Genomic DNA, 55,564 nt, shown 5'->3' with positions numbered 1-55,564 from the left:
ACACGGTGTGTCAGTGTTCAAGTGGCAGGCAAACACAGGGTGTTTGCTGCACCTCCACGGAGCCTGACCTCAGCTAGTCCAGGAAATCACTTTGCAGCTGCCTGCCCTGCACCACCACAGCATCGCCAAAGGGCTGGTGCAACGTCCATAAGGTCATAGCTGGTGACACATGCTCCAAATACAGCAGAGAGGAAAGGAACAGAGAAGTACAAAAGTGAATTGGGTAATCTTCAGATTGTGGTTTGGTTTTCACTCAGTTCCCCAATTGCCTTTGCACTGCAAGGTCCCCCTGCCGTGTTCCAGGTGCTTTCATCAGGACAGTATGTGTTTAAGATGAGTAATGCCAGTGCTCTACAGGAATAATCTCCAAGCCACACAGCAGCAGCTGCATCTTACAAAGTGAAGAAAATGGACAGTGAGTCTGGTGCAGCCCTGTTTTACACACTGCTGAGATCTGCTGGTTGTCCAGCACATGGCCTCAGGCACCACTGCAGTTCTGGCCTTCACAGCAGGAGGGATCTGTCCAGACCAGGTCAGCCAGAGTGATTTTGAAGGGAAAGCACACTTTAAAAGTAAACAGAGTGAGTCATGTTGCCTGTTGGCATAAAGGCAAAGCACGTAGGAGCAGGAAGCGCCTTTGTTTCGGAGGGTGCTTTCAGGTCAGGTTATCACTGAGGTGCATTGCTGGCCAGGGAAATAACAGCTTGCTCCAGCAGCAAGACTGTCCTGCCTGGCAGGGGAAGCAATCTCATGCCTTTCAATATCAGGTACCCATGTCTTTGGCTTTTCTTTTGTATTCCACTTTGTATTTAATGATGAATCTTAAACCAGAATCTTGCCACCTACTGCCAATGAAAATGCCAGATGCACTGTGTCACATCAGCTTCATTCTGACCTTTTCTCAGCTTGCTGAGCCTGGTCAGCTCTGCATAGGCTGGCAAAACTATTTGTGAGCTGCCCAGATTGCCCTACCATCACTCTGAGCCAATGTACTGATATCTGGAACAAAGTGCAGTTTCCTTTGTGCTGAACAAATAAACACTGTGTAGGAACTGGTCTTAACAGAAATGCTTCTTTTTTTCTTTAATATCTGAGTCACTTGTTTCAGAAGAGCTTGGGAATGCCTGCGACTGGTGTCTGAAACTTGAATGCGGTATATCCACGATTGGAAGAGGTGACTATTGCAGTAACACCAGGGATGATCCCATGTTTACAGTTTAGCACAGAGGAAGTGTCTGAAAACTGACAGTCTGCCTAGTGTCATAATTCATTATGAATTTGGGGTTTAGTGTAATTTAGCCTGGAAATCATCTGAATTATCCTTTCTCCTTTAATTATATGAAAAGTCTGCCATTAGCCTCTGCTTCCCATGACCTGTGGTTTGGGCTCAGTTCATCCGACTTGGCAAATGGGAGAACTGGAGAGAAATGGGGGAGAAAGACAGAGAAGACTGAAGTATTCAACTGTCTTTGCTGCGTATCTGTTGCCAGGTACTGGCTCACTGAAACTTCTCACATCAGTATGGTCTGTCAGCAGTTCTGTTCCAGCTGTTGGCTGCTCACTGCTAAACCAAGAATTGGGAGATGAATCTGTTGCTGTTCTATAAATGGTCCACATCTAAAGTGATGGCTGGAGCATAGATAGACTTTACAATGTGGGGAAAGAAGAGAGATTTGTGGAAATGAGGGAGGTGTAGGCTTGTATATGCAAACTCTGCCCTCAAGGGTTCTGATTCATTTATTGAAATTGCTTCTAATGAAACTATCTTTATGTGTTTTGTAACAAGAGTTTTAAAAGCTGGGCAATGAACAATGCCTAGCAAGGCTCACACATGCACATCAAAGCTCTGCTCTAATACTACCAACATAACTTGATGAGTGTATGCTAGGCTGGGTTGTAGAAATCTATTCTAAAGAAAGAATGCTACATCTGAATGAATCTTCCATTTTATTACTTGTTTTCTTACCAGTATCCATTTAAACCCTCCACATTCATAAAACACAGTGGAAAAAAGTAAGTATCTGTATATATTTTGTTAGTAGAACTATAGCTGTTAAAGTTCAAAGAGTTAATTAACATATAAATTCCTGTATTAAAAAACATTAATTAAATGAACAGGACCAGTTGAACAGGTTTCATCAAAGAAGTCAGTTTAAGTGAGAGTAGATATGCAGCACTACCAGCTCCAAACCCCAAAATATGCGAGCTCATCTTCCATGAGATGCATCAAGCTGATTTCTTCCTTTATCACTTCTGGCTTGGGCCTGTGTGTTGCAGTAACTAGATGGGGTTTCTTCTAGAATAAGATGAGAGGTGTGAGTAGCACCACATCCAAGAGCTTGAATATGAGTGCCATGTTAAATAAGCTGATTTGTTTGGGATCGGTACTCTGGTAAGGAATTTATGATCTATCCCACATATCCCAGTGTTAAAAAGATTTGTTACAAATACTTGTCCACATTAACCCATATTATTTTCCTTAAAAAATCCCTCCCAGCAGTAGTGTTTTCCGTTCCTAAAACTCTATTCACAAACAATAGAGTGAATTTTGAATATGACTTCAAAAACTGGCTGTGGGTGCAATATTCCACCTCAGTGCAGCACCTGGCCCAGTCTGCAGCTGTGCTGCTGAGCACCAGCAGCTCCACTGCTTGCTCACTCTGGACCAGCAGCATGTGGCCCTGTGTAGCTTACACTACAAAGCTTATTAAATATTAGTTTCAGCTACTGCAGGGAGCTCTGCCAGCCACAGGCATAAAAATCCTGAATTGCTTGCAAAAAGGATGGAGAGCCAATGTTTTTATTCACTCTTTATACATATACATATATATATGAATATTTTGTATATACATATACACACTCACAGACACATATACACGTGTACATGTTTGGGTTGTCACTTCAAAGGCTTTGGGTTCTGCCCCTTTTGCATTTACCAAGGGTTTTGTTTGTTTCTTTCTTCCAGAGTGCCTTAATGATTCAGGGATATAGCACTGTTAATGTGCTGGACATGAGGATCGAGGCCAAGTTTCTCCCTTCATCAGGGCCAGGCTGTCATACAGGAACCGGGAAAGGTATGTTCTCTCCCTCCCATCCTGTGGAGATCCCAGATGGCTGCAGTGTCAGCTCAAGTCACTCCCTGCTCAGTAACCTCCTTCTGAAGCCAGAAGCCTTCTGTGAAAGTACTTGTGAGTCATGGGGTGTCTGGGAGGCCAGAGTGGTTTGTCTGTGTGTTTTAAAGTAATGAAGTTTTCTCTCTCTAGAATTAAAACCACTTTCTATTAAACATTTACAGTTCTTTAATGCACATACCTCTGACACATCTTACAGCTACTCAGGAGTAGTGTGTGTTTTCCATAAGCCTTCAGGAAAGTGACTTACTTACTGCTGGAGTAATTTAACAGTTGTGCTGTAGAAATGGGGAGGTAAGCAGCCCAGGAGAAGACACAGTAGCCAAAACTCTTATCTCAAGACCCATTTCTTGGAGAATTGCATCAACTTCCCTTAGTCAAGAATGAGTCTTATTTATAAATTCACATACAATACAGAAAAGGAAGCTTGTTGCACGATTGTGGAGATCAAAGTTTCAATGTGTTTTTTTTCTCCTCCTCCTGTTTAGAGAACTGAAGTTACTGGTATGTGCCTGTGCCTCTCTCCTTGCTGAGCCCAGCACGGTTGATAGCCTTGGACATTATTTTAAAGCTGTTTCTAAAGATAAACACTTTGCAAAAGATCCCAGAATGCAAGTGCTCAACAGAACTCACCCACGGCCACACTGTTTGTTAGCAGGCTGCTCTTTTACACAGGGTTATAAGTTCCAGTTTCATGTGTCGTAAACTAATACATAATTAGAAACTTCTACAGTCGAGGATGGAATCTCGGCCTTACTGAGGGCTGTATAAACACAACCTCTATACCAGAGGTTAATCCCAAATCTGCTCCTTTTTAAAGGACCATTTTATTGCTGAAAAATATGAATAAAAATACATATACTAATCAAAACAGTCCCCAAAGTGCCTGAGCACACTCGCATGCTTTTATCTCAACAACAGCTTTAAGAAGTGGATTGTCCTCTGGTTTTTAACAGCAGTTGGAGAAGCAGAGATGGTTTTTGACAGTAACCAGAATTCAATGTGTCTTCTCTCCCAGGTTATGCTGTGATCCAAAATAGACAACACACGTGGTCATCACCATCTGCTGGGCTACAGCAGTGTCCTGAAGGCAGCTGCCAGACAGGAGGTTTCTTCTCATGCAAACAGTAGAGGTATTTTCACTAGGTGGGCTAGGATGCTTCGACCATATATGAGACTAGAAAGAAGGAGAAAGGGAAAGCATATATACTGTAATTCACATAGCATATGCATATACTGTATGTACATATACTTACATATAAATATATGGGTTGTTTGTTTTTTTTTTTTTAACAGAGTACGAAAACTCCACCTTATTGTGAGTCTTAGGGGTGTTTTCTTCTACAGAAGCAAAAGGCTAATCAGGAGAGGAAATAGAAGCAGATTACCCCACCCACCTCCAAAGCCTGTGCTAAAGCCATTTATCACAACAGGTCTCAACCTTCTTGGGTTGGCAGCTTTATAGGAGGACTCATTTGTGCAACCTACTCATGGCACCTATAAAATACAATGGTAAAATCACCCCAAAGTAACAATAACACTTGTCTCAAGCACAGAGATGGCTAGTTATGGTCTGCATACATGGGAATTCCATGACAGCTAAGCTGTGGGACTGGGAAAGATCCACTTTTACCAGAAATGTTGTAAGTATTTTCAGAGCTGAACAAATTTAGGGGAATTTGTGATCAGCTCTTATTGCTGCAGTGTGTTATGGTTGTGTTTCCTGAATATTGGCTTGGTGAATTTAATGTGGGTTTAGTTCTGTGAAAAATAAAGAAACCCAAAATCTGCATCTTATTACATTGAAAGAGATAAGTAGATGGACAGAAACAGTATAAAAATGAATGTAAGAACTTTATTTTTCTGGTCAGTGGAACTTTAGTGATTATTTTGGTCTTCAAGCTCTATTGGAATGAGAATGCTGCTGAGATGGGTCTTATTTTATTTGGCAGCCACAAACATTTGCATGTAAAATGAGAACTAGGAAGGGAAAAAAAGCAAGATAGGTACTGAATATGCAAACATTATTGTGTAACAATAAAAATAAAGGTCAAAGGTTTTATAGTAAAATAGAATGTTTCAGGAAGTGTTTACACATGAAATTAATTAATTAAAAGAAGACAGGTTAGATATACCTTGAATTTAGTTCTGGAGACTTTACTTATACAAGGGCTCTACTTTGAAACTGAGTTTTCATATAACATTGAGAAAGCATAACACAGTTATGAGACTATGGTGGTATTACCTTAAATATCAGTACACACAGTAATAACAGTAATTCATGGTATCTCAGACAGCATGGTTAATAACCATGGCTAATAACCTGGTTAATAACAGTTCAGGGGACTCAAATGGTCACCTATTCTGAGCTGTAAGTCTTGGAATATTAACTCTAACCAATATCCCAGTGTTTTTACAAGTATCTTTTATTAAGTTAAAGATAACTTACTATCTGGGGTTACTAAATGCAGTGTGTCCAGTCTTAGAGGGGTTCATCATTTGGAGAAAGGTCCTCCTTAAAGCTAACCTGTTCTCCAAAGGCCAGTCAGTGACAGCACTGAGATTTTACAGATAATATTAAATTTCCACATAGCCAACTACTTTATATTTTCTCTTAAAGTCAGGCAGATTTTACTGCCATGTGTGTGTCCTGAAGAGACATGAGAGTCTTGGCTCTGAGTCCATTTATCCTGGTCCTTGCTGGAGGAGAGTAAAATGAATCCCATTTTTGGTTATCAGTATTGTTTTCCACCATGCTCCTGAGCCTTGTCACTGTTAACACCCACTGCCCAGCACTTTATGAATGGCTTCTTCCCAAACTCCTGCCCTTTTTCTACCTCCAGCTGAAGTGTATTTCAGAGGCAAGAATTAGAGCAGGAAAGGAGGCAGCCTTGGTGGGACCAGCTCCAGCAGCAGAGCCCTCTTTGATTCTTACTGGAATCAAAAGGAAAGTCAAGGGTTGAATTTTAAAGGACCAGCATCTTATGGCGACACCAGAGTAGTGTTCTCAGGTAGATATGATATTGTAGTACTTAATATTTGTTGTTAAATGAAACAAAACATTGTTAGTGGCCCAACAGCTTTCCAATCCAGGTTTATTATACAATCCTCCAACCAACCCATTACTCTGAAGGCATGCTTGTTCTCTAAATGAGATTATAACTGAAAACCTTCATATTTAAGCATATTAATTGTAGGCCTCTGTTGCCAACAGCACGAAGCAGGCTAATTCCAAGTAGTAGCTGCTGTAATTAAGACAGCTACAGAAAACAGTCCTTAACATCATAATTGTAAACTCTGCAATAGTAATAAAGCACAAATCTGAGTTGGCACCAAAAACATTCATTATCTGCAGCCAGAAATGAAGCTTCAGTTGCATTCTTTTGCATAGCAAGTTATCAAATGTCATTCAGATAACATCTGATTGCCTTAATGCAACTGAAATACAGATTTATTCTGTGTTTATTTAAATCATGCTTAAACACGACTCTGGTTTGACTAACTGTTAATCCCCGTTTAGATGCCTCCTATTGCATCATGTAGTGAAATGCATAACGAATGCCTAAGAGAATACAACTTGACCTATTTGGTATAAAAAGGGGGGATACAAAATGGATTGCCTGGGAAAATCAGACAGTTTAAGGCCAAATTAGGCAGAGTAAGTAGTAAAAACTATTTATTCTTCTTTTTAACACTTCATGTGTGAAGGCCCATTTCCTGCATTCATTTATTTAGGTAAGAAACTTGCTATACTCTTAATCCAAACATTATAGCTAGAAATGTAATAAAAACAAACCCCAAAACAACTTTGGGATGAGTTAAGGCCATGGTTACCATAGATCTTTAATTATGTCCATTCAGCTTTGGTTGTGGAGTTTGGGTGGTGTTTTTTTGCTTTGTGGTTGATGTTACTGTTGTTTTGTTTTTAATCTGAGGGGTTTGATGTATCTATGTCATTGCCAGTCTTCTGTATTAGGCCACAGTGGTGTTTTGCAGGAATCTTCCTTGATTTGGGAAGCTTTATTAGGGCTGATGGAGTTCTCAACCTTATCTGTCTGAATTTAGGCTGTTTCACTTGTCAACCAAATGTGCCTGCATTTAGGCTGGTTTGGAGGTCCAATAAAGATTGTACAAACACAAACCTTAAACTCATGCTTAAAGGCCTTAATCGCTTTTAAGATGCAAACGCTTGCAACAACCGATGGTACATCAAACCTCACAGTGTGTGACAACTCGTTAACTTTTTCACAACTTACTGTTCTGCCTGCTGAAGCATTGCTTAGACTTCCTGATTTCAAAACCTGCCAGCAACTCGAATACCCCTTTCTGGAAAAGGTGCCTCAAAAAAGACCCTGGTAACCACACACGGCTTATTTTTTCCTCTTTATTTCTCTTTTGGCCAGAGCGACTGTTTTACCACAGCCCCGCCTCGCTGGGTGTACCTGACCCAGCGCTTGAGGCAGCACACCGCGACCGCTCCGTATGGAACAGCCCCGTTTCTACTTGCCGGGCCTGTGCGGTGCAGGCGGCCTGGGGCGGTCCCAGCCGCCGTGATGGCGGCCGCGATCTTTCCTCCCTCCCCCCGCTCCCATTATCGCTCCCCTCGCCGCCGCGGCAGGGCCAGGCCTCCCGGCCCATCGCCTCACCGGGGCGGCCGACCGGCACGCCACGGGCGGGCTGACCGCGCCATCGCGCAGCAGCCAATAGCGTGCGGCCACCCACGATTCAAACGGCCCGTAGTGGCCAATAGGAGCGGTTGGCGGGCGGGAAGAGGCGGGGCCAGGGGGCGGACCGTTGCGCCGCCGTAACCGTCGCTCAGGGCGGTTGTTCCCCTCAGCGGAGTGTCCGGCTGCCGCTGCTCCGTGGAAGCGCTTCCTGCCCTGCCCGGTGCGGGCGGGCGTCAGGTAAGGGGATGGCGGCACCGGGGCAGGGGCCGGCCGGGGCTCACCCTCCATCCGCTGCTTTCTCGGGGGGACTCGCTGCGGCCAATCGCGGCCGCAGCCTCTCTCCGCCCCCACGCGGGCGCCGGGCCGCGGCCTCGCTAGAGCCTCTCTCCCTGTGGGCGGGTAGGCCGCGCCCTTTCCCGTTGCCTGGCCTGGCCTGTCCGCTTGGGACCCGGGATAGCGGGGTTTTGTCTCCCCGCTTTGTTCCGGACGCCGCCGTTCTCCTTTGCAGCGGTACCGCGGCGCCGGGCCTGGCGGGGGCGGGGGGGAAGGCCGCGGCCTGCTGCTGAGGCAGGGGTGCGCCGTGGGAGAGGGGCGGCCCGGTCTGGCCTGGCCTGGCCCAACGCAGCCCCTCCCTTCCCCCCGCGACTGAGGCTCCGCGCCAGGCCCGGGTCGGGAACGCGGGCGGGGCGGGGCTGGGAGCCGAGCCTCCCCCCTCGCTGCACGTGTGTCCCTTCCTGTCAACACCGCCGTGGCCTTGTGTGCGGGGCTCAGGTTCCTGGCGCGCCGCGTCCGCGCTCGGTGCTCCTGCTGGAAGGCCTTTTTAGAGGGGAAAATCTCTTTTCCCTGTCTGAGGATTGGTAGCTTTGTTTTATCTTGAACCGCGTTTTTGCGGGCCTTTAGTGGTGAGGCTAATTCGGCTCTTTCGTCGAGCCAGGCTTGGAAGGGTGGTAGATGCCCCCACCATTATGGTGGTAGAGCTAGAAATGTGGAATGGTAATCCTGAAAAGGTCCTGCACAGCCCAGTCTCCTGGGGAATTCAGTATTAATGGTGAATACGAGTGAACTGAGTATTAACTTTCTGTCTAGGCAGTTGTGTCTTGTGAGCCTTGATTGCCAGCGTTTCCTTCGGTTTACTGTATTTCTTTTCTTGCCTTTAGCTGACTCCCTTCTCTGACGTACACAAGTTTATATCTGCCAGTGGTGGGATGTCAGAATTGGAAAGTCGAATTACTGGGTATTTGTGAATTTTGCTCTCCCAAGAGGGGGAAACTTTAGTGTCTTTTTTTATTCCTTCTTAACATTCGTGATGATGTGGTATGATCTTCTAGTGACTACAGGCTAGCAGTCTTTCTCTTCTTACTTTCTTGACAGAAATGAAATATCTTTGCACCATACCTAGTGAGAGCGTCATTAAGAAAGACAAGAAATGGATGTATGGAGCAATACATTTCTCTTGCATGTTTCTCTTTGTCATGTTCTTGGTTGAGTGAGCAGTAACTTTTTCTTGAGCAACTTTTAAGCTCCAGGGAATTTTGAGTTAAATACATTGGCTTGGTATTGGATCCAAAATCCTTTTGAGCTGTTTCCTTAGATTTCCTAAAGGGAGGTCATAATGGTGCAGAAAACACAAATTTCAACTTGGGAATAAGTGAATATATTTGTAATCAGGTGTCTGTACAGCACAGAGTTCATTGGTTGAAACAGTTCTTTTGAGGTTGCTTGGATATGTATTAGGAAGCCCTGTAAATTAAAAAGTTTGTGTATGGCAACTGTGAACATTGGGCTGATGCCAGCTGAGACCCAGAAAATTATCAGGGGTGTGTGTAGAGCTTGAAAGAGAGTAAATTAAAAATGTAATTAAAAAAGCACAGTTTAGAAAAGATCCTTATTTTTTTTTATGCCAGTAATGGATTTTGTTATCTGCACAGATTAAGGCTGCCTTTAAAAGGTGTAGCCTTTTGAAGTGGGATTTAGGGAATGAGGAATGCCTCACAGGAGGCACAGGGGTGCGGAACAAGGTGGTGGTTCTTGATAGGTTAAGAAGTGATTACTGGTTGATCTCGTTATTAAACTTCTAGGGGAAAAAATAAATAGGTCTTTCAACTAATAAGATTGTTCATTACTTTGAAACACATTCTAGTGTTTCTACTTGCTTAAATTCCTTTATTATTCTGGAATTTCATATCATCGATATCTACCTCAGGCTATCTTACATAACATGATTTAGCTTTGGGTCCTTCAACCATACTTTGCAAGTTCTTAAAACTTCCTTCAGCTCCTTTTGAGAGCGAGGTTGGAGGAAGAGAAGGTTTTCTGCCTTCAAAAAAGAACTGAATCATCAGGTTATCTTTGAGCTGTGTGCACAGGTTCTGGTTTTGAAGTTTGGCAGAGAATTGCATTTTTATTATCCCATGAAATTTTGCTGTGGCTGTTTTAATTAAAAACCATGAATTTATATGTCTTTAGTAATAACTTTGTGAAAAAGTGTTTCCCTTTTTAAAAAGGACTTAAACTCCAAAGATTCTGTTTTTCACCACTTTGTCCCAGGATCTGGCAGCTTTGTTCTGATCAGGCTCTTGAGTTTACACATGAGTTTACACATGATGCCTGAGGTGTTCCAGGTCAGGAGAAAGAAACAATTGGCTGGAGTGTAGGGTTGGAATGTAGATGATCTTAAGATCCTTTCCAAGCCTAACTATTCTGTGATTATGTAAGTCCAACAGCAGAGGGGAAATAAAGTCAGATCAGATTCTTACATCTGCTGAAAGCGATGGCTGGACTTGGTGACAGAACGGTGTTTCAGACTATTTATGGGAGATGAGGAAGAAGTTGGAACTGTGCCAGTGACTGGGGAAAGAGCATTAGTAGACATAGATCTCCTAAAGAACTATCTTTTGGGTGAGAAAAATGGGCAAGGAGACAGATGGGGATTGGCATCAGGTCTTGAGGCCAGAGGTGGTGAAAAGGAATTTTTTTTTTCTTTAATGTGAACTAGGGCAGAAAAGGCAGACCCCTCCCTTTTCCCCCAGGAATTAAAGGAGGATGAAGAGAGCATGGAGAACACTTTGAAATGACAATATGGAAGTTGTATGTCTTGGAGTCAGAAGAAACAAGGCTATGAATTTAAGTGGGTTAAACTGACCGGGATAAAACAGAGGAGTGAGAGTGCAGAAAGTAAGAAGAAATGCAGGTAGAAGACAGTTGAGCTGGCAGAGCTTGTGCCTACGAGTATAAACTGGCAAGTATCAGTGAAACAAAATGCTCCTTCAAATGTTATACAGCAAAGGAGATGGCCAGATGTTTGTTTCAAAGCAATTGGGAATATTACCAGTAAAATCCACATGAGGGGATTTTGCCAAGGTTTTGGTTTCTCCTTTGACTGAGAGCTACACAGGTGCAAAATGAAACAGCAGCAGCAGCTTCAGGAAATGCCAGAGTGAAAGTTTATTGAAAAGCCTCACTCAGCCCCATCCCCCAGTGTGTTCTCAAGGTCTGGGATCAGATAGTAACAGTATTTTTTTTCTTCTTGCCAAAGAATCTTAACTTTTCACTGCAGGTTAGTTAATGTGTAATGAATGAGCACCTAGTTACATGTTTTTTTGTTTCATCTGATTTTGTGGCTTCGTATTTATAGCGAGCAAGTTAACATGCTTATTTGCTGGGTTGTTTGGTGTCATTCTCTTCCCTATCCCTTCCCCTTTTCCTCTCCCCCCCCCCCCGTGTTTATCATTCAGATGATGATAGTATGTAAATGAGTATGTATTTTACCATAGTCTTTGAAAATAGCCTCACTTTGTGTTGGGACCTGAGTCATAGAAGTTCAGGCTGTTCTTCTATGGATACCTGTTTTCAGAAGGCAATGACATATACCAAGGAACTTTTCAAAGAGTTATACAGGACTTCTCTAAAGTTCTATCTTCAAATGTGAAGATGCAGTTGTGGTTTTCCCAGCAGCCTGATACGGTGGACCAAGGGTGGTAGCTACATAAACTATGTTTTACTAGCATCATGTGAAACCTTATGATGCAGATAGAGGCATGGAATTTGGTTTCTTGGGATATTGTGTGATTGCTTTGGTGCTGTACTTTGGTTTGCTACAGGCCTCTGCAAAAAGCATTACATGCTTTGTGCTGAATAGGTGGAAAAGAGGAAATATTCAACCTATACAGGAGCCCAGATTCTGGTGTTATCCAACTTTTGAGTTTTTGACATAATAAATGGCAGAAAGTATGTAATGTAGCTGTGTGTATGGAGTAGATTTCATACTTCTTAACATTTGGAAATCATCACTTAAGTAATTTTTTTAGAACCACAGGAAAACAGGATACTTGGATATCATCCCATTTACTTTTCCCTCTCTAGATTACATAACTGCATTTTGTAATTGTGGTCAAATACACATTTTGCCTACTCTTGATGGGCTCTGATGGAGATTGTATATCACAGTTGAATACAGGTCTAGATGTACTATTAATACATTTGAACGTTTCTTTCATAACAACTGAAGTTTAGCTGTCCTATATATTTACTTCTTTTCTAGGGATTCCTTTTGGAAAATGCCAAACCGGAGGTTTGCAGATGGCGAGGTGGTGATGGGCCGTTGGCCAGGAAGCGTCCTGTACTATGAAGTACAAGTGACTAGTTATGATGACGTTTCTCATCTTTATACTGTGAAGTACAAAGATGGGACTGAACTTGCATTGAAAGAGAGTGATATAAGAGTAAGTACACGTTTATAAATTACCAGTATTTATAACAGAAAATTATATTGAATTTTGTGATGTAGATAAAATACAACTTACAACTGGATAGTCCCTTTGCAAGTTTTCATTAGCTGTTTCTTCAGGGAATTGGTGCTAAATGATAGCTTTTTCCTACGTGACATTTAAAGTAGAAGTCCAGAATGTTGACCCATCTAAAGAAGCATGATTGTTTTCTTTACCATGAACAAACAGTGATATATATGGGGAAAAAAAGTCAAAATCCTTCAGGAGCTCTATAGCATGATAGTTGATGAGAAATTGGTTTTGGGCAGTTTCTAAAGCCAGTAATCAGAGGGTGGTACTCATTTGACCTTTTTCCAGTTACACATAATAAAATCTGAAAACAAATGCAAGCATGTAGTCAAGGTTCAATGCAAATATAAATAGCACATGCTCTTTAGGTCCATACTTAAAGCATCTGTGAATAGTTTGTACTGTTTAGGACCCCAAAAGTTTTGCCAACTGCTCCATTTGTGACAGTTTGGAATCTTTGAGAAAGGGTCATGTCATATGTATACTCTTTTCTATCTATGTATCTTCATTATTTCATTTTTTTTTGTTACTAATAACGGCCTTTACAACTCAGTGTGCAAGTTTTATTTCATTTTCAAAATGTGATAATGCAGGAGACAAAAAGCTATTTGAATGTTTGCTGTAGTTGGTTTTTAAGGCCTATTCCAAAGCCTGCAGAAGTTCAAAACCAACTTGGGTGTCTTTATGTGAGAGATTGTTTCACGTTTTGGGGGCAGTGTATCTGCCCTGTAACTGGCCTTTTCTTTTGGAATAGATTGTTTCTGCCTCAAGATAGACAATCATTTTCACTGCTCTAATTTGTTTACCTTCATGTTAGCAAAATCCAGTTGAGAAAATACCTTTCTTTGTTATAAAAAGCATTTGTGCCTTATAAAAGTTGTGGAAAATTTACATGGGAAAATTAGCACTGTAGACTTCACAGAGAAATAAAACAATGTTTTTTTTGTGAGAACTGTTTAAGAAATTAGGTATCACTTCTGATTTAGTGATTTAGCTGACTTAGGGTTTTTTTAGTGTTGATTTGAGCTGTGTTGCTGTAAACAGATCGTTACATCTTAAGATGCCAAATGTATTATTAATCGACCTAAGTAACTGAAATGATAACCATTTGTTGTGGTTTAAGTCCAGCCATGCAGTCTCTCTCTCACTCTCCCCCTTCTTCCCTCCTCGCTCCTGGAGGGATGGGGAGGAGAATTGAAAGAATGTGACTCCCACAGGTTGAGATAAGAACCAGTCCAGTAACTGAGGTGTAACACAAAATCACTACTGTTACCACCAATAGTAATAATAAGGGAAATAACAAGGGAAGAGAATACAACCACTTGCCACCTACTGACTGATACCCAGCCCCACTGAGCAGTTATCAAGCCCTTCCCGGTAACTGCCCCCAGTTCTACATCCTGGGCATGATGTGCTGTGGTATGGAATACCTCTTTGGTTAGTTTGGGTCAGGTGTCCTGTCTCTGCTTCCTCCCAGCTTCCCCTCCTCCCTGGCAGAGCATGAGACTCAGAAAGTCCTTGGTCAGACTAAACATTACTGAGCACCAACTAAAAACATCAATTCATTTACTTTAGGAAAAGATTAAGAGGGTCGTACACTTCAGAGCTTAATGCTCATGCAGATAGTTTATATCCATATGCTGATTTCTGTAGCTTTGACAGCAATTGTCTGCAGTTGTTGAGATAGGATTGTCTGGGTGTTGCCAACAGAATGAGTATGCTGTAGTGGCTCTTTCTTAACAGCCTTTGCACAGCATCAGTAAAGGAGATAAGAGACGGTTCTGTATAGCTGTGTGCCAGAGTCCTTATCAGGAAAAAGAACCAAGTTTCTCAAATTGTGCTTTGAAACATCTAAGGTAAGATTCTCCTGCTTTCTTCCCCTCTTTCCTTTAGTCCCAGTCAGCATTCAAGCACAGGAAGAGCCAGTCCTCTTCAAGTTCTCCCTCCAGAAGAAGTTCTAGCAGATCTAGATCTAGATCTCCTGGTAGGCCAGCGAAAGGCAGACGTCGTTCTTCTTCCCAGAGCAGAGAACAAAAAGAAGACAAAAAGAAAACCATTTCAGAAACCAGCTTGACTCCACTGGCATTGGTTTGTTTGTTTGTTTGTTTGTTTGTTCTTTGAGGGGGGAGGGATGTGTGTGGTGGATTTTTTTAATACAAACTTGTGCTATTTGAAAGGTTTATGTTATGCATACTGGGTTTATTATTTAAAAGCCAGCTGTAGGTAATACTGAAGTCATTGTTAGCATATGCCGCCATATGCTCCCACTTATGAAACAGGGCAAAAGAACTTAGTCTCCTTTTAAGATGGATTGATCGATGCATAGTAAGTATTAGAATTTGAAATACAATGAGTTCTGGTTTCATACACAGTTTGTGTGAGGCTTCTGTGGGAGAATTGCTGCAGAATTCAAGTGTAAAATATATATATATGGCCTTGCTGACCGATAATATTGCAGAACTGTTGTCATTATAAAAACTGCCCTGTAAGGATTTGGAAGTTTATCATGTATTGTTTTGGATTTTTTCGAGTTGAAATTTATCGTGTTTGTTCTTGGCCTATTTTGTGAAGGTTTTGGTGTTCTGTAAATGCAGAATAGCAGCATTGATATTTCTCTATTAAGAGACATTTCTTCTTCCTCTTGTGCCCTTGAGAGATAGCTTCAAGGGATACTTGTCTTAGTCCCTTAAACTGTAAATGCCTTCTGCTGATCTCCTGAAAACAGATATGTTTAAGTTAAGTTTCAAGTACACCAGACCAGGCAATCTAAAATAAACAGATAGGTTTAGTTTAGTAAATTGCTACTACCAAAACACTATTTGAGACTGAAACTCTTGTGGTTTTTGTTCTGCAATGATCTCCTTTGGGCTGTGTGACCCAGTGCATAGCCTGTGGACCCATATGCTTGTTTTAAGCAGTTTGAAGCCAGTGGATATGCTTTTTTTTTGGGCAAAAATGTTAAAATATCTTGGGTGGTTTTCTCCTGGCTTCTGACTGAGGAGTAAAATTGATCAGTTGGTTGCTGTACAACTGGAATCACTTTGTCTTTTTCATCAAAGATTAAGTTCAAAGAAAATCAGTCGTGTCTTCCTAGGGATGTGTAAGGCAGACACATGAATTTTTGTAAGACAGTTTGTTTCTGAGAAAAAAACTTGATGGGAAAGCAAACTTTTCAGTCCTCAGAAGCAGTGTCCTACATGGGATGCTGAAATTGCCTGGGCTTTCCTAATAGCATTGTTAGTTACTTTGTATTTGGTAGTCCCTGATGCTGAGTTAAAAGTAACATAGAAGCTGTATTCTGTCCTAGTGTCACTGTTAATAAGGGGAAGGAAGAAAAATAAAAGTAACCATTTTCTTTACTGAAATGATTTTTCCTCACTTGTTTGAGAGCTGAAACTGCCCATGCTTCAGATGCTGAAGCCACTTTTTTTCCTGTGGGGGAAACTGGAGTAGTGGCAGTAGAAAGATAACTAGTTACTGTTCTTAATTATTCATTATATACTTAATGCAGCTGTTATTTTTAGAAAGCTAAAACTGTGGGTTTTCTTGTAACCAGAAACCAAGTGAGAACAACACCAGAAGGTACAATGGTGAACCTGACAGTACAGAAAGAAATGACACATCCTTCGTCATGTCAGAGGTATGAACATTGTATTTACCCTTAGTCTGGTGTCACATTCTAACAGCTCTCTTGGAAATCCTTAGGAAAGGGACATACATTCATCAAGGAGAAATAGAACGCAGTGTAAAACTTAGAGGTCAAGTAAGTTTACCGCTCAGCCAAGTGAGTTCAGGGGAGAGAAGGGTGAAGTTGTCAGAGTACTGGATTTGCATTTCTGTAAACCTCTCACTGATTACTTTGTGTTCATGGCCATGCTTTTCCAGTATGAATATTTGGCCTTGGAAAGTGATTTATTAAGTTATTTATGTGTTTTCTTTCTAAACCAAGCCAGTTCCGATTGTTAGCCAAACTTTGGTGTAGAAACAAGAGGAGGAGGAGAGTAGAGATAGATGCCTCTATTGGAACTGCTGCTGATACATAGTCAAGGCCTAAGTGATCACAATGATCACTTAGGCCATGACTTAGGTTTTAGCAGTCTCTTCATATAAATGTGTAAACTTAAGTACTGTATAGGATCAGAGTACATTTTATAGTGAAGAATGTCCTCTTAAATATAAAATACTGGAGTACAATAGGTAATACCACTGGGATTTTTTTTAGTGAATTCTTTTTATTCATTAACAGCAAAAGTTGAAACCAGACCTGGAAATAGCACGTGTGCTCGACCAGTACAGCTTGCGTCCAAGAAAAGAAGAAAAGAAAAAAGAAGAGATGTATTCAGAGAAAAAGATTTTTGAGACAAAAGTAATTGAGAAAGCATCATTAAAAACAATTGAGAAAGCGCCATCGAAAACAAAGGAGCTAGAGTTTGGAGGAAGAATTGGTATGTGTGCAGATTGTCTTCAGAGTTGAAAACCAGTACTTTTCTGGTTTTTACTTACTGACCATACAGTTGTGTCAAGAAGTTTGTCCAATGTTTGTACCTTGGGTGCAGAATCTGGAGTCACTCATGTGACAGTTCTTCAAGTAGTCTGTGCTGGTATTGGTGGCAGTCAGGAATTGTTACTATCTCTTGTGAAATACAGTGAAGATCTTGAGCCTTCCACTTGCACAGTGGGATTTAAATATTTCCAAATTAAACTGAAGAAGTAACCAGCAAAGTTCTTACAGTTGTGAAACTCAGCAGCGACAGTTTACATACAGTTTTATTGAACAGTTTTAAAGGGATGCAGTGGGTGTGATCCTTTGGTTTGGTTGTATGACCTCATATGGAAGTGGGAAGAATGACTCTGTGACCCATTACATGACTGGGGGATTGTTGCAGTCTTGCTTCAGGAATAGATAATGACAACCTCTTCTCTGTCACTAAAGTTAATAGTGATATTTATCATTGGGACTGAAACTTAATTTTCTGTGTTCATTTTCTGATACTACATAATGCTTATTTACAGGGACCTTCACACTGATATTTTTCATGCCTGCTACTGTACTCTACTTGCTCTTGATGTGCAAACAGGATGACCCCAGTCTTATGAACTTCCCCCCTCCTCTCCCAGCACTTGAAAGTCTTTGGGAGGCAAGGGTGTTTGGTATTTTTCTTCTGTGGTTTTTCCTTCAAGCTCTGTTCTACTTACTGCCAATTGGAAAGGTAAGCTGTTCAGTAGCAAAGAAGTTGGGTTTTTATGGATAATTAATGTGTTAGGCTGGAAGGTAGGGTATGCTCTTAATGCACTGAATTTGAAAGCAGATGAATTAGTTTGCCATACTAAGCTAGAATATAGCTACTGCAGATGTCTGTAAGCTTAAAATAGGACAGTTTAGGAGTTCAATGGCTGTGCATTTCACAGTCTTACAGCAGAAAAGGCAGGAGTTCAAATCAGAGCATGGATAAAATCTGCCTGATAGGAATCTGAAATTTTTGTAGATTTCTGACTTTAAAATTGGCAAACTATTTGATACTCAGTTGCTTAGTTATATCCAATGTTTTGGAATGTAATCTTCATTTACAGGAAGCTATTAATCTCTCTGATAATATGTATATCAGGCAAATGCTCCGTTTCCTTTGTTTTGTGACTTGAGGGACACTGGCAGGTTCTGAAAGAACATTACAATAAATAGATCATTTACTCACCTTGTTCTGTTGCATTGCTGTACATGTTTAGAGTGATTGGAGCCGCTCTGTTTTCTTGGGTCTGGTTAGGAAGAGATTTTATGTAAATGTTTCAAAGAAGAACTGTTACCCTTTTGCTATGCAGAGTATGCTTTTGAGAGCAGTACCTGATCTGCAGATTTGCAAATATCTAGCTGATTACCTTGATTAAATCTCTTTGTGGTGGAGATGTGCTTGATTAACCTCCCCTGCCAGTGTCCTCAGAAAGTGCTTTATTGAAACACTGCTGTTTCATTCTTCCTAGGTTGTAGAAGGCCTGCCTCTTTCAGATGGAAGGAAACTGCAGTACCGGATAAATGGTAAGCAGGTTGCATTGCTTCTTCTGAAGGTTGATACCACTGGCTGATTTGCAGTACTCTGTACCATAAAACACAAATGTTGAAAGATACATTCTGGGATCAAGCTAGGTAGGTCTAGATGGTCCTGGATGTCTCCAGTTTACAGACTAACGAGAAGTGTGCTGTAATTGATTTAACATGTTCTTCTTGCCTGGCAAAGAACAGTTCTAAGTGCTTATTCAGATCTGTTTTCACTTCTTATGAATAAGGCAGGCTTCTCCATTAGGTTTAGAGTATGGTTTAACATACTTCAGCAGTGTTGCTTTTTCAGGCTTAAATAGTACAGTGTTCTTTGATGCCTTGCTGGTATTCCAGACTACCTATTTAATTGATTAGTCAGTTCAAGGACACTGGTGGTAGTGAATCCAGATGTTATGTGAAAAAGTTGAGAGGGGTTTTCTTATAGTAGACCATTGTGTCATACACCATTTTAAAGATGCTGTATGCCATCATAGATGCAAAGTGAACTGCATCCTGTGGAGGTGAGTCATTAAAGCTGCCTTATACCTTCGTTTGGTTTGGACCTCTGCCTTTAGTAGGGGCATACTATCACACTTTTTCTTCTGTATTTGAATAAAGGGAAGAAATAAGCTACGTGATCTGGGTGTTGTAAAAAAGAAAGGGAAAGGAAAGAGGTCATCATCCTGCTGCTTCAAAGGTTAATTCTCAGAGCAACTTTGAAAGCCTTCTTGAGGAAATGAAGACTGTATCAGTCCCTAGTGACAGGACAAGAGGCAATGGGCACAAAGAGGTTCCATGTGAACATCAGGAAACACCCAGTGAGGGTGACTGAGCACTGCCACAGGTTGCCCAGACAAGTTGCGGAGTCTCCATCCTTGGAGATATTTTAAAGCTGTGTGGACATGGTCCTGGGCTGCAGGTGACCCTCTGCAAGTAGGAGGGTTAGACTAAATAAGTTTGGGAGATCCCTTCTAACCTCAGCCATTGTGATTCTGTGAAAGGGTTTGTAGAAGGTACTTAGGTGAGAGCTGTGTAAAACTGCCTGCTGGTATCTGGGTATCATGCCATTCAATGTGATTTAATACACTACAAAAGTTTTGTGCTCAAGTTTGTACTTGATTATTTATTTGAAACCTTTAATTACCACTATCAAGGTATACATGAAGATAACCGTATTTTCTTCTTGAAGTTACCTACTATCATTATCCAGTACTAGTATCAGTGTTCATTTTACCACTACAACCTGAAATGGGATCTTACCTTGTAAAACATGTGGTTGCACTCAGAGTGTCCCTGCATATTGCCTTCTTGAGCACAGGAAATTCCAGGGCTTAGATTGAATCTCTTCTGTATATTGCTGTACCCCATCAATTTGAACCTGAAGAGCATGGGATGTATAAGACACTATTGGAATATCAACAAATCTTGGGAGGTGTATAAATGCAGGCATGCTGGACTGGGTAGGTTCTACTAGAATGAGTATTTTAATTTGCACTAATATGTCATTCTTTTACATCCTTTAGGGTTTTATGCTTTTGTTTTGACTGCTGCAGCTATTGGAACTTTATTATACTTCCAGTTTGAACTTCATTATCTGTATGATCACTTCCTGCAATTTGCAGTGTCAGCTGCAGCTTTTTCTATGGTGTTGAGCATTTATCTGTATATTCGGTCCCTGAAAGCACCCGAGGAAGAACTGGCCCCAAGTGGAAATTCTGGTGAGTTAGAAATATTTTGGATCATTCCTTTCCAATTATTTGCTGCAGTTTCATTTTTATAAATGAAAGGCTTAGATCTAGGGCTGATTATTATATTACTGGTGATGTCTGCTTGCAACTAATCTAAAATGCATGTTGAATGCTAAATGGCAGGTTTTTTGTGCACACTCGCGTACTGTGCCATACTTAAAATTGTAGTTGGATCATCTTGAGTACCTTACACACAAATATTTTGGCTGCTCTAGTCCCTTAGAGATGAGAGAACAGTTCCTTCCTTTCTATTTTCAGCATTTGGCTGAGGCTTGTCTAGTTTGCTTCATAGTGCCCCTGCCAATGGGCCTTCAGCAGCAGGGAATGAAGAGGAAAACCGAAAGCTGTAGATGTTTTGGCAGTGGGAAGTCAGATACAGAACTTGAAATTACGAAGCTTAATTTTGCTGTGCACTGGTTGGTTAATCTGAATGGAGTTTCCAAAAGAAATTTTGATTGAGTCCTGAGACTGCCTGCTTAGAAAGTATGAGTTCTATGCAGATGGTTTTGTAGGACAAGGATAGACTGGCGTTAAATATTAAACAGACTACTTTTAAAAATGGTCATAGACTGGCTAAGAAAGGGAGTTTATGGACAGACCATTTAGTGCATTAAGATGAAGTATTCAGATGTCCTTAGTTCCATCATCATCAGTGCAGCTTGTACGTGTGTGAAGGGAAATAAGTGATCATAAATTGTTTTGTCTTTGAAAATGCAGTTCTAGTCTCTGTAAGTGGCATAGTAGCATTCTGTAACTGTTCTGCAAAGTCCTTGTTGTTAACTTGGTGTGCAATGTCTTGAAGTCCAGGTATGGGATTTTCCTTCTTGTCCATCTCCTTGATGACAGCTGTGACATTCCTTTAGATGTCACAGCTAAAGGAATTCTTGCTTGCAGAGAAGAGCATCAGAGTAGGAGGAAAAGTAGAATTACTTAATATCATGAGATCGCATTGATGGAAAATGTGATGTGAGGTTCAGGATAAGGCTGAAAAAAAAGAAGAAGCAAGTGTCAAGGAGAAATAAGACTGCAGTAACTTCTAAAGTGTTTACTCCTAACAAATAAAATATATGAGCCTCTTAAAGTATAAATCATGTGGGTTGTGCTTTATGTTTTGCACATACTCTTACATTTTTCTTGCCAATCTAAAGGATTTATGCATGAGAAAACTAATAGAAAGTAAGAACTTTATGGGGAGGAGTATAGTGGCAGATGAAAAGAATATTGCTAACAAAGACTGTGTTATCTGCAGGGTATTTTGTTTATGACTTTTTTACGGGTCATGAATTAAACCCTCGTATTGGCAGTTTTGATCTCAAATACTTCTGCGAGCTGCGTCCAGGATTAATTGGCTGGGTGAGTCAGTAATCTTGGTTACTTTATTTGCTTAAATATTAGCCAAATGTGGGTTTAATATACAGATATATTATATTCTTATCCAGATGAAAACAGATTAAATGTATTTTATTTAAAATATAGAATACATGTGTATAGAATATATGTGTATATAGTATATATAATAGTATATAAACCAAGTATATCACAAAAATATAATATTAAATAGATATTAATACAAACAAATATGTATATTTATATAAACACATTTTCTATGTATATTTATAGGTATTATATTTTACTCATTTTAGCTATATAGATTTATATTTTAGTTTTATTGTACATACTTTATAGATATATAATTTCATATATTTATATTTATTACATTTTTATATTTATAATTTATCTATAACATCTGAAATATATAAATATGTGTATATTTCACATAATAGGTAATTAGCTCTATTATATATAATAGCTCTATATATAGTCAGCATATATAGAGATATCTATATATTGTATAACAACATATATCTACATATATCTAGTTACACATATCCCAATATCTATATATAGATATATCTATACAATTACATAAATTTAATATTATATAATTAATATAAATATAAATTAGGCCTGTATATAAATTTGTATATAAAATAATATCTATTTTATATAGATATACATCTGGTTTTGTACATTTTTCATATAATACTTAGATATATAATACATTTTTCTATATATAAAATGTATTACATGTATATTGGATATATATCTATAACATGTACTATATATAATTAGATAATATATATGCTGTATAATTATATAAAATATATAGGTATATCTTATCTATATGTAGGTAATGTATAACTAGATAATATAATCTGTTATAATGTAATATTCATCTATATAGATATATACTTTTTATTACATAATTCTATAATTCAGAATGTATATAACATTTAGTATAATATTTAATATAAAGAGACTTATGTATATATCCAAATAGGTAGCTATAGATAATATATGACATATCTATATATTATCTATAGATATATACCTAGTATTATTAGATATAATATATAAGTATATATTGCATATATTACTATATATTGTATAGATATTTCTATATATCTCTAGAGATATAAAATTATATGATATATTAAAAATATAAAATACAATATATAAAGGTATGTAATGTAAAATATAGATCTATATCTCTATAGAGATATAGATCTGTATAGCTATAGATACATATTATATATAGATATATATACATATATATACATTATATATATATAATATATATTATATTGGTCTATAAACATTATATATATGTACATATATCTATTATATTCAATCTATAATATACATGATATACTTTATAATGGAGAGCTATATGAAATATAATAAATATATAGAGATAGAAATATGTCTGTTATATATAGATATTTATGTATTATATCTCTATAATATAAACTATAGATCTATCTACAGATAACTATCTGTAGACATCTATATCAAATTTGATATTTATAATTGAATACTTATCTATATAGAGATAGATATGTGTATATATATTTGTAATATATTTTATATCACTGATATATAAATATATTTTATAATCTTTATTGTTAGATATATGTTATGTATTCTATAGATAAAAATATAGAAAAATTAAAAGATGTTATTTAATATTAAGTGTATTGATATTTATTATAATTTATAATATGGAGTATATGCACATATATTTATATAGATATTTCTGTTGTATAAAGAAAATACATGCATATATATACACACATCGATATATAACTATATTTTACAATATATAGTTAGATATATTTTATATATTTAAATATGTATTCTATAAATATATAGAAAATTTTAAAGATGTTATTTAGTAATTAATAAATGTATTGATAGATATTTATTATAATTTATAATAATATGGCGTATATACACATATTCATATATAAATATTTATTTTATACAAAGAATATACATACATATATATATACACATCTCTATGTATGTTTGGTGTTAAAGATACAGTATGTATTTATTTATAAACAGAAAAAAGTACTTAGAAACAGTTTCATGTTGCCAGATTTTTAATGATCATTTTTATGCAATTTAGGAAAAATTCCACATTCTTGTTTCCTTGGTTTATGGGAAATGCAAATCCTTCTTAAAGTATTCATGTGTTGAGGTTATACAGCTTCAGAAATGTAGTTAGTTGCAAACTGTGGCTTGTGAAATAAGCTAGTTTTGACCTATGTTTAGATTGTAAAAACATATCTGTATTAACATGTCCTGAAATCTAACAGAAAAGACCATTGTCCTCTACAAGCAAAGCTTATAACAAAATGTTCTCTAAACTAGGTTGTTATAAACTTGGCAATGCTCTTGGCGGAGATGAAGATACACAATCAAAGCATGCCATCTCTGTCAATGATACTTGTGAACAGCTTTCAGCTTCTCTATGTGGTGGATGCTCTGTGGAATGAGGTAAATGACAATCCTATTGAACTGTTGGCATTTCTAATTATCATGTTACATGAATGAAGTCCTGTACTTTCTAAATTCCTTCCTTCTTGTTTCTAGGAAGCCGTTTTGACTACAATGGATATTACCCATGATGGATTTGGATTCATGCTTGCATTTGGAGATTTGGTTTGGGTTCCATTTGTCTACAGTCTGCAGGCCTTCTATTTAGTTGGTCATCCTACAGCAATTTCTTGGCCTATTGCTGTTGCAATCACGCTTCTGAATGGTAAGTTATAGTAAATGTTTTCATTACTGGTAGTAACCATGCAGTTCTGATTTTCTGGTTCTGAGTTGTAAGGTGACATTTTAGCTAAGATGCAGTAATTATATTTTCTGCATTACTGTAGGTGGTGGAAGCATGTCTCTGGCTACAAAGAATGTAATAAGCTTTTATTAATGAAGTATAAATGAGACACCCAGTTGCTCTGTTGAGGGTCATCTTTAGATGGATGTCATCTGGAGTTTCAGAAGTGACTCAGATGTTTAAGGAAGCGCCTTTTAGAGTCAGTCTGTGTGACTCTTCTAAAAAGGAAGCCAATACCATGTTAGTTATGCTTTACTGAACCTAGAGTAAAAGAGGTTTTTGTTGTTTAAGTATTTGCATCTCCTTCCCTGATGCCCATAATAACAGACTCATGGAAACTATCTTGCACCTTTAGGAGACCTTAAATCTCCCCCAACAGGGCCTTGTAGTTTGTTACTTTATCTAAGTAGTAAACTTTAAAGAAAGCTTTTGTAAAAATGTCAAAGAATTCAAACACCTGGAAAAAGTACAAAGGCATACAAGTTAGTACGTGCACTGCTGAGAAATACAACATCTCTTCTACATTGCCAGGGTTATTTTTCTTTATTTGCTTCATTTGAATTATGTTGTGGTCATATATTTTAATATTGTAAATAGGTGGTCAATCTATGGAGTAAGCAGTGTAGCAAATACTGGGCTGCTGGAAGAGCTGTTGCAGCACCTCACCTCATGTGAATTTCAAACCCAAGTTTACATTGATAAAGATCAGACATAAAAGTAGAAGTAAAAATAAAGGTTCTCCAAAATGTTAAAAGTAATGTGCAAGAACATACAGAACACAGGTTTCCAATAGCATTCCTGTCTTGTTAGAGCTCAGAACCAGAGAATATCAGTATCTTTCCTAAGGAAAAGGCTTCAGTGTAATGAGAGCAGCAGAGAGCATGCAAGAGCTTTTGCTGAAGGAAAGAAAACTGGAAAATACTGAAAATTCCAAATACTGTTTCTTTCAGGTATTGGCTATTACATATTCCGTAGTGCAAATTCCCAGAAAAACAGTTTCCGAAGGAATCCAGCAGATCCCAAATTGGCCTGTGAGTGCATTTTGTATTTGTTCAATTGCTCCACAACACCTCTTTGTAGTGTCTAAATACGCATTTCAATTGTGTTGACTACAATACTCTATTCACAGATCTGAAATCTATACCCACTGCAACTGGGAAAGGGCTTCTTGTCACAGGCTGGTGGGGTTTTGTTCGTCACCCAAATTATCTTGGTGATATCATCATGGCTCTGGCGTGGTCCCTCCCCTGTGGTAAGTTCCTGAAGCTAAGATGGAGTTTGTTAACAATGCTGGTGTGTTTTAGCATCTGACTGGGTTTGAAATGCAAAGTGATAATTATTTGAGATGCCTAAAACCTGTAATTGATTGAATGGTGAATTTCTCTGGTGTAAGCTTAATGCAACACCTCCTTTACATCTTATCCTTTATATCTAACTGTAGATTTGACATCTCCCACTATAGATTTGACTCTTCTGACACTTCATCATTAAGTAACAATGGAGCCTGCTAATAAGTTGTTCCTTACATTGTTTTAATGGCTTTGCTAAAGTATTGTCATATCTGCTGGCTCATGTCTGGTCTTTCATCCACAAGTCAAGTAGTGTGCTCTCAGCAAAGGTAGAGTTACCATCTCCAGCCAAAATAGAGAAAACTTTGTGGGGCTTGTGTGGGGCAGCTCTGTGCTTGTAGGGGTTTACCTATTTCTCTGGTTTTGATAGCTAGAGAGCTTAAAATATGTGACAACTTTGCATGTGTTAAGTTGATAAATTCTGAGACTGAATTTTAAGGATTGTTTTCTGGGATTTTTGGTGGGTTATTCTCTGCATGTAAATGTCACATTTTGCACTATCCTGTTGAGCTTTTGATGCTTTACAATACAACTATAAGATGCTTCAGCCTGTGACAAGTATATCCCTGGCTCAGTACATGTTAACAGCTAACATTTCATTGCTGTACCTAAAGAGCCTTTCTCACTTTATTCTGCAGGTTTTAATCACATTTTACCATATTTCTACGTTATCTATTTCATCTGCTTGCTTGTTCATCGGGAAGCTCGTGACGAACATCATTGTAAGCAGAAATACGGCTTGGCATGGGAGAGGTATTGTCAGCGTGTACCATACCGCATATTTCCTTACATCTACTAGAGCACTCCAGATGCCTGATTTGCAAATTCCATCTAAAGTTAGTTTCTTTGCAAATAAAAATATACCTCTTATCTTTGCACTTGGTCTGTTTGTTATTTAGGCTTTTAAAAACAAACAAAGGTGACCAAACAGTGGAGTGCATCAACAGCTATTTACAAGTAATCTTAAAATGTGAGTTATGGGAACTGACTGTCTGTGACTTCAATTTTTACCAAAATTGTGAATTTTAAAAAGTCTTGGAGCCCTAATCTTTCAAGTTAAATTTTATCTAGAATCCTGAGTTTACATTTTTTATTGCATTTAATTAAGCACTGTGATGTAAAGTATATTATTTTCTTAATACAATAAATACAGAAATTCCATCCAGTTCATTTTTTGCTGTTGCTTGTACCATCTAACTTCAGCTGTCTGACTTAGTTGCCTGAACTGAAGGAGCAGCAGGGTCTTTTGGTCGGTGGAACTGGGAGCAGGGGATTTGACCCACGTGAGGGGCTCGTGCTATTGGCAGTGCTGCCCTGCAGCCCCGGGCCAGAGCTGGCACAGCTCAGCTGGGTGCTTGTCACCCTCCTGGCTTTTCATTAATGGGATTTTTTGGTCAGGGAGGCTCAGGTGACCCCCACACCTGCAGGAGGGACAAAGGGATGGGATGGGAGTGGAAGGAGAAGTAAAGGGGCACAATCATCCCCTCCCATCCCATCCCATCCCTGCATTCTTGAGGCAGTTTCAGACCAAAGGGGACTTCTGGCAGCACCCTTGACCCTAGAGAGAAGCCACGCTGCTGGCTCAGGCTCCTGAAGGTGGATGATACAAACACTTGTTCCAGCCATGGGCAGAGCTGTGGAAGCAAGTAGCAAACCCTCCTCCTGCATCTAGTGATGAACACACGGTAGCAAAAGGTGCAGGAAAGAACAAAATGACCACAGCTGGCTGCTTCTGATCTCTGTATATGTCTTAATGTACCATAGCGCTTACCATGTGTGTATAATAGAGCTTCCGTGTTTTTGCTGTACAGTCTTTCTGGATTTGAAAAGGCGATAGCTTTGGGGTTTTTTTAGGAACAGGAGATACCAGTAACTACATCCATTGCCAGTACTTTTAAAAAAAATGCTCATTGACTGAAAAAGGTTTTGTAAATTAATGTATTAATTCTGAAACCAATTGAAGTGGTCACTGAAATATTTGTATTGAAAGATGTTGTGGAAATATAGGACATGCTCCTCAATCCAAAGTTGGGTTTTTTGTTTCCTTTTGTTTTAATTTGGCATTGCTACCTCATATGTAGGTTTTGCCTTTTGTACTGTTGCGGATAGAGAAAATGGCTATTTTTTGCTATTGCTATTTAAAACAACATTTTTTACATGAGCCTGTGGTTAAACTCAACCACTTCCTAATATATTTTTGTATATATTTGACTTTTTAACTAATGTCTGTGTTCTAGTTACTGCTAGCCGTGTTCTCTGGCTAACTGGCTGTAAATGAGATGCCTTCGTAGTATTTACTTCACAAGTAGAATAATTTTACTGAAGTAACCTTGCATTAACTAACTTTTATTGTCATCACACTGAGAGCTTTTCACAGACCTCAGACAGGAGGTTTGATAGCACCAGGTGTCCAGAACAGCTTAGTCCAATCTGAACTCCAGTGCATGTACTTGTATGCTTGCAGGAAGGTTCCTAAGAAGTGGGAATGTTGCTGTTACTCATCAGTTATTTTCAGTTCTTTTAAAGTGTTGCTGTAATTGAAAACTAGCACATGATTTTTTAAACAAAAGAACCCTCTATTTTGTACACAGGCATCTTTTTAAGGAGAATTGTACATTTGAAATGTAAATAATATAGCTTGATTGTGACAGTTGCCTCCAAAAATCTGTAATGGTGGTGTTGTAAGGGAAATGTTTTAAGACAAGTACTTTGATTCCTGGTCTAAGATAGCAGTGCCTGTAACAAGAGTGAGGAGCTGTCACTCCTGTGCAGTAGCAGATTAAACTGGGATATGCTACCCAATGGGAAACAATCGAGCAATCATCTAAATGCTCCAGCCTGCAAGCTGGTGATTCAAATTGTACTGATGGGGGGCAGTTGAACCCCTCACTCTGTAAAGCAGGAGGTGCTGCTGCCATCCCAGTTTTATCTGTTGCCACACAAGGCTGTTGGAATGTAATGTGGAGCCCTTGTCCTTCAGAAACAGATTTTGACCAATGGTAACTTCTCTCTATTTACATGCTGAATTTTATGTGAATTTGATTTTGAAGTCATTGTTTTTACTACAAACAAGTCTCTAAACTGAAATAAAGCTTTTGCTTAAAAATTAGTGCCTTTTTCTCCCAGTTTGTGGTGGGGTATAAAAAAGGATTTACCTGATGGAGTAAAGGTGTGTGTTTGCTGAAGTTCCTTTCATATCTGTGGTTGTGGGCTGAATGTTACAAGTATTTGTTAGAAGCTTGTAGTGCTTCTCTTTGCCTGCCTGGGCACTAATGAAAGGAGGGCTCCATTTAACAGGTGTTCTCTGTTTCTTCCTTCTGCTTCTCTATATGCAAAAGTTTACGGAGCCACCAACAGCTACTTTGCTCAGCTCTCTGAACCAAAGGAAATCAAAGCACTAAGAAGTAGGTGGCATGGAAAGGGTAGGGAATGCTGGCTTGGAACCTCAGTGGACAGCAGCTTGCCATGTTAGGGAAAACTGGGAAAAATGATGGCTTCAGCTTCAGAGAAATTAAAATCTCATCACTAACCGTGTCTGAGAGCTTCCAGTGTCAGAGCTGGCACAGCAGGGCTCTTGCTTGACTCCATCCTTGCTCACGTGGTAGACTGATGCTGTCACGCCTGGAGGTGGTGGTGCCCTGGGTCTTAAGGAAGCAAGGCTCACCCACTGCCTTCTTGTGTTCCTACATTAAAATGACCTGTAAAAAGACAGAATTAACACTTGGGTTTGCCTGTTTTTACACTATTTTTTCCCCACAGCTTCTCCTGGAAGTCAAAAATCAAACAATTTCATGTAGTTGTGGGGTAGAGCTGTAGGTACCACAAGGAAATCAGTTTTGTGCTGATTTGACCTAATGCAAACAAGACTATAGGAAATATAACACATAACTAAATGACCACTCATGGTAATTTTGCCTCAGAAGGTTACTTACCACAGGTAATACTACATGTTTGTGTAAATTACATTTACAATGGCTCATTAAAACCTCACCAGAAGCACAGTTCTTGCCTCTTGTGGAGCAAAAGCTGTCCCAGGGAGGGTGTGAAACCTCTCCAGTGTGGGGTTGGAGAGCATCTTGCACTGTCTGTGTATAACCAAACCCTCCAACGCTGTTCTCTTGTAGAAGTTCCCTAAAATGAGAAGAAAATACTTAGATAGTGCTTTTATGTTTGTAATACTTGAGAAAAGCAAAGCATTGCCTTCGGTTTGGGGTTTTTCTGAGGAGTTTAAAACATCAATTCTCTCTGTTGTAGAACTACTGTAAACACTACCTGTGTTGTGCAGTACCAGGAGAAAAGCAGGTCCTGCCCATCATGGGAGCAGGGATACCTTTTGAGGACTGAGGTTGCTGAAGGGGATGGGTACTCCAGCTGTTTGTGTGGTTGTCATTCACACCATCCATCTTCCTCCTCAGAAGCCTCCCTAGTGCCACTGAAGCCAGATGTTACAAGTAATTTTCCATTGCAATTGAAAATGGGGAATTCTGCGCCAGTAATACTGCCCTTGTAAAACACTTGTGAAATATATGCAGGCGCCAGAAGAGTTTCAGTCAGTCCATTCAACAGCTGTGAGAAATGTCCCTGCAGATGCTCAGGAGAAAGGTTTAACAGAGACCCCAAGGGTGAAACTTTGACATTTAAACTGATTTCTGTATCTGCAATGCCTTGGTTTGCTCTACACAAGCAGCTATTCCTGTGACCAGCCTGGCTCCTTATCCCTGAGATTTGAATGTGCAGACACGAGCTTGTCTGCTCTTCTAGGATCAGCTTCGCAGGACTCCTCCTTACAGTGCTTGTATTCCCCTCTTGGAGCTGTGTATTGCCAGGTTTAGCCAGCCTGATCAAGGACCTTACTGCTTCTGTATTTGAAACTGCAGAGACTTCTAAATGTTACCTCAACTGCCCAGAAAGAGAATCCATCTAAAGCTTAAAATCAGATGAATGAATTCCTGTGAAAAATATTGTAATACCTGGTGCATCCTAAGTGGGAATTAATGAACAGGGAAAGGGGACAAAAAGGGAAAAAAACCCCAAACCACTGAACTCAAAGCCACATTAAAATTCCAACTATTCGCTTTTGGCAGCACAGCCTTACAAAACCCTGCACTGTAACTATTAATAGAAAAGCCTTTCTACTGGTGAGACAAATGATGCTCATGCAAAGCTGTTCAAATGGAATGGTGTAAAGGACCAAAGCAGAACAATTTCATGCTCTTCTCTACTCGTGATGTGTACTAGTCTTGCCAGGACTCCTCTGCAAGCAAACTGGTGCTATAGACAAAAGACACTGGGACCATATGGCAATTTCTGTATGTTTTTATATCTGTTTGTCACAGCCTTCAGGGAACGGAACTTGGCCAGACTCAAAATTCTCAATTCCCACCAAAATAAATGGGAGTTGAAAGTCTTTAACACCCAACAAAGCTGTGTCTGTGGAAATGAGATCTGGGAGCGATCACAAAGGGAACTGTACCTGAGCACACGCTGCAACAACAGTCCTTGTTCCTACAGGGCTGGTGGCTTCATCAGCCATGGAATTCATGTAACAAGGGCTCACAGTGCTCTGCAGCTTCCACAGTGTCTTCTGTCCCCTGCTTCAGGAAAAAAATCAAACCTTTTTGGTAAGGAAAACACTTCCTCGAGAGAATTTCAGGGAAAGATGACAGTTCCTGAGTACCTGCCAGCCCCAGAATGAGCCAGCAAAGAATATCACTGTGACTGAACCTCTTGCCTGGCTCATACACATATATGCATATGTATATATATATGGAGAGAGGAGAGTTCTCAGCTCAAACTGGTATGGCTGCAAAACTAGAGGTTCGTATATGCTCACGGTTCTTTAGCCATGAAACAACACGGACATAAAAAAGGTTTATGATTCTAATTTTTATGAGCAAGCCAAAGTTCTGTACAGGAATTAGATTCTGATGTGAAGTAATACAAGATGACACTAAAGATGTGGGAAGATACTAAGTAAAAGCACTAATACATTTTCAACTACTGTTGATTTTTGTTCTATTCAAAGTCCAAGGACAAGTAACTTATCCTGCATTTCTGCAATCAAAAGTGTTGCTTCTGTGTTTGGTTAAACTGTTATGAAAACAGCCACTAAAAAGAAAATCGATTGCAGTGTGCATTTCACAGTTGTGTTCTAAGTTTGCCGTTAGAAATGAGAGCCCAGGATCATCTCACTGTTCTCGACTGGCTTTAATACCAAGTAACATCTGCTGCTGAGATGAAAACAGATTCAGTGATCATGGATAACTGGCAAAACTCAGCTCAACTGTCAGCTCAGGGGATGTCAGGATCAACTGCACACATGCAGCACAGCCTGCAGAGGTTACCTATTGCAGTAAGTCAGAGTTCTAAATAACTGTGTGTCCCTGCTCTTGTGAAATGAGAGATACGATTTACAATTGTATCCTGTGGTTACCTGCAGTCAACTTTCATAGAACAGAATCACAGAACCAAGTAGGTTGGAAAAGACCCTTAGGATCACAAAGTACAACTGTTACCCCAGCATTGCTAAATCCAACACTGGACCATGTCACTAAGGGTCTCACCTACACAGTTTCTGAGCACTTCCAGGGATGGTGGCTCCAACACTGCCCTGGGCAGCCTGTTCCAATGTCTGAGCACCCTTACAGAGAAGACATAAGACATTTTTCCCAACAGCCAGTCTAAACTTACCCTGGTGCAAATAGTACCTTGAATAGAACATACAACATCCAATCTCACCTTCCCTTTTGAGCATTCCCCCCTGCCACATAGTGTTGGGTTAGGCAGACAGGTTTCCTGGGCAGAGATTTCTCTTTATAAAGATCAGACCCATCTGCTGCAGTACCACAGGGGCACCAGACAATCTGTGTCACAGGGAAACGATGCTGGTTTGTCACCTGTTAAGCAGGGGCTTCATTTCTGGTACTTGGTGTCATGGGAAGGTACCTGGGAGCTTCCAGTGGTGACTTAGTCCCAACTTCTTGTGCCGGTCAAGTGCTTCTTCATTATCCTCACTGTGCTTCTGCAGGTTTCAACACGTGAGGCTACGTTTTGGAAGAGTGCAATTTAAGAACAAGAATAAACTCATGTAGTTAAGTTTTCATTTAGGTGTGCTTTAGATTTAAATGTAAGTGACACTGTTCCAGCACTGGGGTGTGCTATAATGAATACCTTACATTAGCCACTTTAGTGCTAAAGGAATATCCTATGATCACTAACAAGGAGGTTAAGCAGTATAGGTGGCTGAATCCTGCCTCTGCTTTCACAGTGATAAAAATGAAGCCAAATTACAATAGTAAGGCAAAAATATGAATTACTGACTTTAATAATATGGCTTTGGGTAAAATATACACTGCTGTTAAAAACAGGAGTCTTCTCATCATTAGTTTTGGAAAACATAAAATTCCCCTTTACACCAAATGTCTGCTGGTTAAATTGGCTTGATAAAGAGCAGTTCTGTGGAATAAATACATATTTAAAGTAAAAACTATTTTTCAATGAGAAGTAAGAAAAATTATCTACTTTTCCTGCTTATACTGAGATTACATTACTACAGCCCCATGGATTTCCATGGAATCATTTCTACTTTGTAAGATTTGTGATTTGTACTCATGTAATCAGGCCAAGAAGAATCAAGTTTTCCATTTAAACCATTTCTTAATTCAGCTGTAGATTGTCATGCACATCTAGATCCGAGTTCTAAATTAACCAGAAATGAGAGAAATCAAACTGAAGGAATGAGGAGAGAAGATGTGCTTTAGTGATACACCTCATTCTGCTTAAAAATGAGTCATGGCTAAGGCAGGTTTCGCAACAGGCAGGAGCTTTTTCAGTCCGGTTCTCACAGCAGATATGTACAATAGCATTGGGTTCAAAACATCCTTCTAGTTGCTTTTGAGAGTATGTGAAATTTAGCACTCTTTGGGAGGGTTGCTTTGGTAACAATTTACAAGATTAGGTCATTGTTTTCAAATCCTGCACTCCTGACTATGCAAACGCACAGTTTGAAACATTTGTTTACCCAAAAGAAAAGACCTATTAAGGAAGGTTTCCTCCTGTAGCACTGCTTAAACCCGCAGCCCTTATGGGAGCAGTCTTCATCAACTGGTTTTCCATATTTGTAATAATATTAGGAATTCACCTTGGCTACAGCAGAAGTTTATCAGCAGACCAGAACTTTGTTCTTCTTGTGAAGAAATAAAACCCCACTACATCTATAATATAAAATGCATCTATAATATCAAATACCAAGTGGCCCAAGCTAGGGTACTTTTGGGATGCAATGGCATTAAACTTGCACTTTAAAAAGCATAAAACAAGCAGAGACAACTGATTCCAGAGACAAATTACTAAATGCCTAAATAGATGCACCAAGAGTTTAAGTAATTAATCCTTAACATACAACCTCCAAAAGTCAGACTGCAGCTTAAGTCACCTAAAAAACATCCCTAGTAAAGGAAATAGAACCATAGAACAGGTAGGGTTGGAAAGGACCTTAAGATCATCTAGTTCAAACCTACATTCATTATTCATCTTCCCATCCCTGAGAACATCAGGGCTGAGAAATCTCTGAAGCATTTTGGCATATTTAAAGAGAAAACCGTTTTGAACAGGGAAGGTCTCATCCAGCTGCTGTGCAAACAGGAGAGAAGGGAGACAAGGCAGGGCTATAATCTCCAGATCTTGTCTTCCTAAAACATCTTTAGTGCTTAGAAAGCAAGTGTTTGTCAGGAGGTGCCCTGCTCGAAATGCAAGGCCTACAGAATGAAAAATTCCTGATTTATAACATTATTTAGCATTAAAAAATAATATTCCTCAGAATACAAATTAGGATGAAGGAGCTAAGGAATTCTACCTCTGTTTTTTCACGATGCTCTTGCCAGGCAGACTGTGGAGAGGCAGATACTTACAGAAGCCTTCATCAGAAGAGGTAAGGATTACCAATGAAACTGTTTTCATAGGAATCAACACGTTTTTACTTTAGGATAATTGAAAAGAGATGGTTTTTCTTACCAGCATCATGTGGTCACCTGGCTGTTGAAAACCCCTTCAGCATGTTCCACAGCTTCCATGGATGCTGTGGGAGTCTGGAAGAGTAAGAAAACCTCCTTAATTTGATGAGAAAGCAACCCCATGACATCTGTAGTAACTACCTAGGAAAAAGAGCTGAAATTGGTGAATGTACGTGGCAAAGCTGAAAGGGACAGGCAATTCTTGCTGCTAAGAAGTTAATGGAAAGGAACCTAGGTATTTATTTCTCCCTTTAAACCTCCTGGTTTCTTTCTCAAATAGCTACTTGGATAAATCTGCTGAGGGAGTCTAAACACAGAGTCTCCAACTTTTTAATGGCAGCTGAGTGTTTTGAGCTTTCTGCATTACCCAGTGTGCTCCAACCCTTCATACTGCAAGAGAAAGGCAAGACTATGTCTGGAGGATGGACCTCCATGAGAGGGAGAGGCTGTGCAGCATCACACATTTGCGCTGTCCTGAGTAGGATGCAAAACACTCTCACTATGGACACTTCCCTCCCTCAGAAAAGCAACTATCAGAGCAAGAAATACTACCAGGGATAAACATCCTCTCCTGGACTGTGTCTAATCCTTATAATAAAAGATATGGTTTGTGGAACACAGTCTGGCACTGACTTTGAAAACAGAGAGAATTACTCATTGGTTTTTCTTCTTAAATGTACAGAATCAGATTCAAAGAGAAGGCTTTGAAAACCAATCATGCAGATTAATTGAAGGCTTTGGTCTTGAAAAATTGAGCAACACAGAAGAAACACAATAATATTAACGAACGACATGTGATCTCTTTCACATATAAAAATATGAAGGGGTGGTTCTCTTTCAAATATGTCACGAATAAGATCATTGAAACCAAATGTTATTCCTGTTATTTTTACAGGAGTTTCATGCAGGGTGTTTATGCCGAGCAGAGAATCATCTTCTTAATCATCCTTTCATCCCAACACACCTTCAGTTGCCAAAGTAAATGCAAACAGATGAAGTGTCCCTGATGAGGACTGCAACTTATCACACTTTTCCAGATTTGTTTTTGGTTTCTTTTTTTTTTTCCCTGGAATAAATGAAACAGGAAAAAATATATCAATAATTTAAGCAGATTATTATAATCTTCAAATATTTCATTGTGATGAACGTTACAATTACATTAGATTTTTTTCAATACATTTCACATAGTTTTATAAGTGTATACATCTAGCTGGCTGGCATTTTCACTAGTGCTTGCTTACTGGAAGCCAAATGTGTACGTGCATTCTGCTCCTCCATGTGCTGGTTCTGGAATCCTTCACAGCAATAACTGTGGGACCACTCTGTTGAGCACTGTCTCTGTGCTGGACTGCTCAGAAACGGTCTAAGAGTTAAAAACACAGACATGTTTTGGCTTGTCACCAGGCAGCATCTGAAAGGAACTAAAATGGTCTCATGTACCCAGGAGGAAGGGAAGTGAAGCATCAACGTGCCCACTACTGACCACCCTAATAAAAAGTTCTGACAGAGAAGATACATGCATATCTACTTTAGGAATATGCATACAGGCTATCATACATAGTCCATTGAGGCAGAACCATGACTTACACAGCACGTGGTTCTGAGTGCCAAGCAGACATTATAAATGGCTAATGACATCACTGTCAAGAAGCAGCATTTGATTTCAAAGCATCACTGTATTTTAAATATGAAATTCAATCACATAACATATTCTCATTTATCTCCATCAGTGTTTATGTCTCACCAGCTCTAAATCCACTTAATTGAAAGAGATGTGAATTAATTTATTCCATTTAATTATTCATAGACAAATGTGTTATATTAGCCAGCTGGAAAGCTGTCAAAATAGGGAAGGCAGTCTTTCTGACAGTTAAAGCTTTTGACTTTGATCATACATCTATGCTTTTCAGTAGTCACTCCTACAGCTTATTTCATAGCGTTCGTATACTTAACTGGAATGTTCTTGAAATCTTCTGAAGATACTTCTTTTTGTAGTGTTGATTTTGATGTTTGCAATCTTAGCGCTATTCACCATAATAATAATATAAACTGCCTGCTGTAGGGTTCTCCTTGTGCCATTGAACTACTAAGAGACAGAAGACTTGTCATCTGTGGACTTAACACTGCAAGAGGAAAAAAAAAAGGTAAGTTTTATTTTGTACATTAAAACCATCTTGACTGCAACCATTTGCCTACTAAGACTGAAGATTTTGTTAAGGTAAGGACTACTCTAACACATTCTACTTGTAATTGCAATGTTCTTGAAGGATGCTCAGTCATATGTAAGATGAGGTAGAAAAAGAAACTCAATTTCAAGCAATTACTGAAACACACTCTAAACTACTGCAGCTCTGAGAAATAGTGTTATCAAAAAGACAAACTGCTGTAAAGAGCATAAAATTGCATTTTCTTACATTTATTCAACTTGATATTCTGCACAATGTTTTAAAACTACCTCAAAGCCTGCATAAAAATTCTTGGTTTATGGTATTGATATTTTCAGTCTTGCTTCCCTCTCAGGTTCTCTCCCTCAATGTTTCTTGATTATAATATTAATTTTTCAAGACAGATTTTGTTCATTTTATATGGCAGTGCACACATTTCTGGGGTGGAACTGCAGGCTTTCTGAAATTATCCTTCTACAGTTAGAATACCACTGCCACTTAAGCCTCATTTCTCAATCTTGTGACACATGCATTGTTTTGGTACCATAGGTCTATTTGTACAAGTAGTTCCCAATCTGGTCATGGGTTTAAGCACTGTTCTCACCCTTCTTTGTTGCAGCCTTCATAGTAAAGAATAATGACAAAGGTTCCTGTAGAGTTATTCAAACCAGATTGACAAGGGTCACACAGAAAGAACTTCAAAACCCTAATGTCCTTCTGGAGCATCCTTCAGTTTTGTGGTGGCACTCTGAATGTCCCTGAACCTTCAGCAAACAATGTAAAAAGCAGATCTTCTTCCTTCCCTGATCAATTCCTTCATCATAAAATAAGGGTGGTTCTCATGGGTTGCACACAGAGCCCTTGCTGAAGCTATTGCATTGTCAGTGTGTTTACACAAAGGATTCCAAGTAATTGAAATACTTCACTGCAGGGGAAATGAGTCTATAAAAGCTCTGCAGAACATCTTAGTAAGCAATATACCAGGGGTAGCATGTATCTGATTCACACATTTAACAACAAAACAAAACCCACTCCAAAGAACAAATCACAATTTGGAAATTCAAAATAACAAAGACCCTTGTGTTTGAGACAGAGAAAGTCCTAAATGAGTATAAAGAAAGAAGATGAAAGTCGAGCAGGCAGAGCAACTGAGTCACTGTCTGTTTAATAACTCTGTTTATGTTCCTGAGATGTTATACCCGAAAAAGAAGTGACACAGAAAACCCCATAGCATTTGTAAGTTGGAATGACCAAATTAAATGCCCTAAGGTTGCTGGGAGACTGGTGATATAATGAAGCAGTAAACAGAGAAAGGAAAAAACTTGCACAATACTTGTACTTCTCCTTTGACATGTTCTTGTTAGAGGGATAAAAGAATTACCACAGACTGCAGCCTCAGCAGAGGCATCTTTATTTTAGACTAAGTAGAAATAGGCAGAGGGCTTAAGCTCTGTTTAAAAGTACTCAATAATCTAATGATTTCAAAAAGGAGGAACTTCAGTTATTTTCCTCTTTGCTGACATTCCAGAAAAGTGGTGTCAGAAAGGTCTGAACAAACCCGACTGGAATACCACAAGATTTTGGTTCTCTCATGCAGGGTTTCCTCCAGAACTATGTTTGACACAAGTTCATCCTCACTGTGATTTAAAAAACAAAATCAAGTAAAAATCTTAATTTCACCTACAAATATTTTGGGAGTTTTTAAAATTGAAATCTTAGAAGAATCTCAATTGATAAAATTCTATCTTGTTTGAAAGACAATGTTTTGCTATTTCTATTTGTACTTTTTTTTCTTATTAGCATTTTTGCTTAGGAAGGAACTCCTTTTATTATTTGAGCTTTTATTTTTACTTGCAGCACTTTGCTCTATTTGGCAAGCTCTGAAATCTGAAAGCAGATGTCTTCCTGAAGAAAGCGATTTGTCCTAGTAATATGGGTATATCTGCTGAAGTTTCTCTTAACAGATGATCTAGTTAACCTGAACAAGAAGTGAGAGCAATATCCCTTGGTTAAAGACTTTATCCACAACTGCACCTCCAAAGCAGACATTATTATAGTAGCCTTGCAAAAATGCTGACTACTATCAAACACCGTGAAGACAACTTTCTTGTGTCTGTTCATCTGAATTGTACTTCTTGTTCAGTCCCTCTTGATTAGAAAGGAAGGAAAACATGGTCAGGATCTAGCTTTTGTTACTGACATAGTTCTTGCAAGCTGGGGAATTTGTCTCAAGCCCTAAAAGAGTTAACACCAACACTGGGTATCAGGCTACAAATAATTTTAGACACGAGCAAAATAGAGCTTAGTACTGATACCATAAAAAAGAAAGAATGTTGATGCTCACTAGTAAGTCCTCAGATTGAGCAGAAGGTGGTACAACAGAGGAACAGTCACAAACTATGGACTGTCAAAGTATTGGTGAAGTTACTACCAGTAACAGCATGCTTGTAATTAACAGTGAAATTAACAAGACCTAAGCAATTCTCACCCCTTTTGCAAGAAGAGCAGTCTGTAGCAAATGAGCACTGAGATACCAAATGATGTCCTGGTGGCTGTCACTGTCAGCTGCTGAATAGGTCCTTGTTGAGCTACCATTCAGATCAGTCAGGCAGTAGAAGTTCTATGGACCTTGAACCTAAAAGGCATCAAGAGAGATGGCTGTGAGACCAGTATTGCTTTGGTTTAGACATTTCTGATCTTCTTTGTTGTAAAACTGTTGTTTTTCTTAAAGGTGAAGGACTGGGTTTTAGTTCTTACAAACATCCTTAAACAACTATAGCTAAAGCGCTTTTTCCATGAGGCATAATTTATGTTCTCTCCTAGCAAGTCCAGAGAGCAGCTGAGCACCTGGTCTTTTCTAGAATATTTGTTTTCTTCTTACATTTTTTACATAAGATTCCTTTAAAATCTCTCTACAAAAATAATTCATATTCATTTTAACCAGTTGTTCAATGGCATAAATAGCTGAAACCAGAAGTAAACCAAAATCTGAGAACTTAGGACAACTAAAATGATAGCAGATATTCCTTTATTTAACATATAACTCCTTTATAATAATGTTATTAAAATATGTCACACTAAGTACTAGCAAGGACACACTAAGGACTGGGGTACTAGTAAGATGATGAGAAGCAGCAATGAGTTTTATACCTTTGGCTGATAGCACTGGAATATTCAAAAGGAGGGTGTCTCTTCAGCAGATGCTCCTGATAACAGAATCATAGAATAGTTAGGGTTGGAAAGGACCTTAAGATCATATAGTTCCAACCCCCCTGCCATGGGCAGGGACACCTCACACTAAACCATATCACCCAAGGCTTCATCCAACCTGGTCTTGAACACTGCCAGGGATGGAGCATTCACAACCTCCCTGGGCAACCCATTCCAGTACCTCACCACCCTCACAGTAAAGAATTTCTTCCTTAGGTCCAGTCTAAATCTGTGCTGTTTAAGTTTCAACCCATTACCCCTTGTCCTATCACTACAGTCCCTAATGAAGAGTCCCTCCCCAGCATCCCTGTAGGCCCCCTTCAGATACTGGAAGGCTGCTATGAGGTCTCCACGTAGCCTTCTCTTCTCCAGGCTGAACAGCCCCAACTTTCTCAGCCTGTCTTCATATGGGAGGTGCTCCAGTCCCCTGATCATCCTCGTGGCCTCCTCTGGACTTGTTCCAACAGTTCCATGTCCTTTTTATGTTGAGGGCACCAGAACTGCACACAATACTCCCCAAAAGGAGCACTATATAGGCAGAATAAACATGTAAGTGGACTAAGATCACAACCTCTTGTTTTGAATAACAAAGCCATTATATGGTCTCCAACTCAAAACACAGACACTGAGGGGTTTTTTGGTTATGTGATTTGTATGAAGTAATGTACGCACCTTTGTATGGAAGACGGAAAAAACAGCAAATCAACATGCAGTTCAGGTGTGTTGGGGTTTCACTATCCATGTTTACAGTACTTTTTTTAAATGACTTTAAAATAAGAAATAGCATAACCATGTATGGAATGGTTAACAAATAACCAAATCATGACAATTGATTGCATGAATAAACTTCAAAGAGTTTGAAGAGAACGAGCTTTGCCTCAACACAACATTTGAGAAATATAAAGAATTTGAACAAATCCAATTAAATAATTTTTGAATTGCTTTTCTTCATGCACAAAGATCCAAATTTTAGTAAAAATCAGTTGCATAAGCAGGCTGTGCAGTCAACATAGCATGGGAAGTCCTTCTGTGATTTCCTGCCCTAACACACCTATTAAGAAGGTCTTCAACATACTGAAGAAAAAACCAAACCCAAAACCTCCACAGATTTACAGACTCTACAGGGACTGTGCTCAATCTCACCATCTTTGTCTCCAGGAAAAGCTCCCCCACAAGTTTCCCCAAGTGCTGAAGTGTGAAGAGCACCAGGACTACTTTGCAGTTTATAAAAGGGTTACAAAAGTTTAAAGTTGGATGATTTTAGGACATAAAACACGTTTCAAGAGACAAATCTCGTTTTGATAAAACATACTAAAAATATTCTATAGTCAGGTCATTTAATGTGCCCCAACTGAATTTTGATGAACTTGCCACCTACAAAAAATCTGCTTAAGGGAAAGCGCTATGTATCTGTTAAGCATTAATGTATGAATTAATGAAAGTGTCTCTGACTAATGCCAACCAAGGAGAAAACAGGAGGTTTTTTCTTCAGAAGCCAACTCATCATGTATTATTTTTAATGATGCATTCCATAAAAGACAGTTTTCAGCTTTTATGCAGTTTTAACCCTGTTTACTCAAATACCTTTCCTATTTCAGTAGCTTTAAAACTACACAAAAGACTACCTGACAGCTTATGAATTTTCCACTTAATTGTTCAAATGGAGGAAAACAGCCATCGGCCTTTCCCAGTTCCTTACCCTAGGCACAAGTAATCCCTATGCTCTCAGCAGAAGGTTAACCATTTTGATATAAACCCCAGAAAATGTCTAACACAACAGCTAATTAAAAACCTCTAAGACTAACCTTAAAAATAGGATACATTTCAATAAAAGGGGGGGAAAATCTCTTGTTAGGTGTTAACAATGTCTTTTTCAGTATCAAGCCTACATAGTACAAATATTATTTACATGCCAATAAAGAATGGCCTTAAGGAGAATACATGAAGTGTTATGGGATTTTGTTTACTCATCTCAACATGCAGACTGAAAACCATCTTCTCATCCAGCCCATATTTAGCCTGGGTTTGGTGCAACTACTCTCATTTTACAAGACTGTATTATAACTATTTTCATCCTGTCTAGCAAAATTCCCTAGTCATAAAGCAGAACCCCGCTGTGCTTGGCACTAGACAAACATAACTCAACAGAGACAATTATGCCAGATTACCTGTTCACAACAGCATGGAAGACTTACTCCAATAGAAGTTTCCTGGTACTTTAATCTTGCTGTGAAGGAGCCTGGAATTTTAATCTGGAGAAACCTGAGCTTTGATTTTATAAAGTACTTAAGGAAAACAAATGCAAACAGTAAAGTGTGTAGCAGGAGAAGAAGTATTCTTTATTCTCTTCCCATGACAAACCTACATTCAAACCGACTTGGTCTTGTCCATCTTGCTTCTAACACTGATTTTCCAGATTAGAAAGTACTTCTTCATTCTAGAAGCAACAGAAATAATTATTTATGCATATCAATTTTACAGACTGTCATGCCTGCTGTTGCAACTGCTCATTAACAGCACTGATATTGTTGGGAGACAGACATGGATCTATGTAGCCAGTTTCCACTTTCTATATCTGCTCCACACCTCTTCATCTGTCTTACACATTTATGAACAGTACAGCTAAAGAAGAGGCTGGCTGCACTCACAAAAGTACACTAAGCAAACATTAGTATTAGCTTGTTTTAAACCCAAACATAAGCAACCCTAAGGTATCATAACAGCATGAGCTTTTTTGTGCCCAATACTATTTTTAGCATTACCACTGCCAATAACAAACCAGAAGCTTTAAATTAACTGTGCCTTATGCACTAAGCCCCAGTGCTGGCCATTAGGCTTGTTATCAACTTGTGCTGGAATGTCCTGTGTAAACTGGACCTTGATACCAGATGTTTCTTTTTGGGATATAGGTTAAGCACAGGATAACAGTAAAGGCCTTGAAAATATGGCCACAGTTTGAAAACAAAGGGTCCTAGAATCCATAATTCCTGGCTACTGAACAGTGATCAAACTGCCACATGTCCCCAAAGGGGGACAAACTCTACTTCTGCTTTAAGTAAAGAAACAGCAGCTGAGGAAAACCAGCAAACAAAACCAGCCAAGCTACAGGACAATGCATGTGTTTCAGCCTGGGAAAGTACTCAGTAATCTTTTGCACCTCACAGGGGTGAGGCCAAGTTTCTAGAATCAATACAAACACATTACATTTATAAATAGGTAGAATGCCCCATGTGGTTGGGCAGGGAGAAGAGGTGCAACATGTTCATTATTGTTTCAGCTTCCCTTTGTAGACAGGTTTTGAGTCCCACCTCCTAAACTACAGTGACCCAGGCAATCATGAACTGTGCTATACACACCATATCTACTCTGTGGTACTGCATACTCACAGATAGAGATCATGAAGGTTTAACTGACTTTAGAGTGATAGTGACTGATAGTGGATATGAACTAAGCATTCAGCACAGTTAGAGCATCAAATGCACAGTTAAATAAAGTCAGTCTGGTAAAATTTGGTTTAAAAGTTTAAAATTGGCTTATCTGTCTTCTAAGCATTCCCATGGCAGCAATCTTTAATTCTCTAATTGACACATATACACACATATTTGTAACAACAAATATTACCAGAACTTTGTGGAGCAGTGTAATGAACTAAGATTAATATGACTTTGGTTAATTTTTATACGTGGAATGTGGCACTGGCAAACATAAAATACAGTTGCCAAAAATGTGTGAAATTCATGATCTCATCATTGTTATGACACACAAAAGTCTTGCCTGTGCAAATCAAACATTAGACACAGGGTCAAGTACCAAAACTGAATCGCTTTCAGCAATGTTCCACAGATGAAAACCAAAAATAAACCAGAAACAAGCATATCCCACCAAAAAGCAATATAAATAAAATACTGAAACATATGTACGGGAGATGGATGTTTAATATGTTAAAGCAAGAGGTTAAAATTCGGCTATCATGGTTTTACTGCTGTTTCCAAAACAGCCAGCCAGAAAAATGTGACAATTTCACCACTATGTATTTTCTTCTATTTTACACTACAAAATTCACTTGAATGAATCTCTTTAAATGAGCAGCCCAAGCTATTTCATAGTCTGCATAACCTGAAAGAGAACAAATGGAAAACTTGCTTCCTTAAATTTAGTGCATGTAATGACATTACCAGAGATACGTATTACTGTAATTAGTTAACTTTTTTCCTTTTACATTCCTTACTTGAAACTGGAAATGAATTTCACATTGTGTAACTTATAATACATCCATCTTTCATACAGCCATCGTGGCACCGCTGTTATTTCCATCTGTCCTAATTTAGGGTCTGCGGAAAACTAGGGAAAAGAAGATGAAAAATCACACAAGTCCTTTTCAAAAAGAATATGACAAGCGTTACCAAATCCTTATTACGAAAGACAAAAAGCATGAGTATTGATGACCTCAGTGGTGGTAAAACTCACCAAGTTTTATTTTGTCTTCCAAGCATGTTTTTGTTTAATTTTGAACAAGCTTACAGTTACTAGATGTTCTTATTTTAAATACCAAGAAGTTTCTATCATTCAAAATAAGTAATGATGGCACATAAACACTATTTGGTAAAGCATTCGGCAGATGTCTTGAGCCTGTCCCTAATTAGAAAAACCCCTCAGTACATTTAAAATTCCATTTATTTAGGCTTACTTAATACCTTTCCTGTATAAATATGCTTTATCTCACAGCAGGTATGTAAGATGCAGAAATGCAAATGTACTTATTTACTGTTAGCAAGTAAAACTATGGAATATCAGTATCTTCTGATTGCTACATGATGCAACACTGAATAAAAGGAAAAGAGAATTAGACTTGTGGAAAGATTTCCAATATAACGCGGGCAGATAGGTCACCAAAACAGCTTATAGCAGTGAACTGCAAAAACACTTCTCAAACTTCTGCCATATCTCTCAGGTAGACAAAGTACCAAAGCAATAACAAGGTAGGCAAACAGATTTTCATTCTCCTAAGAGAATGTGTAGTCCTATGTAAAAGGATATAAATGTGAATTGCAAATTAGCTTCAAATTATAGACTGGAGTCTGGCAAGAATACAGTAAATTGGCAATGCACAGATGTACTTACGTTCATTATCCTTACATTCATTATTTCCTTACGAAAGATAGAAGACTGGCTACTAAGCACCAATTAATTGTTTTGAATTAACCATTCTGTGGGTTAGCCAAAGCAAGCAGCAGCTCTTTTACTACCAATGATTTGGAACAAGTCACTTTGTATTTAAATCCTGGCTGTACTTCAAATTTCTGTACTGCAGCAAGTAGTACAGTGCCTTTTCTGAAGGCAAAGAAACGAGGCCGTAGCCTTTTTTCCCCAGTCAGGTTCCCAGCACTTATTCTTTTTATCCAATTTGGTTTTACAAAAGGTTAGTACCTCCACTGGTAGAAAACACATTTTCCCCATTTTAACAATAGTAATTGCATGTGTTTCTAAGGTATGTCTATAATTTTCTGACATTTAAATCAAGTACCTCATACATACAACAAAAAGTTTCACTTTAGCATCCAGCAACAATCCAATTATGTAAATTATGCAATTATCACTTCTTCCATACAAGTTTAGTGTCATACTGGCTCTAAAATTTACTGATGCTAAAGAGAAAAAAGGCTTCAAAGTTGAGTTGTCTTCAAAGACATTTAAGAACTGAAGAAACATCCTGCAATGTGATGCTCATATTCTTAAAAGGTATTATTTTTAGCACTTCTTTTAGGAATACCGGTACTCTGTGTTCCTGGTGAGATGGTTTAGCTCTCTAATCTGACTGGCAATTAACCTGGCAAGCAGACAAATACATATATAAAGTATTTTCTTTCATTTTCACCTAAATTAGCCAGACAATCCAGCAGACTGGCCATGAAACCACCAGTGCCAATGCAATGGAGATAGTGGCTTAGAGCCAGTCTCTCAGCTGCCTTACACAGGCTTAAACCAGCTGTGAGACCTCATTCTGAGATACAGAATAAACTCCGGTGTTTAAGTACAGCCAAGACTAAGTAAAGACTAATCAGTAAGTCACTAGAGGCTGACCTTTTGCAATGCAAAGAGTAAAGGAAGAAAATGAAAAGATAAGTCATAAGCACTACTAATTTCCATGAACAGAGCAGAGGGTATGCCCTTGTCTGAGATCAGAACATGAATAATATGAGTATATTCCCTGTACATTACTGTGCTCAGAAATGAAGGTAGATAGTGTGTGCTAAGTTTGAAGTTACCCATCTTCTGATACTGGTAGTCTTGAACTATAGCATGGTTCAAGATCCAAATACACACCTCAGCAAAAGAATGAGCTATATTCAGCTCAAAGCCAACAGAGGACTTGTCTTTAGAAGGGACCAGTAAGCAAAGAAAGCAACATAAATGTAACGGGAACATGGTATGATAACAGAAAGCAAAATACTTCTTTCTGTGGAAATCTCTGGGCTCATATTGTTCTGTGTGATGTACAACATTACCTTGGTCACATATGAAGCTGAAACAGTCCAATATATTTTGCTATGCATAGCTGTATTCACAGAGACAACCTGTAAATCATATGGGTCATAGGGAGCTTTAAAGTTGTTCCTGTTTCGTTGAAGACAATATATATATTCCCCACTATCTTCTAGCACTAGAGGCGTCTGTCAAAAGAGAAAATTATTTATATGTAGATGTATAATTTGTTTTTCACAATTACAAGTCATATATCTCTAGATTTTATCATGAAAAGATAAACACAGTATTCAAGCATTTGCATAACAAGTTTAGTAATAACACTGAATTGACCTGCAAGTTATTCTCTTATCATCACATTTTTCAACTCTATTATTTCCACTCTAAATAATATTTCATTTCTACCAGCAGCTACTTCAATATTACTATTTCTTGTTGAGAAAAGTCTCACGTAACCTTGTTAGTATTCTGAATCTCTTATCCAAACTTGAGACTTTTCAATAATTCAGTTTCATCACCTATAAAAACTGTTAAGCATTGCTAAGCTTAAAAAACACCACAAAGCCTATAAGTAGCAAACACCTAACAGTTAAAGACTAGAGATATCAGTGGTGTCTAGGTGTTTTGAAAATACATCATTTTAATTGGAAGAAATTGTGGATTTGTGGACAACTGTAATGCTTCCTAAATATTTTGCAGTCATATCTGAAATCAGAAGTCTCAAGGGATAAACACAAATTTTGTTTTCATTTTGTGTCCAAAATATTTCACAACACTGTGCACATTGAAATAAACCTGGTGGGGTTTTCTGTATTATTTATTATTTTTTTATTCATGAAAAAGTACGCATTTAACTTACAGTTAAATGTTAATTATAATTAAACCAGATATGTGTGTGTCTGTTATTGAATGCACCAAACTAGTAAGAGAACACAGGCAACCTCTCATTTGGCTACATCAAGAACAGCCTGCCCAGTATCACTCAACAAATACTGCCCTCCTGATTGGCATGTCTGATCTGGACAGACATGACCACAAGTCTGTTTAGTATTAGAATAGCTTAACTATTGGGAACACTGGCTAAGTGCTACGTTTAAGTAACTGCTATGCAACCAGAGATGGAACAAGTAGTTCTAGGATCCCTACTCTCCTCTCAGTACAATTTTAGGTACCATCTCCTCCCAGAACCCTGCTATGGCTCTGACCATTGCAAAATGTAATTTGGTTTCCACTTCCTAGATATAAAAATTAGAATTCAACTCTGCTAATAAGAATTAATTCTAATAGTTTATTCCTTTAAAACATTTTGTTGATTCTAAGAACAGATCTGTCCTTTTTGAAGAGCAAAAACTTGCAGGATATAAGTATTTTAGATTCATAACCAACATCATTTCTGTGTAATTGCACAGGATGTGAGAAGAAAGGTAAAAAATCACCTCAAGTGTGAACTTCTGCAATCTGGCCACATTAGCCTTTCCAGGTAACAATTCAGATGGCTGCACATCTGTTTGCCAGCCAAGTTTGCCTCGAAGCCTCAAGATATGTGATACAGCATCATCATCACTTGCTTCTGAAGAAAAAGAAAAGCTTGTGGGGTATTTTTCCCCCTTAAACATAAAATCTTTAGAGTCACTGCACAAGCAAGTCAGCCAGCCAGCCATTCATTCTTTAGTTTCATTGCATAAGCCTTAACAAGTGTGGAGGATTGGTCTAATGTTATTCAGACTGAGCTGGAAGACACTGAAAACATGACCTAGAAGGTCTATTTCAAATTTTCCTGCAGCTGAAGAGCAATGGTTCAAATGTGTGCAAAGCAATTTTAATTTCCTGAGACTTAATGCTGATCTTTTGATCTTCGGTGTAATTTACACAGCAGAATTCAAAGTACTTGTCAGAAAACATGATTTACAGGCCAAAGACTTTTTCAAATGCTTAAAAGTTTCAAAGAAAAGGCTTTTGAAGTCAGAGCAAAATCTCAGCTAAACAAAAAGAATGTTGAAAACAAAAGAATAACTATTTTTCTTCTTAAAATTTAAGGGAAAGTTCTTTTTACAGGCAAACAGGCCTCTCCTTTAGAAATCAAACCAATCAGGTCCAGTATAGAAGAGCAACTCCCCAGATGAACAAAAATACTATAAACATTATGGAAACCAATTTGAGAAGTCATGGAAAGCACTAAAAATATTTTTTTCCCCATGGTTTTTAACCCCTATTACAATGTGCATAGAAAACATTGTAGACATCTGCAAAAAAATAAAACAATCTAAAAATAAAATCCAGTTGTGGTATCACTTCCTCAGGCTTTAATGGAGAAATAATGGCCCAAATCTATTTTCCCCCACACTGCTCCTGGAAGGCAAGTGGGGAAACATAACTACTCCTTGCAAACCTCTAATTAAAAGTTACTGTAGCTAACTATAAAATATAAAAAAAAGAAAATAAAACCCCAAATGCTAGCTGATATTCTGCTCTGAGATCAGATATAAAAAAAGGCCCCAAACATCAAAAGGTAAATACAGAGGGTAAAGCTATTAGCCTTTGAAATAGAGTTTAAAATGACAGTATGCTCTCATTTACAGCTTTCCCTTACAGGTATACTCTTACTCTAAACACAGGAAAGAGATGAGGAAAGACAATAGCCAGTTGAATATATTCTCCATTAAATGAATATAAATCTGAAGTACTGACAGCACAGCCTTCCCCCACACTACTGCAAGTTATATACCTGTTCTATCATAAGAATAAACTTTGGTTCTGAAGGGCTTTTTAGAAGGTCTTTCAACTTCCAGTTGCTCACGATTCTTTTTATGGCAACTTGGTTCCAAAACCGCTGTTTGCATTTCAGTCTTTCTAACATTATCTGTAACTGACACATCAAAAAGGAAAATATGAGTCGTTTAAAGCAGATCATTATGCACAATTACTTTTTAATCTGTTAATCTTCCTACAAATTTAAATTTCTCCAGTGTCTACTTCCCCAAACGCATTTTGATGGGCTTAATTAAGCTGTTTCTTTTTGTTGACAGTATATTAAAACTTGTGTTCAAGATCATCATTCAATACGGTTGAATGGGAAATGTAGCATTTGTTTCCTATGTATACCATGAGGTATGGAGGATAACATTCACTTTGGCTTTTGCCGTTTGCTTGGCCATGTTTATGACCAGAAAACTTTTTCATCTATTCTGAAAGAAAGCCTGCACGTCATGAAATGCACTGCTCAGCAATACCCAAATCACTGGTGCCTTACCAACACTGTTCTAGCAGTTTACAAATTTACTGTTTACACATGTAAAGCACAGCACCATACAGACTACTTCAAAGAAAGTTAACCCCATCCCAGCCAGAGCCACCCTACACTTCAATGCTTTGTTTTACAAAGCAGTTTCTCAATTTTCTTTTTCAGTGTGCTGAAGACATATAGGACGCAATTGATTCAAAAACATGTTTTGCAAGTTTCAGTCAAAGCCTAATCCAAAACTCATTGACAGTAAATGAATTCCAGCTTGCAGGTTTGCTTAAATTTTGACCCATTGCCATCAGTTTGAAACTTACAATGACTTTCAAAGAGCAAGAACTGTGATCACAAGAGCTTCTAAGTCTTTGTGAGTAGTTACATACAACTATGAATTATGGTTTTGTACTTTAGAGAGATGATCTCACTTCACTCTTCAGAAAATCCCAAATTGGTTGGAGGACAATAGAAAATACAATTACATATTTAGTTTTAATTATAGTATACTGGAAAAGGCATATTTGAGACACATTACACAGCCTTCTCACTTAAACTTTCAATAGGTAAATCCACACATGAAGGAAGTATGGATAACTAACTTCTTAAAACAAGAACGCACTTTACAGTTGGTATACTGAGTTATAGTTTGTGCTACATCTCTACTGTTCCATTTTTAACTTTCTGGTTTTTGAAAGATCTGAAGTTTTGCAAGAGTCTTTTCTATATTCACCTCCTACAATTAAAGTGTGGCTTGCATCCCCTTAAATGCCCAGAGGAAGAAAATAATTCCCTTCCAAAGGCTAGAGAGAAAGACAGAGTGTATGTTTATACTACAGCTGCCCATTGCAGTATTACATCTCACCAAATATTAGAAGCCCAGTCAGTCTATTTTCAGCAGAAAAAAAGAAAATTAACTGTCAGAGGACACCTGAAGTAAAAACCTGGAATGCCAGTGACTTATAGTATTCTTTGTTAGAAATGCACAGGGGGACACCGTACATTTACAACTGTTTCGAAAAGAACAGTTACAATGATGAGGAAAGAAAGTAATCTCTTTTATTACCTCTCTTTCTGTCATTTTGGGTACTTTAGCATGCACATATGACAAAGGTGGTGTGCCAAAACCATGCTGAACTCCTTTGCAAGCAGAAGTTGTGGGAAGTGTAATTTTCAAATACTCACTCTTTGACATTAAGGATGCTGGTTTTGTTATGCTGCTTTTTAACTTTGTCTCAAGCTCTGAAATGCTAGTAGGCTGACAAACAGATTCTTCTCTTCCCTCCTTATGTATTCCTGTGAGTCTAAAATTGAACAATATAGTCTTTTAGGAAGGAAAAAAAATAAGAAGATTCAGTCCTACAGGCAAAATAGAACAATCAACTAAAATAAGACTTGTAAAATGGTTTGCATTTATGATTAGGACACAGCTGTCCTATGACACAGAGTAAGAGCTTTGTTCATGATGAATAAGATATACAGTAAGGGTGAGGAAAGAAACCAAAATAAAATTGCAGCCCTGCCTCTTGTGCTATAGGCATCAGAAGCAGGATTGCATAGTGCCTGACCATTATTTTGATTAGCCTCAAAGAGCTCGAAGATTAAGCTAAGTTTAAGCTCTAGGAAACACAACTAAGAAAATGCTACTTAAAAAAAAAGTACAAAATCAATGGTATAATTTGTTCTCATTCTTAGTAATTCTAACAGCATGGTATCTGCTATAAAAGCAAAACCATAATAAGCAGTATTTTGTTAATTAAATGCTTTCCTAGAGAAAGCATACAAATAAGAATCTTGTAACACAGGATTTGTATTATCTTGAGGGCTCTTCAAGTTCATTCTTCGATTGTAAATCACTCTGAAAACCTCTTAAGTTAAATACACCTGAAAATGTAATTCAAGGTTAAGCTCTGAGAAGTATATGCACTACATTAGCTTGCCTGTATGAACATAAGAAAAATAACCAGCAGCAGTTAAAATGCAAAGAACACAGAAAAGTTAGCAAACACCAGCTTCTTATACAGCTTGCAGGTGACAGCCTCTGCATACACTAAAAGCACACACAGTTTAGATACATTTTTAATCTCCAAAGTTCAAAAAAAAGTTCCCTTGTCAGGACAAAATGGAAAATGAATAAAAACCATGAAGGAAGTAGTGATTTCATGCACAGTTTGCTCTCATTTACCCAATTACATCTTTAATAACAACCAAATTTAAACCACAGGAACAGTGGTGGGAAAACAAATCAAGATAATTTATACTTCAACCATTGGTCCAACTCTGTTCTGAATATGCTGTAAAAAATTCAGGCTATATAATTCAAACTGAAAAGGCTAATTCATAATCCATCTTACATCAAAGTGGCAATGGCATCAAAGAAGAATCACTTAGAAGCAGCTGAAATTGACTAAAACTCATGTGCTAGAACCTTCTGCTTTAACAACAGCCTACACAGACTATATACGCACAAAAGAATGAAATATCAATACAAAAGTCTTGAAGTTTCCCTTCCAGGATAGAATTCCAACATACAAACTACTAAAAGGAAGGAGTGAGTACTAGTCATACAAAAAAAATACATCTCAAAAGTTCCCTATTCCATAACTTCTTTCTTCTCCAGCTAGGACACTGTTGCACTGTACTGGTTTGCTGTCATCTTCCCTAGATCAGTAGATCAGTATAAACTTCCTCTGTAATGGCCCTCATTCACTATGAATTACATTTTCCATATGATAACATGCAATCAAATATGAATATTTATTCCAAAAGATAAAATGCACAAGCCCTGGCTGGAAAGAAGAATTATGGTGGTTAGCAATTATCTTGTACTTGAGCCCTGAATGGAGACTCTATCTTCTTTAATTCAAAGATATAGGGGCATCCTTTATTTTTGGGGCTGGGAGCCAACTGTTAGAAAAATCCTTTCTTGACAGTCTTAGAGCACAGAAGACTCCTTAAAGAACTTCAGAAAAATCTAAAAAAAGGAGTGGAGAACTAGACTGTACTGAACTGGATGGCACAGCCAGTGCACACAGTTCTGTGCTAAGAGGAGTTTTGCCTCCAGAAAACAGGAGTGAGAGCAAAAAAGCGAAATCTCAGCAAATGAAACCCCGAATATGATTCCTCTCAACTGATGAATGATGAAGTGCTGGCAAAGTCAAATACAGTCCCTGAAGGATGAGACAAATCTGTTTATTAGCAATCCCTGATATATACTAGCAGCAGCACTTAACATGCTTTTCTGAAGAAAAAGCAAAAAATTTTAGTAGGCCAAATACACAAATACAAAATAACGTACTGTGAGCACTGAAACTAATGAAGACTGGCAGCTTCCTAATCCATGTTTTAATACTCCCTAATCACTCCCTAGAAATACTTTCATCTTCAATTTCTCTCACATCACCTACTAATTAAAATAGACAATTGGCAGCATGTATGGTGGCTGATGGTGCAACCAGAATGCAGATCCTTACTGGTCAGATACTTCCTGATGTATGGGATGGAGACCACTGTGCCTAGCTCAGGACTAATGAAAATTGAGGTCCCATCATACAAAACCTGATCTTTCACAAACTGAGATGTTCGCAACCTCCAGAGGTCTACAGGTCTCATATGAGTTCAAATGCAAGAGATCAATTAGTTCAAAATCCATTGAGAAGAAACTGACAAATTTCATTAGCAGCTCCCCCCAACCCCAAAACAAAAACCCAACAGAACCCCAAAATTATTTAGGATAAAATTCCCCAAGTGTGATTTTAATCTAATCTACAAAATTCAGGAAAGGAGGTTTGCCTGTAAGAAGGCATGCATGACTCTTCAGCCTCAGAAAAAAATCTTTTCCTTCCTCATCACCTGTGTAAAAGAGAAAGGAAAGAAAAAGATGAACTGCCAGAAGACTGGGGATTGTGAACTTCTAGAGCTTCCTGACACAGGTATCTGTAGAAGATGACAGCATGAGGAGGTTCAAAAAAGGAGAAGAAAAGTTTGTGGTCAACAGGTTCATAAACAGATACACAGCAGCACTACAGCCCAAAATATTCATAATCAAATAACTATGGATGTAAAGGGAATACAAGGGAAATGGACCACAGAATGTAGCCATGCAGGTTTGTGTGGTCTCCCTAAATAGCCTTTGCTCCTGCTAATATTAGAGACAGGATCCCACTACAGCAATTTTTCTGAATCTTCAGTTCTTGGCCATTAAACATCATCTGTTCACCTTGTCATGCCACTTCAAAGGGGTTTTGATACAGTATCTAAGAGCAATGTGAACACGCCTTTAGTTTCACTTCCAGACAGTAAACATTAAACAAACCAACTCAGCCATCATATTCTATCATTAAATTTGAAAACCAGCATTGTCCTCATGTATACATGTGACAGCAACACAGTACATAGGAATATATTTGCACAGGTTCACATAGTCTGTCATTCCCTGTTGACTAGACTGTATCAATTTGCAATGACTTCACTAGCACTTCTCCAGATTTTCAGTGACATAAACGAGATCAGACTCTATTGCAATGACCAAGAATTAGAAGCTTTATCCTGAGCGTCAGTCCAAGCTTCACAGGATTCACAGGGAAGTAGTCAATTAATTCAGTAGAAGACACCCACTGCTGTTTCAAGTTTCAAATAGCAGAGAACAGGAAGTTATCATAAAGAAATAGAATTTCACATACACATTTCCAAAACAAATGCCTTCCTCTCTTCTCCTTGCTTTGTGTTTTCTTTCTCTGCTTGCTCTGTAAACTGCTGTGCGAAGAATAGGGTATTTCTTCTCTGCTGAGGATGACTGGGAACAAAGGGCAGAGAAATAAATTAATTTCAATAACTACTGAGAGACTGGTCATATAGCAGATCTAGAAAAATAAATCAAAGAAGGCATGTATATAACAGCCATGAAAAACATTTTCAAACCAATTGATGGCTTAGCTCAGCCTTCATTACAGAGTTTTTCTGAGCTAAGATATCCAGCATTTTATGTGTATGAAAATTTACTTATAAAAAGAATCTTGAGAAATTACTTAATAACGGTGATCAGAACACTAAAATTAATGTCTAGTATCTCATAAGGAGTATTAAAGTGCTTCCTTCTGCTTCTACCAAATAGTTTAAAACCTTCAGAAAAAGAAATTTCAAATTTAAAAAAAATTGTTTTTCAGGACACTTGAGTCAAACACTAACTACATGAAAATAATTCTGTTAATCATGTAAATTAGATTCATTCACATGGATTTACAGAGGGAGTATAAAATTAGAGGTCTGATTTTGGTTATTCAAATTAGCAACATAAACCAGAATTTTCCTATCATATATGAAAGAATAAAGAGTTTACACTGAATATGAAAAAGGTAAGATGATGTAAAACAGACTATAATGTCTCTATCTCCTACTTGAGAGCTACAGTTTATTGTTATGAAAAGATAATTTAAATGATGAAGGCTAACTCATACTGTGCATATTTGGTAAAAGCAAGTACATGATGTGAGGCTCTACGTTGTACTCTGCTTTGGAAAGACAGAGATTGGTGGGTTATAACAAATTAAAGAGAT

The 55,564-nt window shown here is 38.4% G+C and overlaps 2 protein-coding genes across 2 annotated transcripts; one reads left to right on the top strand and one right to left on the bottom strand.

The window, feature by feature from the left end:
- The first annotated feature begins 7,917 nt into the window (after positions 1–7,917).
- Positions 7,918–29,006, top strand: LBR (lamin B receptor). Its single transcript, XM_034060518.1, has 14 exons — positions 7,918–8,035; positions 12,339–12,519; positions 14,488–14,682; positions 16,151–16,234; positions 16,841–17,039; positions 17,608–17,804; positions 18,571–18,625; positions 20,149–20,343; positions 21,623–21,726; positions 24,091–24,216; positions 24,313–24,481; positions 25,510–25,590; positions 25,689–25,811; positions 26,547–29,006. The coding sequence occupies exons 2-14, from the start codon at positions 12,355–12,357 to the stop codon at positions 26,705–26,707; spliced, it is 1,854 nt and encodes a 617-aa protein (XP_033916409.1). The 5' UTR covers positions 7,918–8,035; positions 12,339–12,354; the 3' UTR covers positions 26,708–29,006.
- A 13,528-nt stretch (positions 29,007–42,534) lies between these two features.
- Positions 42,535–54,791, bottom strand: DNAH14 (dynein axonemal heavy chain 14). The gene is made up of 7 exons (XM_034061183.1): positions 54,692–54,791; positions 51,195–51,313; positions 49,503–49,643; positions 48,214–48,347; positions 46,801–46,965; positions 44,523–44,635; positions 42,535–42,731 (listed from the first exon to the last, which is right to left on the bottom strand). Exons 2-7 carry the CDS (start codon positions 51,202–51,204, stop codon positions 42,662–42,664), a joined length of 633 nt encoding a protein of 210 aa, XP_033917074.1. The 5' UTR covers positions 51,205–51,313; positions 54,692–54,791; the 3' UTR covers positions 42,535–42,661.
- Between the last annotated feature and the right edge of the window lie 773 nt (positions 54,792–55,564).

This window comes from Melopsittacus undulatus, chromosome 3, assembly GCF_012275295.1.
Source record: "Melopsittacus undulatus isolate bMelUnd1 chromosome 3, bMelUnd1.mat.Z, whole genome shotgun sequence".
In the NCBI taxonomy this organism is placed as follows: Eukaryota; Metazoa; Chordata; class Aves; order Psittaciformes; family Psittaculidae; genus Melopsittacus; species Melopsittacus undulatus.
Note: the sequence above shows the minus strand (reverse complement) of the source record. Positions and strands in the feature narration are given on the sequence as shown.

Bases quoted from the DNA above. Each gene is read 5' to 3' on its own strand.
- LBR (XM_034060518.1), top strand. From the start codon at position 12,355: ATGCCAAACCGGAGGTTTGCAGATGGCGAGGTGGTGATGGGCCGTTGG. The intron at 12,520-14,487 runs GTAAGTACACGT...TCTTTCCTTTAG, and splicing joins TGAAAGAGAGTGATATAAGA to TCCCAGTCAGCATTCAAGCA. The intron at 21,727-24,090 runs GTGAGTCAGTAA...TCTCTAAACTAG, and splicing joins GTCCAGGATTAATTGGCTGG to GTTGTTATAAACTTGGCAAT.
- DNAH14 (XM_034061183.1), bottom strand. The intron at 48,348-49,502 runs GTATATAACTTG...CTTTTTCTTCAG, and splicing joins TTATTCTTATGATAGAACAG to AAGCAAGTGATGATGATGCT. The intron at 44,636-46,800 runs GTAATGTTGTAC...TCTTTTCCCTAG, and splicing joins CAGCTTCATATGTGACCAAG to TTTTCCGCAGACCCTAAATT.